Below are 62,991 nucleotides of genomic sequence, written 5' to 3' on the forward strand. Positions count from 1 at the left end.
TGTGAGCAAGATACTCTGGTGCCCTCCCACCCGGTATCACCAACCCATCATAGTTTTTGGCTTCAACATCATCAAACGTTAGATTGAGCTTAAAGTTGTGACCACGTCTCTCGCAATATGTCTGAGCAACACTAAGATAAGTTAATACAACTGTTTAGTAATGTAGTTGACCTTTATTTACCTGTTAATTCATACACCTAAAAAAGCTTTTATTTAATCTGAACACAACATTTCGTTATGCTTTAATTTATGATATTATAACACTGTTAATAAAATTATTATTTATTAATTTATATTTTTTAACAGTTTTACAAAGATAACAAAATATTCGTGCATAGATATTGAGATTAATTCATAAACGAGCATTATCTTTCGAAACAAACGTGTATTTTGAGTAAAAGAAATACTAAATAACACTGACCCAGAATCCAAAACATTAAAAAAATTGAGCTTTTGCTCTGTGACATGTACCTGGTGACCGGACAACTGATGAACGGCGGTGCGGCAGAGATCGCCGGAATTTTTGCCGGGGCAAACGGCATCGACGGCGACGCCGTAGGCTTGCAAAGCTTGGAATGGAACCATGGCCTACAACGTACACAGAAAAAAAAATGAAATGGAAAGAGTGTAAATGACAAAGAAAGGAGAATATTGAATAAGCATGCATTGATTATACTTCGGAGTCTTCCATGTAGTCACCGCAGAGTAGCAGAACCCTTTTCTGAGCCATTGGTTCTTCTGCTTATGGGAGAATGGTGGATCTTTGCGTTGAAATATGAACTCTAATCACGTTGTTCTGATTCAAGTTGTGAGTCAACTCCTAATCAGCTGGAGTTTTCTTCTTTGCAGGCTGGGGGAATATGTTGTGCATTATAAAATTAGTTCTTTTGGTTATTTATTCATTTTTATATGAATTTGTTTTATTTTAATTTATTTCTTTGCATATGATTTGTAATTTTTAATTTAGATTATACTTATAGATAGGTGTTTCAAAATAAATATATTCAATCGAAAGATGGGAGTGAAAGTTTTAAATAGGCATGACAGATCACGTATTATTTAAATTTATTGATATGATTAAAAAATAGTTTTATATAAAGATATAACACGAAAAGTAGTATAAATATATCATATATGTAACTCGATTTCAACAATAAGAATTAAAAATTAAGCAAAACTATAATAAAAAATGTAGGTTCTTTTATTTTATTTTTAATTTAGTAATTTAAGTAACTAAAAATTGTAATATTACTCACAAAACAAAACAAAATGCAAAGACGATGAAGAATGAGTATGTCTTTATCCCCTTTTTTTAACTCAATTTAACAATTGATTTTTTTCTATTTTTATCTCTCTTATTTTATCTCATCCATATTATACAAGAAACTAAAAGTATTTCAAAAGTATAAAATTAAAAACAGCGTTCTCAAAATCTTTAGATCTATATTACATAATAGAAATTAATAATTTTCGAAACCCCTAAGCATGTGGTGGACGTGCCGGAGTGGTTATCGGGCATGACTAGAAATCATGTGGGCTCTGCCCGCGCAGGTTCGAATCCTGCCGTTCACGGTTTTATTTTTTCGTCCATATATTTTGATCTCTGTTTGTTCATTAATACTTATCGTCCATATATTTTGATCTCTGTTTGTTCATTAATACTTGTCATAGTTTATATATATATATAACAAAAATACGTAGCACAGAAACTCTGGATAAATTATGTTCTTAATTAAAAATTGCAAACTTAAATGAGAACGCAAGTGTACGCTACTTTTGCAGAAATTCAAAAAGTAAATATCCATGCGCTTCAGTGTCTTCACTTTGATACCCCTTAATTAATTCAACTGCCTCCTCAATCACCACCTCGGTTCCGTGGCCTGTCATAGAAAAATTCAAGAGATTAAAATTAGTACTGATATTAAGTTCTGAAACTAACACTGATACCAATCTACATGAGTGAGAAAAATACTTGCATAAACATAGTGTACCATTTAATAAAGACATTATTTTTTGCATGCTGGTCTGAATTTACTTCAGATGGAATTGTTATTGGGTATTATACATTTTTTAATATGAATATGAAAATCATTTTGTGCCATAAATTGTAAAAGATTATTCCTACCCTTACCGGGAGGAAGTAGTAGCTTTCTTGTACTTGTCCCTTAGACTCAGTTTCTTAAACGGTGACTCAGGTTCTTCAAGTAGTTCAATCTCAAATAAGGCATCCTCAATAGCCTGACCCAATTTCTTGTCCTCAGCAGCATTATGAAAACAGTCTCTTTGCTTAGCATCAAGAACGAGCTTTCTCCATACAGAGTCACTGTTGATTAAAGTTGCTGCATTGCCTAATATCCAAAGGCAATATCTACATAAAATAAACCCAATTTCAACTCAACTGTTGCATATCATATATCACTATTACAGGAAGTAGCATACAGAATGACCATAATATGTAAGTAATATAATATTTAAGTAACATACTTAGCTCTTGTAAGAGCCACATTTGCTCTTTGTCTATTGGAAAGAAAACCCACTTTTCCACTCCCATTACATCTCACAGTGGAAAGTATTATAATATCTTCTTCACCACCTTGAAAACCATCCACAGAACGAACACTAACAGAGAAATATGAATCAGAAACTGAAATGTAATGCTTAATTCTCTCCTGGATTTCAAAGACTTGAGCCTTATATGGAGAGATGATTCCTATGCTAACTTTCTTTCTTGTCCTCACAAACTCTGGCAACAAAAAAAAAAAAAAAAACCAAAATGGGATCATGTAATGTATATGGTATATAAATATTATATCTACAGCTTAAGATTTCTTTATTTAAGAAACAGTCAATGCAGCACATGATTAACACACACTCCATGACACATGAGAAGGAGTAATAATAAGTAACCTTTCTTAAGGCTTCCAATAATCTCAGAGATAGCAGCAGCCTCAACTTTGTTCTTCAAACTGTATTCATGATTAAACTGCTCTTTACCCTTAGATATGTTTATAAAAGAGTAGGAAGTATACATTTTTCCTTCAAGGAACCGCTTATTATAGCTTTTTTCTTTGACATTATGGGCATCAGAAAGTTGCTCTTCGTAGAACTCTTTACTTGGAAACATGCTAATGGATGGATGCATTCTGTATTGAAAATTAAGCATATGCCTCTTGTACCCCAACAACGCTAGCCTCTCAAACAAACTTCTTCCAAATTCAGCCTTGTCAGCAATCTGAAGATTCATTAATTTAAACATTAGACAAAAATCTTTAACATCCACAATTGAAATAAAAAAATAATGATAATAATATAGTAATATAAGTTTGATCAAGTTATTTTTAATCATATTAAAACAAAACTTCAATAGCCACAATCAAAATCACAAAATATAATAATAATAATAATAATAATAATAATAATAATAATAATGATAATAACTACTCTTGAGTACCTTGCTTTTGACCATTGCTGGAAGTTGTCTCTCATCACCAATGAGTATACAACGATGGACGCCTGGAAGCTGTAATGGAATGGCTGATTCACATTCTTTTAATTGGGCAGCTTCATCGATTACTAAAAATTTGAATTTTCTCATCCCTTCAGTGTGCAACTTTGAAGAACTTGAAGCTGTACAAAAAACTAGGCACGCATTCATCAAGCAAAAAGTTGATATGCCTTTTTTGGTTCTAAGATTAGGAAATGAAATTGACTGAGAAATTGAACTTAGGATGCGAAGGCATTTTTCTCTTTTGAAGCCTAACCATCCAAAGCGCCTAAGAATGCTTTCTCCATCTTCACAGTCAGGGAGAGTTTGTTTGGACTTGTTTTGATGCATGGAAATTTCAAGTGATTTTAGCAATTTCAAAGCTCTCAACATGCTCTTCACCACCTTTAATGGAATAAAAGAAGTTGGTGAATGTGTATACAAAATTTTCATGAATAACTTGAGCTTCTCTCCAATGAAACTGAATTTATGCTTTACAAATTGCTCTATTGTCATACCAGCACTTAACATTCTTTCATCCTTGTACAAAAGGTATTGCTCTGAAATATGAGGGTATCTTTTCTCCACAAATTGCTCTAATATCATAGGAGCATGACTCTTCTCAACACGTCTCTTGTATGAACGATATGAAGGTCCCACATTACACCCATTTTGCTTAGCAAATTCTTCTAGTGACATTAAATCAACACTCACACCAACCTTGTATAAACCATATTCCACTTCGGGATCCTTCAGAAAGTTGATCATCAATTGCAAGTAATGTTTCAATCCAGTCACTGGAGAAAAACAATGCAACAAATCTTTCACACGATTATCCAAAAATACTTCACCGAGACCCTTGTAAGTGTCTATTTTCATTCTAGAACTATTGCCAAATAGCACTATATCACCAAGCCCATATGTATCATGCTTTAATGAATCCTTAACCAAACTATGCAACCGAGATGCCACTGCCAACACTGCAGTATTAGTTGGAGCACATGTTAATGTTCTGGTTTTTTGCTTGTGTAGTGAAAATAACATAGAAGCAACTGTCTTTGTTTTGCCTGTTCCTGGTGGGCCCCATATAAGTTTAATAGTGTCATTATGATGAGGACACTTCTTCATTGTGACACAACTTAGAATCGCATCTTTTTGAGATTCATTCAGATTCTGAGTGTTTATTATGTTTTGAGCAATAGAATAGGCTCGATTGTGATTTTCTCCAGTCAAGCAAATGTGGCAGTTTTCTCCACTCTGTGAAATACAAAGGAAACAGGAAACATGTTTCTTCTTCATAACGATAGAGAAAGGAAAAATATCAAAACATTAAGTAATTTTATTAGAAGCCCTGAAGGAACGTGTTGGTTTACAGTGATTAAAATAAGCATTTCTAAGAGTGCATGGACATTTCTAATTCAATTCCCATGCAGAACATGTTTCCCATGGTGTTAAAGTAATACTTAAGCACCAATATCTCAGTATGTTACTTCCTTTGATTCATATTATATTTGTCTTGTAACGTACAATACTTTTTAAAGAAAATTATTTATACATAATTAATTTGTAAAAAAGAATTTAACAAAAATATCCTTGTTAGAAGAGTTATAATGTACACAACTGAGAATTCATTTAAATATTTACGTAAAATTAATACTAATAAATAATTAAGGGTATTATAAAAAAAAAGAAAAACAAATACTATTCTAATTTTGTATAATGACAAAATTTTTGAGATAAACTAAAACATGGAACGCCAAATATAACATAAGATATATATAGAGGGAGTATTGAATAACATAGAAAGCTATCAAGAATAAAAGAGAATGGTTTGGCAATTCTCACCGTTGAATGCTCAACTTTTAGCACTTTCTTAACAATGTTCATGCTTGCACCCTCCAATTGAGAGTTCAAGGCTTTACAAATACGAAGATTGGTTATCATGTTCAAAAGGTAGACAGCATAAAGCTTTTGTGCTTTGTTACTCCTCAAGTCAGATTTCATATCATTCTCCATGCTCATGGATGACAGTATAGGTATCTCATCAGTATATAAATCTTTTGGCCCTCGAACAAAAGCAATATGGTAGCATCTTAAGGGCTTGTTCAAGTCCTCTATGCTTCTTGGTCTCACATTTGTGAATGCAAAAATATCGCCTACCTCAGGTTCATATTTTCCTACATTTTTCAAATCATCAATAGTGCTCTTCAATGTAATCTGATAGAACAAGTTATTGGGAGGTTTGAAGTCCTTGGACCAATCAATTGTTCTGATTTCACAACAAGGAGCTTGAGACACACTTATCAAGCTTGAAGCCAGATCACAATGAGTTTCCTCAATTAATGCAGGAATGAATGAATTCATGTAATCTTTTGTTGACAGGAATGTTTGTGGAATCTTACGTACCTGTAAGAAATCAATGTTTCAATTTGCATTTACAAGGACACAATGGAATATTTTCCTAGAAATATGAACGGTAGGCACTTTCTGATTTTATGTAAACAGATTTTAAATCTAAAAGCACATTTCACATGTCAAAACAGAAAAATGAAGAGGGCATTTATGCATAAGAAAAATGGGAAAATATATATCCAAGTACTTAGATTTTCCAACTAAAAAATATTGTTACAGACCTCACGTTGACAATTTCATAATATATTTTCCTCACTAAAGCAGAAACAAATGATGTGAAGATTATGAGCAACACAAAATATTTTGCTTTGTAGGTAAAATAATTTTCCAACTAAAGAAATTAAAAAGTTGAGGCATAGGAAAAAAAAAATGATGAATATATCGGTGATTAAACACGTGCAGACAATTGAAATCTTAAAAGTATCGAAATATGGAAAACAACCTGGTGTTTGATAAGATTTTTGTTGAGAACATCATTGAGAGTCCAAGAGAATACAATATTTAACAAGCTTGCATGCTCAAGATTTCCCCCCGTTGTATTACAAGTCGTGTTCATCCTTGCTCCTTGTTGATCAATTATCAGTGACACAACGTGTTTTCCCAGCTTCTCCTTGTTTTTACACACAAGACAAACAAAACACAAGGACATATAAAGAGAGTCGCTTACCAGTTAAGCAACTGAACAGTTCACATACAAAACTTTTTCAACAGCTAAGCCGCATTTACTTACATTATTTCCATGATAAAACTGAAAAGAAGAAAAAATATTATCATGAGTAATGAACCGTTAATTATTGAAATAAAAAGCCACTTTACCTTAATAAAACATCACAACTAAAGATACAAATGATACCAAGAGTGAAATGGTTATCTACAATATTCCTCACACCCTTTGAAACAAAGATAAAAGCAAGGTTGACTCCAATGTGAACATGTAAAGCTAATTTTGTTGACTTTGTATAGTGTTGGTTTTGTTGTCGGTGGAAGAAGTAAAAGAAAGGAAGCTATGAAGTGGAGGATTAGGTGCATGTAAATTCAGCTGAAGGATTGAAGCTTCATATACGCTACTAAGGAATTTGCTAATACTATTGATGATTTTGAAATTGTAATGAACTTAACGTCTAAACAACGATTGAAAATTATTGGTCAAGATAATCAACAATAAGTGAGATCATTCCAATTGTGAGATAACCAAAATGCATGCATGTATAACTTACTCTCTGAAGGACTCATCTTTACTCAAGTACTTTCTCTGCTGTTTTCAGAGCTTGATATAACCCTGGACAAATCTATGGAACTGAAACGTCAATGTTAAAGGTTGAGGTAAATTATTGAAGTGATATTTTTACAAGAAATTAAAAAAAAATCCAATATTAAAAATACTATATATAACTTATTATTAAAAGCTATAATTTTTAATAAAAAAATATTATACATAACTTATTATTCTGTGAATTAAAAGAATCGATTTTTAAAATTCTTGAGTTCTACACTTGTATTTATTACTACATAAGTAAAGGAATAGGAAGGGTGTAAATTTAAGAAATACAAATAGTCATGTGTAGATGCATGCATGAATTGTAGTAATAAATGCATGAATTATATCTGGAGAGTTGAGAGGATCCACAGCCTGCATCGGGTCGGTTTGTACACAGCCAGTAACGTGTAATGAATAGAAGACATCAACGTAAATAAGGTGAAAGGAACATCGGTAAGCGTGAACAAAAACATCAAGTAGTAATGAATCCATGGAATTGGAATCGAACAATGGTGACGAGTTAAAAGTGAAAATTATTATTATTTTATTAAAAAACGTTACTATATATATAGTTTTAATGTATTTTATTATAATTTTAATACTTTTTAAATTAATTTTAAATATAATTATAATTATAATTCTTTATAGATAAGCACATAAAAGTTATATCCCTATTTACTTTATTTTAAATTGAGAATTAAAGTATTCACATTATTGAAGAATATAAAAATTTTATTATTGCATACCACCGATTGTGTATTGCAAAAACAATTTTTATTTTAAAATAATTGTGTATAACACTGAACCTTATTTATAATCACTGGGAAGTTCTCCTTTACTTTTTTATTTTAATATATACAAGTCTTAAAATGTTTTTTTTTTTTTCCCAAAATGAAACCCGTTTGATACAGGTTATAGCATCTAACTATTATCAAGACACTGCATATTATACTTAAAATGACAATTTAAAAGTTAAATGTTTGATAGAGGTGTTAAATGTGCCAATTCTGACTAATTTAGTCTTAATCTACGTAGGTTAGAGCTAAAAGGCCTATAGGATAAAAAATTTCACCATATAAAAATTCATTGGGTCAAAAAGCCCGTGGGTTTGAACTAATTCATGGGCAGCTATCTTTAAAAAATTATTATAATATAAAAAATATTTATTTTATATAACATATTTTTTATATAAATTTATAAATAATAAAATTATTTAAAAATAGATAAAAAGTAATTAATTTATATAATATTAAATAAAATATAATAATTTATTATTAAATTAATCTACATTTTTATTTAATTTTTATTTATATTATTGATAATTATTAAATATATAGTAACATTTTTCATTCAGATAATTTTATAAATAATTTTTAATGTGTTATTTTATAATTTTATTTGAGTATTAATCATAAAAAAATTTATATTTTAATATTTCTATATTATTATATTTTATTTATTTTTATAAAATTATTTTAAAAATATAACATATTTAATAAATATTTATAAAGTTATAACAATAACACAAAATTAACAATAAAAAATAAAATTAGTTAAATTTATTAAATCTTGTTATCAAATAGTTAAAAAATTTTAAATAATTTATTTAAATAAAATTTAATATGTTAAAAATAAATATAATATCATCATCTTAAAAATTACAGATAAGTGATATTTAATATTACAAAATTAATAAATAAAAAATGTATAAACTTAGTAAAAATTAATAAATATTATTTGAAATTTAATTTATTTTAATTTGATAAAATTTATTTTTAAAGTAAAATAATTTGATTATACTGAATTGATAAAAAAATATTTTTAAAAATATTTTTATATTTAAAATATAATTTTAAATAAAATAATTTAATAAAAATAATAAATAAACACATATTTTTTATTAAAAAATAAATAATATTTATTAATTTTTTATATAAAAATATATTCATTTATTTTTTTTATAAAATTATTCTAAGATTACATGTTTGATAAATAATTTTAAAGTCATAATAGAGATATAAAACTGACCATAAAAAATAACGTTAGCTAAATTTGTTAAGTTATATATTATTAAAATACTAAAAATTAATATTTTAAAAAATAAATACAACATTGTCATCATAAAAATTATAAATATATAATATTTAATATTATAAAATTTATTGATGCAAAAAAATAACTTGTAAACTTAGAAAAATTAATAAATATTTATAAATTTAAATTTTAACTAATCTTAAATTGATGTAATTTTTTATTTTAAAATATATATTTTTATCAATTTTAAACATAAATGATTTTATTAAAAAAAATATAATATTCATTAATTATTTTATAAAAAGTATGGGTTAATTCACTTCCAACCCTAACTCACATTTTATTTATATATTAAGATTTAGGGTGAAAGTAAGCCCTTTACATAAGGCTTAGAAAAACTGGAACTATATGAGAGTTATAGTATTTAGTAACTTTTATCTTAGTAGTTTCAATGGAAAAACAAAATGACATTTTATACTTAACACATGCAATGTTTCATATCACTCGAAATTTCGTGATTTGCAGAATTGTTGGCAATTTATCTTTCCACTGAAATATGGAAAACAGTGCTTCAGATGCAATGTGCCTCTTCTGAAAGTCACTTTTGTTTTTCTTTCGGGATATGCCATTTCGAACAACTGAACACCTTAGCAAGGTTTACGTCATCATGTGTTAAAAAACTATTATTCTATGCATCACAATGCAAAAAAAATGACATTATATATATATGTTACCAGAAACAGAAAGAAGGAGTAATAAAAAATGTCTGACATTTTAATCTTATATTATTTTGGTTCTATATCATAGGAATATATCAGTATTTTTTATTTATGTTTTATCGTGTTTAAATTATCAGGCTTTTGTTTTTTTTTTTTCAAAATGAAATACCACAAATTGATTCTTTATACGCATCAGTAACATCGTCACAATGTTTATAACCTTGATGGACCATAACCGAAAGAGTCAGCACATGAAAATTAAGAAGTTCATTTGAGTTTAAAACATTAAAGATTTTTACTTGTTACTAATTAGGCATACTGAAAAAACATTGAAGCCTTTTTTTGGCAAGTTTAATTTGGCAAGATAACATTTTTCTGTGGAGATCCAAGTAACATACATTTTATGTTTGATTTCTTTTTTAAAAAGAATTTTCTGTTTTTTTAATATAGTATTAAATTTATATTATATTTTAAAAAAATAAAAAACTCTTTTTAAAAGAGAAATCAAACATACTCTTATACTTTTATTTTTTTTTCTTCTGAAAATATCTGAAATTGTGGGGTATCAAATTTCTCAGGCCATCAATATAAGTAAAACTCAAATATATAACAATTAGTATTTTCTTCATTTTACCAATTTGTTTGGGAATACTCTATTCAATAAAATAAAATTGTACAGTCACATAACCTGAATTTAAATTAATAAAACTCTTCTAGACAACAAAATTAGATTGGCGAGAAGTTTATTAAGATCTGCAAATGGATAAAGTTGATAAAATTAAGTAGATATATAAAATTCCCAAGTTCTGCCATGTGTTGTGATAAAATTAGGTAGATATATAAAACAAGTTGATAAAGTGTATCTGTTATAGTTTATAAGACATACGCGGAGAGATAAAAAAAACATTGTAAAGAGGAAATTTGTTCGTAACAGTGGTTTCTACTGCAAACATAAATGATAACACACCGATCAGAATGTCTGCTACTTGTGCACAAATTCAAAATGTAATGAAACCCCTTGAGGATTGTATTTCCATGATAATGTCACACACAACGGTGCTTCAAATTAAACATCATCACTCTTTAGAAGGATCGAATCACCAACTTCATTCATCACCATTACCTCCTTAGTTTCCTGGTCCTGCCACGGAATGAAATTCTGGAAATTATACGAAGAGGAGTCTCAGGAATACTCTTAACACTGCCATCAATCAACATATATGCAGTACATATACGGATAATAGAGCAATATTCAATGAAGATAAATGTTTTTGCATGCTGGTCTAAACACAAGTTACTATTATACGTCATGTGAAAATAATATAAAATATGATAAAACTCTTCTAATAAGTTAAAGTTAATGTATACTTCTCTCTTTAGAAGTTATTATGAAGTTAAGGGTCCACTTACTTGGAGAAAGAAGTAGTTTTTTCTGACTTTTCACCAAGACTTAGTTTCTTAAACGGTGACTCAGATTCTTCAAGTAGTTTAAGCTCAAACAAGGCATCCTCAATAACTTGACCCAATTTCTTGTCTTCATTAGCATCATGGAAACAGTCTCTTTTCTTAGCATCAAGAACAAGTTTTCTCCACACAGAGTCACTATTGACTAAAGTTGCTGCATTTCCTAATATCCAAAGGCAATATCTGCATTAAAAAATAATAATTTTCAACCAACCGGTGCATATTATTATGATATGTAGCTGCGTGACAAAATGACCATAATATATAAATAACATACCTAGCCCTAGTCAAAGCCACATTAGCTCTTTGTCTATTAGAAAGAAAACCCACTTTTCCACTCCCATTTGATCTCACAGTGGAGAATATTATAACATCTTCTTCACCCCCTTGAAACCCATCAACAGAACGAACACTAACCTAGAAATCAGGATCAGTAACCGAAGTATATTGCTTAACTTTCTCCTGGATTTCATAAACTTGAGCATTGTATGGAGATATGATTCCTATGCTAACTTTGTTCCTTGTCCTCATAAACTCTGGTAAAATGAAAATGTGTTACAAACAATAATGTAAACTAAAGATGAAGATTTATTACAGAATAACTGTCCATGCAATACAAAATTAGCACAACAAATAGAACAAGGCGATAAGAACCTTTTTTAAGACTTCCAATAATATCAGAAATAACAGCAGCTTCAACTATGTTCTTCAAACTATGCCCTCCACGACCAAAGTGCTCTTTGCCCTTAGCTAGATTGATAAAAGAATATGAACCGTACATTTCTCCTTCAAGGAAGCGCTTGTTATAACTTTTGTCCTGGACAATTGGGGCATCAGAAAGTTTCTCATCATAGAACTCTTTGCATGGAAACAAGCTGATGGATGGATGCATTCTATACTGAACATTAAGCATATGCTTCTTGTATCCTAAAAGTACAAGCCTCTCGAACATGCTTCTTCCAAATTCAGCCTTTTCAGCAATCTAAAAAATCATTATTTAACATATTAGAGAGCAATATTTAATAATTACTAAAATTCCCACACCTCAAATTAAAAAAAAAAAACAGTAAATTTCAAGTACCTTGCTTTTGACCAATGCAGGAAGCTGTTTCTCATCGCCTATTAGGATGCAATGAGAGAGTCCTGGCAGCTGCAAGGGAATTGCCGATTCACATTCTTTGAGCATAGCTGCTTCATCAATTACTGTAACTTTTATTGGTGTCATTCCTTCTGTGTACAATTTAATAGAACTTGATGCCGTACATAAAATTATACCCGCATTTAACAAGCAAAATTTTTCCATTTTGCCTTTCCCTAAAATTTCAGGAAGTGAAATTGACTCGGAAAGTGAACATAGTATTTTAAGGCACTCAAATCTGTCGAAGTTTGAACATCCAAAGAAACCAGTAATGCTTTCTTCTTCATCATCACAATCAGGTAAAGCTTTCTTCAATCCTGCTTCAAGGGATCTTAGCAAATCTAGAGCTCCAAACATGTTCCTCACATTTTCCTCGGTAATGAAAGATTTTGGTAAGTGAGTCCACAAAGATTGCATCAAGAAGTTAAGTTTTTCTGTTAAGTCCCCAAATCTGTTTTTTACAAATTGCTCAATTGTCATTATCCTTTCCTTTTCATCATGTTGATATGAAAGGAATTGTTCCATAATGTCTTCATGTTTCATCTTCACATACTCCATAAACGACATAGGATCATACGATCGCACGTATGCACGATATGCATGTCTCAAAATAATATTCTTTTCCATAACAAAATCTTCTAATGTCATAAGACCATTCTCTTTCTCATACAATAAATATTGTCCCTTGGGGTCCTTAAGTAACTGGATCATTGATTCCAAGCTATGCTTCCAACCGGTTAATGGAACAAAGCACTTCATAAGAGTCTCTACACGATAATCAAGAAAGACATCTCCAAGGCCCGGATAAGAATCCACTTTCATTCTCTTCCTATTGCCAAATAGAACTATGTCACCTAACCCATATGTATCATACCCAAAAGAACCATTAACTAAACTATGCAACCGAGATGCCACCTGCAACACTGCAGTGTTTGTTGGAGCACATGCCAATATTCTAGATTTTAACTTGAGTAGAGAAAATAATAAACAAGAAACAGTCTTTGTTTTTCCTGTCCCGGGTGGACCCCATATAAGCTTAGTCTCATTATGATCACATTTTATCATATTAACACAGCATGAAATAGCATCTTCCTGAGATTCATTCAGATTCTGAGAGTGAAGTATGTATGGTCTAATGCCAAAGCTAAGCCTGTCTCTTACTCCAGACTCTCAATTTTTACAATCTTCCCCATTCTGAAAAACATAAAAGCAAAACCTAAACTTGTTACTTTGATATTTATCTGTAGAAAGAGAATCAAATAAAGAAATATTCACCATATATATAACCAATGAAAGATGGTCACTTCTCTCAATATTAGAAAATAAACATATATACTGTAATTTAGGAAATTTATTGGTTGATGCCCCTTTTAAGGGCGTAAAGGAGATGAAGGGAAGGGAGAGAGTTGGATTCAGATATCCTCTCCTGCAGCAGGATGGTCCAGTCATGTATAAAGTATTTATAGTATATTTTTAATACTCATTCACTTTCTCTCTTAATAATCTTAAGGCTAAAATTCTGCTGCAGAGGGGGTTGTAGACAATTTGGTTGAAAAGGATCAGTGATAAGGAAAAAGATGAAGAGAGAAGTATGAGATGTAATTGATGATGTTACGAGAAAAAAAGGAGAATATAGAAAGAAAGGAAGAAAAAAAATAAAAAAATATATATATATAAGAGAAAATACGTGTTTAAATACAGGAGTTGCTTGTTTTACACTACACATATTCAAAATAACTTCCCATGCAGAAAAAATAAAGGTCAATAGTGTGAATAATGGGTATCCAGTGATTCTTACGTTTAAACATGGTCTGAGCACTTTTTTAATAATGCTCATGTTTTCAGTTCCACCCTGCAACTCTGAGTTCAAGGCTTTCCAAATACGAATATTTGTTGTCAAGTTCAAAAGATAGATTCCATATAGTTTTTGTCCTCTGCTGCTCATATATTTATATTCAATATCCACCTCCATGCACTTTGATGACAACAGTGGGATTTCATCAGTATCTTTATCTTTTGGCCCGCAAACATAAGCAATATGAAAGTATCTTTTATGCGTGTTCAAGTCATCAACACTTTTTGGTCTAATATCTGTGAAGGCTATGACATCACCTTTCTCAAGCTCATACTTTTCATTATCTTCGTTTTCAACAATTGTGTTCCTCAACTTAATCAGATAGAACAAGTCCTTAGGCAGACGAAAGTGTTTGGACGATTTAACAGTCGAGATTTCCCAAAAAGGAGCTCTCGACACGCCCATCAAGCTTGATGAGAGATCACAGTGTGTTTCTTCGAGTAACGGAGGAATGAAAGAGCTGAAGTAATCTGACGGTGACTTAAACGTATCTGGTATCTTTTGTATCTGAGAGATTTGAAAAAATAATTGTTTCATGTCACTACTTAAATTTCTAATCTTTTTAGATTCATGTAGTAATAGGTAACATAGAGAGAGAACAAAACCTTTTTATCAATAAAGGGAGACTAAGTGTTAATATAATTTTATAAAATTTCATGCAATGAGAAAATTATATATTTCACTAATTAGGAGACGTAGTATGAAAGAATATAATGTATAATATTAATAAGATTTTGGCACATATTTTCGGGATACATGCGCTTTTGATTTGAGTGTTAAAAAATAGTAAAAGAACCTTATGTTTGTAAAGATTTTCGTTCAGAATATCCTTGATAGTCCAAGAAAATACAATCTGTAAAAAGCTGAATTTCTCATAATCCTCTTTCCCTTTGCAAAGCTTCTCCATCTTATGCTCCATCCCCATTGTCTCTTTCTCAAATCTAAAGCAATCAATTGTAAAAACAAAAGTTATCAATTTCCGATAATTTTATATATAGCATAAAATATGAAATAAAAAGATAGATGTATATAGTGAATGAATCTACTTAATCAACTAAACAGTTTAACTCCATATATTGTTCAACACTTCAACTACCCGTGTTGAAAGTCCAATAATACAATATAAAGAAGGTTCTCATAGTTGAATATCATAATAATAATAATAATAACAATCAGAAGGTAAATAATAATAATAATGATAACAAAAATCTGAGATTGATGCCTAGTCTTCTTCTAGCCATTCCATATCGCAGAATATGAGAATGTTGGATAATATTGGTTGTAAGTGAAGTGGAGAGAAGCAACTTATAAAGGAAAGGAAAATGGTGTATAAGAGTTCTTTTTGCTTTTTTTTTTCTTGGAAAATGTTATTTACATATTAATTTGGGTGAAACATTTTTGGGCTTCCATACACGCTATGTTCATTACTAACGGCGCCTTGGAAATGAAAGGGTGGAGCAATTAACATATCATGCCCGCAGGTTTTTTTGTGACCCCAACTCTCCCTGTAAGTCATATTTCGGCTTGTGGGGTCTCTCAAAGCTTTTGAAATTCATTAAGGAAAATTTTAATAGCCCCCATTCATCAAATAAAATATATTTATTAAAACATATATTAAAAATTAGGCAAAGAGCTTTAATGTTCAACGTGATTTTAATAAAAATAAAATAAAATAACTTAAAATATTTAACCAATAATTTAAAGGTATTGAATAGTAACATCTTAAAAATTATGGTAGAATTATATTAATAAATAAAAAATATTAACATTGATCTGAATTTGAGTTTAACTAACTAATAATAGTAAATTTTTTTATTACATTTATTATCTTTAATATACTAAATGTCTTATTTTTTAATAAAAATTATTATTTTTAAATATTTAAAGTCAGTTATAAATACTAAAGTTAATAAAAGTCATTAATAACTAATATAACTTAAAAAAATATTCTTAATCAGTGTCTTAAGGACATGGGTTAAAAAATAATAAATAACATATTAATTCAATAAATTCTTTTTACATAAAATTTATATTATAATTAAATTTGATCATAAAACTTATTAAAATATTTTTAATTATTTTAATATATTATACTAAAAAATTATTTAAATATAAAAAAAAATATATTACGTCCTTTCTTTTTCAACAAGTTAAAGAATTAATAAGATCCCATGTGCAACAAATATATCTTCCAAACGGTGGGTGACTCTGCATTCTATGTCCTATCACGTTATGCCCCGTATATCTTAAAAACTTGCATTCGTTACTGTTCCAGTTTCTGCATCGTTCATCTGGTTCGTTCCAAAAAACAACCCCATCAGCGAAAAATGGCCACGGTGATTGAATTGTTACCAAAAGAATATGGCTTGGTAGCCATCGTTCTCGTTCTCTACTGTTTCCTCAACTTCTACATGGCCGCTCAAGTGGGTATGGCTCGCAAAAAGTAAGTGCTTTTTTCTTCACTCCATTTTTATTTATGCATATACACATGGAACTCATTGTTTTGTTTACAAAGTGTTTGTCGAAATTCTCCACAGGTATAAAGTGTATTATCCCACCCTTTATGCTTCTGAATCCGAAAACAAAGATGCCAAGCTCTTCAACTGCGTTCAGGTCTTTCTCTCTCTTTTCAATAAATTTGAACTGTGTATTAAAAGAGTCTCTTCAAAACGTGTTACTAATATTTCACATATATGCGTGTATATATACTTACAATATTATTCTTTTATAATGATTTGTTTTTTCTCTATTTTATCGCCTATTTAATTTTTTTTATTTGTCTTTTGAATGTAAGAATTGTTGTTAAAAAAAAAAAACGCAAGGGTGGATTTATCATGAACTTCTTTCTTTTCCTTCTGTTGGTTAAATGATGGAGTTTTTTGCTTATGGTTTATGGGGTGATTAATGACGTGTGTGTGTGTGTTTTGGTGAGTGCAGAGAGGGCATCAAAACTCGCTGGAAACGATGGCTATCTTCTTCATGTTGATGATTTTGGGAGGGCTGAAGCACCCTTCCATTTGTGCTGCTCTTGGAGTACTTTACACCGTTGCTCGATATTTCTACTTCACAGGCTATGCCACTGGCGAACCCCAGAACCGTCTCACGATCGGGTTGCTCTCTCTCTCCTTCTCTTTCTGAGAGAAGAACGAGTTTAAAAAAATATGGATTTTTTATTATCATTTGAATGATCAAGTGAATAAAATTTATGATTCTGTTTTTCGAACATATATCCAAACGCATTCAATAATATATACAATAAATTTTTATTGAAAATAAAAAATATCAGAATTTAATATTTCTTACAAAAACTGTTTATAATTAACCGTACTTGGTGATTTTTCTAAAACTACTAATGTGCAATAAACTAATCATTATGCTCACAGGAAATATTTTATGGTGGCGCTAGTGGGTCTAATGCTGTGCACACTTTCATTTGGATGGACTCTTCTCAGTCAGACTGCTAGCCATTGATTTGGTCATACTTTAACTTTTCTTTTTTGGCCCGCCCTTTTGTTAATATGGGGTTTGGTAAATTGTTAAATAATCCGAAGGACTAGGTATGAGTATGACTATGAACAATTTAGTTTCATTTCAACTTTGAAGCGTGTTTTGTGTTTGATTTACTCTATGGCCTTTGTTAATATAATAAGGTCAATTTTGGAGTTTCAGCAAGTGGGTTCGAAATTTCGAATATGGATCATTGTAATTTGTTGTTCTGACTATTCATCAATTAGATGGCTGGATCTATTATTGCTGTGTTTCTGGTTTTATGTGGTTGGTAGATTTTGGGTGTTAGAATCTTGTTGGGTTCTTTTTCCTGGCAAAGGTGAGTTGTGTTGAAATGTGGACCATTTGTCACTATATTTTTGTGTTCTTACGCTTGTTCAACAAGATATGCAATAAATAATCAATCATCGTCTTTAATCTGCCACTGCACTGTATATGAAACTTTCGTTCGGAATTCCTATCACATACCAAAATGGACAATGATAAAACATTTGGTTCCTGCTGGGGGGGAGAGGGTGATGGTTCAATTATGGCTAGTAGGAACACTACACTACTTATTCCGATTTTATTAAAGCAATACCTAAAGAATTAACTAGTGGGAAAATTGTATAATCTCTATAATCTCAGATGTGACACAATGAGAAGGCCAAAATTGTTGATATTGAGTAATTATCAATGATGATGCACATGATGGAGAATTTTGTTTTCTCGGGGAAAAAGAATATAGATAATTGCAATTGGGACACTTCAAGAGCAAGCAGGGGCGTGCCTTTTTATTTTGTAGCATCAATAATATAATAAAGTTTAAGTCAACCACGAGCATGTCCTATGAGTCCTGCCTAAATCAAAATGGTACACATAGCAGAATGTTATGATCCTCTCTAGAAACACAAATTACATATGACAATTCAAGGTTTTGGATCAGCCGTTGAAAGCAGCACCATCAGTACCCTTATTGCTCGCTGGCGCATCATACTTACTGAATAGCTTGTAGGAGGAAATGAGCGAAAGCAAGACATAGCAAAGAACTGCAACAAATGTTATTGATGTTGATGCAATGACCTTGTGACAAAATGGACCAAAAGAACCACAAGCTGAGCTCCATGTTATTGGGGCGTCTCCCTTCTCTGCCAGGTACAATAACTCCCCTGACGCAACTCCAGCACCCAGAATTATGTATGTTAGCACCTACAACCACAAATCAAAACCATATTCATTTTTTATATATTTTATATAAGTGGGAAAAATTTTATTAGCCATTCTTCTTTTTGACATCAAAATTTGAGGTACTCTCTTTCCTTTTGCCATCATCTTTTTTATAAGACTCTCTTCAAATTGTTTACAATATTATTTTTTAACAAAACATTCTTCATTATCAAAAACATTTTTGGTTAACTAACACTAAATATGGTACCATTTTTTTTATCTCTCTCTCTCTCATTTACCGTACAATTTACTATATTAATCCTAAGTCTCATTCCCACTACTAAATACAACTTGATCCGCTCCCACGGGATGGAGTCAGTAACACTGTTTGGATGAGCTGAAAATTGAAGAAAAGAAAATGAGTGCAATGATTTTGAGAGTAAAGGTTGGTTTTTTCATTGTTTGCTTGCGTCCTTGTTCAGTGGAAGGAAGTAAATTGTAACAGAGGAGTGGAGTCCATGGTAAAACTTTCAGTACAATAATGCTACCATTTTGAGAACAGTTGGATATGGTAGTTATGTGTTTTGACAAAAATGACCCTATTATGTTTGAAAAAAACAAAAAAACTTTGCATCTTCGAGTTGAGCCTTGGTGATGCACAGTATTAAAAGGGGTAAACATGTCCTTTTCAATTTTATCCAATTTCTTCTGGTTTCTTCTAAACCAAATTCAAAGATATATATAAAATATAATTCGTTGAGATATGCGTCAAACTTAAATATTTTTATTATTTAATATTTTTATAAAATAAGAAATTAATTAATTTAAATTTTTTATTAAATAAATCAATAAAATTAATAAATATTTCATCATTCAAGCAAAACATCAGTGTACTTGTTGTGACACTACTACTACCGAACGTGCTAATTTAGAGTAACCCAGCTAAAAGCATTTAATGTTGTGAAAAAACATAAAAATCTTAATTATTCAAAATGCCTCTGATATTGGTTATAAACGTAGTCATTTTCATTTAAATTTTATTATTTCATCATTGAAAATTAATATACATGTAATATTTTTTATATTTTTTTAACAAACACAGTTTCTTAAAAATATACCTCTAAACTATAAAAAAAAAACTTTATTATCTCATTTAATGGTGACAAAATATCTTAGTTTTATTTTCAATGCACAAATAACTTAAAGATAACGACAACTCATGGGAGGTTAACCCACTCCTCAATCACCTTCATATTTTATTTCTTTTTAAGTATTTCACATTAATGGTTAATAACCAGTATTGGATTGCTCATATTTTACGTAAACTATACAAGTCAGTGTGTCATCCATGCCCCAATAAGAAGGAAAAATTTTAAATAATATATTAAGTAATAAAATTATGTTAATCACAATTTTTAAGATGATATTTAAGCATTCAAAAATATTAAATTTTTATAAACCTTATTAATTAGTTTCTTAGAATATCAGTTTAAAAAATTAAAAGATAAAAAATCTTATTAAAGAATATAATAATAAATTACATTAAAAATTATGAAAGAAATATTTTTATCATATTTTTTTTAATTTCTTAAACAGTGTCTTAGGACATTAGTTAATATTTTTTAATTTTTATTAAATTATATTTATCATATTAAGGTTATAAAAATATAATATTTTTAAAGTAAAATCGAACTATTATTAATTATTTAAACTCAATTAATAAAAGTTAACATTTTCTAATATAACCTGGTTATGTTAAAGAATATATATAAAAATCTTACAGTTGTGTAGAATTTTATTAAATAAAAGGTGTGCATTGAATGTAATTAAAAGTTTTATTAAACTCAACTTGAAAATAAATAATCAATAATAATAAAATTTTATCAAAAACAGTAATAAATATATATATTTTTAACTTAAAAATCTTCTGTGTATTGATATTTAAACTCAAACCCTTGAGTTAGCAAAATTCTTTAATTAAATATCCTAAAATTAATTGTATAGTTTTTTTTTTAATTTAATTAAATATCCTACAATTAATTGTCTGGGTCTTAATAAATCAAACATGTTTTTGTTTAAATTTAAAAAAAAGTGAGATGACCTGATCAAGGAAAAACAAAGTCCAAGCACGAGGCATGGTGGAAGGACGGGGCAAAGCAACAATGACTGCTGAAAATAATGAGTATCCAGCACATATGCCATTTGCATGCACCAAATACCTGCAAGACACAAAATCCAGAGACCAAAATAAGAGTTTTGGTTCATCAAATATTTCCACATATTTATGTCATGAATAATTAATACAAAATCCTCTAACACACCAAAATTCTATGCCTCTCAAACCACACCTAAGCTCAAAACCTGAGTTATATATCTGTATATCTAATTTCCATTTTCATAAAATTCAAAAAAATTGTATCTACGTGATGCACTTGATGGGTATATACCTGAAAGCACCAACGTCAGTGTATGAAATAGATCCATACTCATTTTCCTGAGAGTTCTTAAGCATAATGACAAGAGCTATTACACAAAGACCAATTGGAAGCAAACGCAAGAGGGTCTCCACAATGCGTAAGACACTATCGTTGCCTTCTAATTCCTCATCAGCTCCTCCTATAAGCTGCTTGCAAGATCTTGTAGTTTCCAGTACTCCAATTCCCTTCTCCATAACTAAAAATGTTTTTCTATGTGGTTCACAAAACAATGTTGTACGTACTAATTGGCACTCTGTGAATTGCAATCATGATATGATATGATAATACCCAATTGAGCATTGTTAGGCAGCATTGAATGCCCATTATGTTATTAAAGGAAATCCACGCATTCCCAAGGTAACTAGTCCATCAGATACTCCCATCAATGCATGTCAACTATCACTTTTCATTTCCATGCGTCCATTTCAAGTTCATTAGCGTGGTTCACCAAAAGGAAGCAAGAAAAGGATAAAGAAAACGGTTGTAAGTAATTAATTTTTGAAAGGGAGATAACATCGCATTAATTAATCTTTAATCTTTTAAACTACGGGAAGGTGAGAGAGAGAGACGCTACTTAATTATCTCTTTATCAGTACTAATTAAATTACAGGATGATTATTAACGATTGTTCTAACACAATTTTTTAATATACTTTTTATTATTAATTACAAATATTAAAAACTACGTGTATAACTCACAAATTTTATATTGCTTTTTATAAGAAATAAAAGATTAAATCATCTTAATAAAAAAAATAATTAATTCTGTTATATTTTTTATAAATATAAATTTTATTACAAAAATACTTATGATATTAAATAGTGTAATTAATAATTTTTATATTTAATGATACTAATAAAAAAAGAATATAAAAAAAATTAATAATTAATACATCTTGAATCTATCATTTGTTTCTTATAATAAAAACTAAAAAAATATTTTATTTTATTTTTTATAAAAAAAATCAGAAAGAATAACATTTAACAAATTTCAGTTAATAATTGATAGCATATTATTAATATTTATCATTAAATTATATATGTAACATATTACCTCTACTTCTGCATCCTTCTCTATGTTTTGTTTATTGGCATGTTCAAACACAGTGTAAATGTGTAATTGATCAGGGAAAGAACAATCCCCTTCAAGCGATGCCTGGATTTTATTAATTTGGAGCAAACTTATGTAAATAAAATGTTTCAAAAGTACAACATGCATGTGATTACGTGAAGATTTTTTAGTTTTTTTATATTTAAAATCGGTATCAAGGACTGAGTAAAAGCTTTGAAATACGAAATTTGATTAGGTAAACGTATAAAAATGAGTTTCTTTATTTCTATTAATGATCTAATCAATATAAAGTAATGGCATATATCAGCCATAAGATGCACCAAGAGACAGGTGGGAGCTTAGTTGATGATGTAACTCCTAGCCCTACATCAATGACCATTTTGACTTCGCAGCTATTATGGTTGAGTTAGGCTTTTGATATCTGGATTAATGGGCCCAAATAGAGATTTCGTTTCACTGTATAAGGTTATATTTGAGGATAAATTGAAAAGGGAAATTATCAACATTTATCGCTAGAACTAGAATACTCTTTGTACCCTACCTTGCTATATTTTTTTTATACCTCAGTAACTCCTGTAATTATACTATTATAGTTTACCAACCTCAAAAAATAATTAAGAAAAGTGAAAATAAGAAAAAAAAATAAAAGGAAGAAATGAGAAGGATACAAATACAAAAAACAGAATTAAAAAATGGGTAAAAATTTCCTTTCTTTGTTTACTTGAATGAATAAAAAAGATAATAAAAAAAAAAATTTATACAGAAATGGTTTGTATATTAATTAAAAATTAAATTTATATGTAAAAAATTAGCTTTGCATATACGAGAAAGGTAATTCGAGCAAGAAAGCTCGATAGATGACCATGGTAAGTATATAGGACACATAACAATAAGCTGTTCACATTATCAAGATGGTCAAAGTTTTCAAACTAAGGTCGATACGCCCTTTACAGTAACACAATATAATTATTATAGAAAAAATATTTTTTATCAAATATAATTCATTAATTATAATTAATCTTTATAATTTCACTTTAACATATCTATACTTTGTTCTTCAAGAGAATCCAAATTCCTTAATAACGATATTCTTGAAATAAATAAACTCTAAGGATTATGCTAATAATCCTACTTTTATTGGTGTGAAACTCATAAAATTGTGAGCAGTCAATGCTATACGTAACTTTCGTACACAGTGTAATCTTATATAATTACGCTGATATTCAATATTTCGATACCTTTGAATTAGAGTAGATATTAATAATTATTTTAGGTGGTTTTATTTTAATTTGACATGTGATTGAACTTGTAAATGTCATTGAAAAATTATTTTAAAATTATAATTTTAGCGACTACTAAAACACTAATTATTATATTCATACTTGCACGAAATATTTATAAATGAAAAAATATATTTTTATTTTTATGTATTAATTACTATGTAAAATAAAGAAGGGAGAAAAAAAAAACTTCTGAATTTAAGAAAATAAAGTGTCTTTCAAAAGTTAAAGAAAAAAAAAAAACTATAGAATAAGATTAGTGAAATAATACTCAATACATTATATTATTTTCATTTCTTAACCATAGATAAACCTGCATGTGTTGACAGCTTCAATCAGAGTGCAAGTTGGTTCTTTAACAATCCTCCCACCAACTTCAACAAAATTCATTAAGGATTGAGAGTTAAAAGACCCCATTCCCCAATCCTTTTATCAATTCAACATCACAGTGGGGAATGGGGATTTAATTATAAAGATTTTCAAATATGCTCATCTCATTCTTCTACATGCTACATATAATCAGATTTGTTGTGATTATCTGTATGTCTTGTGGTTTTCTTCGGATAAAAACTAAAGATTAATAGGTGAGGATGCTTTTATTTATGTGAGATATTAGTATAAGATTAAAGTAAATGTTAATACATCTCCTAAAATATAAATTTATCTTAGGATAAAACTCTGGTGTTGAGATATATCAGCAATGTTTCTCTTCTTTAAAAATGTTTAATTTTTGTCTAGTTTATTTTTCCTCAAAGTCAGTCATTTATAAGGGGTGATTTAACTATAAAATTTTAAATTAATATTTAAATTTTTTTATATTAAAAACTTATATAATTTTTTTGTTTAACTTATTCTTAATAAGGATTACCCTACTTACTTCTAAAGGTGGTTGACATGGTCTGTGATTAAATTTATAGTATTATTGCACATATTAACCTTCCTTGTAACTATGGTAAACATGATTTTGTCTGGACTATGTCTAATAATAGTATGTTTTTCATTAGAACTTTCTACTACTTAACTGTTATTTATTCATATAATTAGAATATTTTTAATTTGTTCTAAAATGGGAATGACCTCCAAAAATTGTTTTATTTTTCAAAAAAAAATTCTCATAGTTGACCAATAATAAAATGTATAAGAGAAGTATGTGGAATGAAGCCTCTAAAACTATTATTCATGTTTTACATTATTATTTTTATGCTATACATGTTTAGTTGGTTTTTCTTCTTCTTTTTTACTTAATTAATGGGTTTTTTGTGTGTTAATTTCTTAGATTGATTGGTTCAAAAATTATCTAACTATAATTTTAGTAAATTTCTCTTTTTTTTTTAGTAATCATTTGTCCAAACTAAAATGCTTGTCTAGAAGTAATGTTGAGTATTTTAATTTTTGTTTTAGGGATAATTTCAATACTCTCTCAATAATTGTTAGGAACAAGATTCATTTTAAGTGGATTCGCTCTTATTTTTTTACCAATTTAAACTAAACGTGGATGGATAATTTTCTTATTTTAGTGTAGCTGTTATAATGATGGCTTTATCTGCGATGTTCAAGGATAATTTTTTAATGTGTTCCTATACTTTTTTCTTATTATGAAGCTTTAGAGTATTTATTTGGAGTGAAGTTGATTATATAAAAGAATGTCCAATTCATTTAAACTGTGAGTAACTCAAAATATATCATTTCTTTAGTTTTAAATATTTAAAATATACTGGAAATTGTTATTAAGTGTTGTGAATACAATTATAATTTTAAAAATTATATATTAAAAACATAGTAATGTTCTCGTTCATGTAATTTTTAATTTATCTTAATATTAATTGTAGTAAAAAAAATATTTTATTTTTTTATCAGGATTTTAAATTAGTCACTAAGACCTTAAGACTAATAATAAAATAATTTGTTATTATTTTTTAATCTAATTTTAAAATCAAATTAATAACCAGTTGATTTATATTTCATATCATATGAAGCCTTGGACTAAATTTTTGTTGAGTTGAGTGGCTAGAACAATTATTTTGAGCTTGACGTGTTTGACTTAATTGTATTGAATCAATTTTCGCATGAAAAAAAAGGTTGATGCGTCAATTGAAAATTTGGTTCTTTCTTTGCATAAGAATTTTAAGTATTTTTGGTACTCGTTTTAATAATATTTATCTGCTTATAAAAAAATTAAAAAATTTGGTGTAAACAAAGCCAGCAATACTTCACAATCACTCTTTGCTAGGCTTTTGCTAATTAAGTTCGATCAACAACATAACATTTGTGCTGGTTATCCCTAGCAGCGTTGGCTCAAAAAAAACAAACAAATTTTTTAGTATGCCTTTAAACACAATCAGAAATTTAAGATGCACTTAATTATTTTTTAATTAATTATGTCTACATGGAAAAGAGAAAGAAACAAAATGGAAAAAATAGATGGAAAATTTGTCAGAAAGAGGGGTTCAAATGTTAGAGAACTTATTTGAAAAAAAAAATTAAAAGAAGCATAGGTGATGAGAGTTGAGAAGAAAACCTTATTTTGGTATGATGTGGCAGGGCTAACACAGCAAAAGATTTAATAAAGGCACGTTTGAATAAATACTTTAATTAAATATTTATTTAATAAATTTATTGTATAACAGTTTAAGTTTAAAATTTGATAAAAAGATTTATTTAAATAAGTTTAAATTTATGAATCATTTACTTAAACACTTTTATATATAAAAAAAAGCAGAATAATATATACAGTGAGAGATGAGGATGTGTGAAAAAAGAAAACTGAACAATGAATTTATAAATTTAATCAGTTCAATTTTTGTAAATATAATCACACATATACATTTCTGGAAATATGATCCGAGAGTGGTCTATATTGAGAGATGGACAAGACTTTTCTCAAGAAATTTTTAACAGCTTTTATATCAGTGTCACATCTGAGATTATAGAGATTATATCACCGTGGACTGGTTCTTCTGCTTCATATGATTTGCTACTATTTTGGTCATTTGAACCCATAGAAACAATATTATTTTCAAGAATGAAAAGTTGGATTATGAAAGGCTAATTGAAACCATTAAGAGTTGAACTTGGGTTAAAGCAAAAAATATAAGTCTTACAGTTTTAATTTACAGATTGAAGGTATAATTTCTTAAAATTTATTTATTACTATGATAGGGCCAGATCTTAATGCATGGTCTTATGCGGAATTTGGATGATTCATCATTTTCTATATTTTTATTTTTTGGGTATGAGAATTAATCTATTTTTAATGGATGACTCGCATGAATGAATGAAGTATGCATTTGCCCTTTTTCATATTTAGTTTGACTTACATAAATAACTATTGTTTTTAAAATTGAAATTGTTATGAATTTCACAATTCTTTATTTCAATCTAATTACATCAAAAATTAATAAAATATATATTTTTAATAGCATATGATATGTTAAACAATTAACTAATATAACATAAAAAGTAAGTTATATAACATTTTAAATTAACAGAAAAAATTCCATATTATAAGATAAAAAGTTATTATAAATGATTCGATAATAATATTTCATGTATAAATATTATATATAGTTATTTCTTCTAAATTATTCCAATTTTTGAAAAATTAATAAAATGAAAAGGCAATTTTCTCTTTAACAAATTAAATCAATTGGGCTTGTTACACTAGTTTTAGTCGATTATTAATAATTTTTTTTTTTACTTTACCATTATTGTCCATATCAATTATATAATCAATTTAAATTTGATTTTAATAGTTATGCATATGATATATATGATGTTGGATTTAACATATTAAACCTTCAAAACAGAAAATTTACTAAATAAAAGAAATTCATTATTTAGAGAATAATACAATTCTCAAATCCAAGTGTCAAATATAAGTGAAAAATCTACCCAAGTCTCTAACAACACAGACATTTATAACAAAACTTTCAAAGCTAGATTCATGGATTAGCCTGCTGGAAAGGAAAAGAGGTCATTTTGCTTTATGTGAAAAGTTGGTAGGAATTTTAAAGATGATAAAATAAATTTAAAATCCAACTTCTATAATTTATTTTTTACCCATATTATTAATACATATAGCAATTTATTTCTATTGAAATTGATATCTCAGAAAATAGATTTTCCATGGCAAAAACTAACAAACCATCCTATTTTATTTTATTTTATGTTTTTTGAGTCTGTATTTTTTGTGTTTTGATCGTGTTTTAGAAGAAGCTTTAGTTTGCTTGGGCTGGAGTGGATCAAGACAGTCTTTCTCTTTTCTCTTCTTCGGGCCCAATCCATCCAGAATTTCCACCCCAAATATTCAATTCATCTGCTCAAAATATTATACTTCAAAAAATAATTTTAAAAAAAGAACAAAAAGATTAATTTGAGATAGTTCTTCAAATGCATCTTACCCATTGTATCTTTTAATATTAATTTATATTATTTTTGTTAAATAAATGTTTTTAATATCCTTAATATCATCCAATAAAAATGTCCCTAGAGAAGATCTACACCCTTCTTCACAAAACTAAATCTCCTGCAGTATTATTCAATATTTTAGATGTAATTTATATTCATTTTTTGAAATAAAATAAATGCTTGTAATAACTTTGATCTCATCTAATGAAAATGTCAGTGCAGAGGATGTGCACCAATCCACGTGATGATGACTGGTAGCTTAAATCATTGGGTATGCTGAAGAAGGATAAAAGTTTTCGGCCGAACCAATTCAGTGGACAATTCATTACCCTTAAATAGTATTTACTTTAGTTACCATATGAGTCCTTCTGCACCTTATGTCAGGCTAGCCTGCACCTATTTTTACAATATAGTACTATATTTAAGTTTAGATTTTAAAAGGGGTATTTAATGGTATAGTTAAAGTAGTCCACATTGATGTATTGATACAGAGTATAAAAAGAGCAAGGTGGTGTGAACAAGGCATTTGCTCTGGGCCTGTTTTGCTTTAGCAGTAGGTTTTTGTAGAATTAAAGTGTCTTCTCAGACCAAAAAAATTGTCTTCCAGCTATGAATTTGCTGTTGGAAATGGAAACAGCAACATTGTAAGAACAAGGGCTTAGTCCAATCTACAAGAACAATACTAAACTCTCTACCTGTTTTCACTTTGTAATCATCATAGGAAAAATAAAATGTTTCATAAAGGGGAAGAAGAATAAATGTTTTACATTATAAGTAAATTTATGGTAATACTATAAATTATAATTTTAAAACATGCACTTAATTGTTACTTTGAGGTGATGTGATTGTAGGAAAAGTGATGTGTTGAGCAATCTCACGTAAGATGTAGAATGTACCAACACAACACCATGGCATTGTTTCTGCAATGAAGTGTGGCCATGAAGCTCGCACAGGCCCCACCTCACCCCTTAACATTGAATGTGCTTGTTTTGCTGAGGCAGACCCAACCCCAATCTATTGCGTGGATGAGTAAGTATTGGCCAACGTTTGTGGACCAAATTCCGACACATAATGGAATGCTCAATTAGTGAATCACTCTTGTTCAACGCTCACAACTTCCACAGCATTGATCCGATTCACCCTTTCAGGATTAGATTAATCGCTTTTTTCTGAAGTGTATATAAGAATATATATAAGACTTTAAATATAACAATTTTTATTAAAAGTTATATGACATAACTAAATTTAATATATTAACAATATTAAATATTATAATTCTCAATAAAAAAATTAGTTTATTAATTTTTAATCATATATTCTTAAATATACGTTAATAACATATCAATTAACTCAGTCATGGTCCAATTTTTATTATTGATGACTCAGTTTCTTTCCATTTTAGTTGTTTTATTGTTTTCTCGAAAACATCTCAAAACAACTTCAAAATATATTACATTACATCCATCATAATACAGTTCTATACCTAGAATAAATAGATTGTATAGTCCTTTTTTAAAATCTAATTTGACAGATTAGTAACATCTAATTAAGTAATAAAAATATTAAGTAATAGAAATTATTTCACCAGTGATCTTAAATTATAATATTGTATGTTTTATTAATATAATTATGTTAAATATTTGAAAGAAAAATTTTAATGTATTTTTTAATTTTTTTATGTTATTTACGTGGAAACTGCATAAATATAGTCAAAATAAACTAAAAATAAAATAAAATAAATGGAAAGAGTCTAATGCAGTGGATCCCAGAAATCCCATTAATATCAAGTTTGTTTAATAAATGTATTTCTTAAATTTACTTTCAATCTTTTTTATTTAAAATGCATTATTTACATGGAAACTACATAAATATAGTCAAAATAAACTGAAAATAAAAATAAAAAAAACGTAAACAGAGATCCAATCAACGCCACTAATACCAAAATATATGTAACAAAATAGGGCAAGAAATTAGAATTAAGCTATTTCTTTTAATTTAATTGATAATTGTAATATAAAACTTGATAATTTATCTTTTAATTATTAACTTTTTTATTGACGCGATATATTTAAATTTAATGGATAAAGCAGAGAGACATATAAAAAGAGGAACAGGTAACCTCGCTCAAAATTCTATCCAGAGTGACAACTAGATAAAGTTTGATTAGGATATCTCCTTTCTGTTTAACCGCTAATTATATTCCATCTCATAATTGTTAGTTTTCTGCTAAAAGCCATTATTTTTTAATTTGTAGATTAAATGAATAAAGTACTTACAATCCCCTTCTCCCACAATCATGATTAGATAAAATCTATTTTTAAGGACAACTTACATTTACATGATTTCAACATTTAACATCATAACCAAAGTTTGACCAGAATACAATTTTCTTGTAAGTACAATCAATTATTTTCCCGGTGACCACAGACTTAAATGTGAGATATAAAATGTATTTTATATGAAAAGATGGCATCAACTCAAATTGGAAATTATAGATTAAGATAAAATATTTTTTATTAATTTTAGAAAAGATGTTAAGAAATTATTAAAAATAAACTTGTTCGGATTGAAAAAATAGCGAAGTGGATGAGCGCAAAATTCGGAATTAATTCATGCATTCACGCACGATTCATTCACTCACTTACATTGGGCAACGGGCTTTCCGCAGAAAGCGATTTTCCAGTGTTTGGAGATATCCACTTGGGATGCAAAGACTTCACCCTTATCCAAATTCCTACTCAATTTCACATTCTTCCCCTCGTTTTCACTCTCCAAAATAATAATAGTAAATTGTTTATTACGTGCCTGTAACTATAATAAAAAGTTACAAATAAGTATTATTTTAATAATATAAATTATTCAAATTTAATACTTTTTTATTTAGTATTAAGCAAAAGGAAATATAGAAACAAGTTATAGGAAAATTAGAAATTTTTTTATAATAAAAAATAACATTTTTAGTTTAATCCCAAGCTCACTTTGATAATACTTTTAAAAAGAAATATAATTTACATTAAAGGATGTTTAATATTATTCACCGCCTATCAAAGATGGGTCTAGCTAGGGGGAACACGAAGGGTGGTATAGTGGGAGTTGCGGTTGAGGGAACAAGAAATATCGAATTCGGATAACTCCGAATCTTACTATTTATGTCAAAAAAGATTGCGATAAAACACAGAATGAGAATAAATAAATAAATTAAAAAATAATAATAACACTAATCTTATCCAACATCTTAAAAGCCTTGCTTATAAACCGTCCAAGTCTTTCTCTTCAGCAACACAAGAACTTGTGATGCTATTTAAAGCACAGCGAAAAGCAAGTATATGTTCACACCCTTTGAGTGCTAGCCCCATATAAATCGTTGCGTGTGGTTTATTTGTTGGCAACAGATAAAAGAGAAGAAAACATAGAAAGGGTATTTGGGAAACAAGATTTATTGGAGATGGAACAGGTCAAGTACACGATTGTCCAAGTTGATAATAAAGGACTAGTTGATGAGTTTGATCTTGTTGGTTCTTCTTCTTCTGACTCTGGAATTTCAAGTGGTTCATCATTGGATTCTGATTCATTTGAAGAAGTAACATCCCCTGCTTCTTCTTCATCATCATCATCATCAGCAGCTGATCAGCTTGCAACTGAATCGTTGAATGACATGTCTTGTTTGTTTCAACAACTTCCCATTAAGTATGCTTCTTTTCTTCCCCTCTTCAGTTTTTTTTTTTTTTTTTTTTTTATGTTTTGGTCTTTGTTTACTATGCAATTACAAAACATAATTCTCTTAAACTAGAGTCAACTTTTATTCTACTTGAGATAAATTTTACTAGACATAAGATTTGCATTTGTGGGTTTTTGTTTTTGCTTCTAAAGTTTTTGTCTTTGATGGTGTTTAGGAGGGGGCTTTCCAAGTATTACCAGGGGAAGGCACAATCTTTCACATCCTTAGCAAAAGTGAGAAGCTTGGAGGATCTTGTAAAGCCAGAGAATCCGTACAACAAGAAGTTGAAGTTTTGTAGAAGCTATGGAGGGGGAATGGGTGTTATCTCTAGGCATGGTTCTCAATCTCATAAGGGATTGCATTCATCTGGTTCAAGGGATTCATGTTCTTCCCTTAATGCTAAAGGGGACAATGATAATAACTTCATGAGTAGTAGGCCCCCAATTCCACCTCATAGATCTACCAGTTCCACCACCATTCCTAATCAAACTGCTTTGTTTGTTTGAAAGGGATAAAAAAGTAGAGATCAAGGTTTTGTTTTCTAGGTAAATTAAAGTTGAGAGTTGTTATTTGATTTGGCATTAGAAAATTTCAGTCTGAGTCTTGTATAACCTATGTATAGACGTATATAATGTTGATTTCATTAGTTTCATTTTCGTGGGAAAATTTAGATGGAAAAAAGAAAAGAAAAACGAGATTAGAGAACGAGGAATACATCCAATCTCTCAGCTTTTTTTTATCTTTCTAAATATATATATGCAATTTGATCCAAGTGCTTTCTACTTCTGTCCCAACTCTATGAGGGGGTATGCCCGATAATTCATCAACTTTTAGAATTCATAAATCAGAGATAAAGTTTAAATTAAACTTTTTATATTTTTATTATCGACTGTATTAGTATATTTTTAATAATAAATAATGTTAAGTCTTTTCCAGCATCTTACAAATATTTTGGTGAGTGTAATTATATACATAAAAAAAAACTCTAATCTTTAAGTTAGAAAGGTTATCATAGATTTTTACACACAAGATATTTGTTTTTAAAAAAATTCCTTTTTCAGCTATAAAATATAATGATATGTTATTTAAGGGTTAATGTGATTACATGATGATGCGCAGCGTATAATATTTTGTTATGTATTCGTGTTTATGATGTATTTATAAGATTACACTGTTTAATGGTTCATTTTTCTTGATTCTTATACCGAGAAAGTAATTCAGGTAGGTGGAATAGTAACATTCATGGCAAATTATGGGTAACTACAGAGAATACTGAATAGTGAGTCCTTTCTTAGAATTGACTTTTAGATCAAACAATGTTAAATATGTTATAAAATTTTATTAAAATTATTTACATAAATCATGCAATTAAAAAATTAAAATTGAATACAATTGTCGATTAGTTTGACACATGATTGTATTAGCTTTTGAAATATTGAATTTGTTCAAATGATATATAGATCATGCGTTTTAGTTTACATCTTATACCAAATAAATCCATTGTGTTTGAAATTTCATCATATTTTATCAATTTAAACGTACGTTTTAAATTTTATATTAACTCAACAGGTTCACAGAAGAAATAGTTTCAAATTTAAAATTAACAAAATTATTAGATTAAATTAAACAAAACATTATATATTATTTATCACTATTAAGTATTCGATGTTGTGATAAGTAAGCTGTACTTTTGAGGGTGTTTGCGAGACGAGTTAACATAAATTATATTTGTCCGTTGTTCAATCTTAAATTTTAGTTAAGTTATATTTTTAGGTCTAAATTTATTTTTAAATTAGAAAAAAGTGAGTGTGTAAATTAAAATTTATTAATTTTTATAATATTCAATATAAAAATTTTATTTAGAATGTATTTTAATTAGTTGATGATATAAAATTCTTTATGTTGTCAAAATTAAACTCTACAAAATAACTTTCCAAACTTTTCCAATGTTTGACCAAAAAGGGCAATAAAACTACAAGATTAGTAATGTCCATGAAGAAAATGCTAAAGGGAGAGGTAAATGTGAAAGAAAATGATAAATAAAGTTTGAAGTGAGATTTGTTTAAGTCAACGGGTACATAAACTATGAATTGATAAGTATTAATGTAGAAGATTAAAGTAATTTGAAAAAACTATATTATTTTCAATTATACCTAAATAACCGAAGTATTATTAACTGCCCCAAACTCGATACCTTAATTAAGATGTGAGATATTAGTGGAGTTTCTAATTTTTTTTTCAGGGCATAAAACAAATTTAATACAAAATGTTTAGATATCATTTAGGATGAAAAAAAAGGGTTAAATCCAAAAAACTCCTAAATAGGAATTTTAATCTTAAAATAAGAATATATTAGAAAATTCTCCTGATTAATGACAAATTACTAGATATACTGGTGGATTAGTCTTACAAAAACTTTTGTACACATAGTAAAAAGGGGTAGCCACACACACACACACACACAAAATCGACTTTCAATTGCAATATTCTATAAATCTCCTTTATAGATAAAGGATCAACTCATTTGACCACTAAAATAAGCAATGAACTACTTTGAATGGACATTCACAGTAATGGGATTGATTCCACCTTAATGTGTTCTTTGTCAGTGGTTGTTGGAATTAATATAATTTTTTATATTTTTCATGACATTTCTAATTACTGAAAAAATAAACAAATACTACTTATGTTTCCAGAAAATTTCTTTATTTTAAAATGTATATTGCTTTTAAAACATTATTTTGTTTCAAATTGCATCATTTTAAAAAATATATAAATATTAATTTTTAACTTAAATGATTTGTATAATTAAAATAAACATTTAAAACAAAAGGGTATATAATATTACTCTTTTCTCATTGAATAATTTATCACTTTATCATAAACATTTGCTAAAAGGGTGAAACATTATGCAATATGAATATAATCCTTAGAGACTAGCATGCAATATTTTGTTTTTTTTCAAATATGCAATGCTACCTTTTGTTTTTTGGGTCGTACATGCAATACTTTGTTACATATGCAAGTATATCCTGTTTGAAAACAGCCCAATTAATACTTTTATTCAAAATATAACCGGGCCAAGGCCCAAGTGATCAACCGTATCTAAGGCTTGAAAATTGAATAATTAAATAAGAATTTAATAAACCACGTCTATCATTCTCTTATATTCACTGAAACCCAAATTTAAAATCACAATTTAAGTTAAACTAACTTTCCGTTCAACACATATTTAAGAACATATGCAAATATAATTTAATACTTAAATTATAACTACATAATATTAAAATAATTATAAGCATATAATAATATAAGCGTGAACATGAAGAATAAATTAATTTAAATATAAAATTTAAAAATATTATACATTAAGATATAAATTTTTAAAAATTACAAAAACATGAGACTTAAAAATGATAATTTTTAAATTTTAATAAATTAAATAACTTTATTTAAAATAATTTTTGAATTTTTAATGTTTTTAAAGTTGATAATGAAAATGATTAAATTCTCATATTTCTATGTATATTTTGAAAATTTATATTTCAGTTTATATTATTTTTAAATCCTATGTGAAAAAAAAAGCACCACATGAAGACGATAACAGTTTTCTAACTATTTATTGTTAAACTTGTAAAAGTGTATAAACAAAGGAATATTGTCCATGTCTTTCTTGAAATCATGTTGTTAGGTTCCTGTTCCTGTCTTCGTCAACCTTGTGAGTTGTTACAGATCATCAATTTTTGTTTTTTCATGTCTCTATAAAAAAATTTATGTACTGTATATATCCAATGGTTTAGATTTACAACAGAGACCATTGCATGTAAACTAATATCGAACCTTTCTTTTTAATATTTTTCTATTTTTAGAAACTAAGATTAATTATAAGAAAATCAGAAAGATTGGTGAGATCTGAACTAATCAGTCATGTATTATAAAAGATACTAACATAAAATGTACTGCTATTGAAGATAAAACCAGTTACGAAGAAACTAACAAAAAAACACCTTAAAAAGAGACAAATCAAAATTTAGCTAATAGGAGCAATACAAATTTTGAACAAATAAACATACAAGAGAAGAGGTGACCGAATTGATAACAATGAAATGAATAATGAAAAACAAATGAATGGATGTAAAAATTGATAATATGTAAATTAGATGAATAATTATTATTTTTTTTTAACTTTAGGATACCTTTCAAAATAATATTTTTTAAATAAAAGTTCAAACATATAAAATAAGGTTAAGACATTTTATAAGAGTTAAAATACATTGATACTAAGGTTCTAAATTTAAATATTCACGTTTTTTAATAACTTCATATTATTTTTATAGTCATGTATATTAAATTTCATACAATTTAAATATTTATTTATATATTTTAAAATAAAATAATACAATAAATTTTTTTTTGAAATTTTATAAAGTTAATATACTTTTAAAAACTTTTAAACCAACAGTTCTTTTATAAAAAGAAAATTATTAAGTAGAATAAGAACTATGCTTTCACTTTCTATACATATTTACAATTTATATTTACATTGGACATGCAGAGGAGTCAGCTGAACATATATTAATTTAACATGATGTTCATCCCAAAAAGTGAATAATTGGGTGAACTAGGATGATGAATATATTTATTTTATATTAAGTGTGTTTGGCGGGTATTGGGATTGGTCGTTTGTTATTGTTACATTATAATTTTACGATACACGGAGAAGAGCCGTTGGTCGTTGGATCTCTCTGGTTTTACAGAGAGAGGTTCAGAGGAAGAGAAAGCGTGTGGTGATGTGATTGTGGAAGAGAGAACACCATTGATCTATCTATGCAAAGCGACGCTGAAAATCTGAGGCCATCTTTGGCAAAACATTGTTTCATTTTACAATAATAAATTCACATTAGCCATATGAGTCATGAGCTGGTTTCATAAGCATCGTTTCTCTTCCAATCTAAACCGCTCCATTGCCAGCATTCTCATCCTTATTTTTAATCATTCTTTCCAATTAGTCTCCAATTTCTTGATTCCTGTACACCCTTTTAAGCTTCAATCTTAAAAATCTGTCCTTTTCTTCCTTCCTTGATTCCATTGTTTCATCTCAACACACCCTTTTGATTACCTTCATACCGGTTGCAAGTCCCGTGATTTCTTTTCGTTCATTATGGGCCCAAAAGAATTATTCTCCACCAATTTGATGGATGGTTGGTATTTTTTCACTCGTAATCATATATATGCATAGACATTGTTTTTATGGTTCCTTGAGCTCACTATTTCCATGTTTACTTTTGTTCACATTTTATGTGTTTTCATTAGACAGGAAAGGTTTAATAGTTTGAGAATTTGTAGGAGGTTGGTAGGCTAAAGTTTAGTTAGCCAAAACCACTTGGGTGGGATTTGATCTTGGGATCAAACAGTCCCAATGGGGTGACATTTGAGCTACAGCTCTTGGCTGTTCACCTTTATGTTAAAAACTTCCAGATTTTACCCTTTTTTTTCTTGTTGAGGATGCTAATATAACAGTAATATATTGTGTATAAATAGTATTATTTTTGAATCGTGATTGTCCTATTAGTGATTGCATTGGCCATAAGACCCGTCTCATAAATTGTAGATCTTGGTGCATGTTTGATTAAGCTGAGGGAAAAATCTCATTTTTTTATAGCTTTGTGAAAGAACTTCTGAAAAATAAGCAATTATTTCTCGTGAAGAAAGCTCTTCCAAACATGCACTTAATTAGATATTAATCATGCTACGTGGTTGATGGTTGCTACATAATAAGTTGTTAGCAACTAAGTATCCCAGGTTGTGTAATTGTGGATGTATCTAAAAGAAATAGCCAATTGAGTAGAGAGAAAAATACCAGAGCAACTGAGACATATTTGTGGCATGGATACTTTTGATTAAAGTATATGCATATATAAACCATACTTGGTCACGTTTCTATGCAGGGTTAGTGTAGTTTTTGTTCAAGAGTATGATGTATTTACTGAAGTTCTATACTATACATATACGCGACATATTGGTGTGGTGAGGCATTATTAATTGATTTATATCACAACTATAAATCTTGTGCATATTATGTTCTTGTGTGGTCCACTGTTATGTCCAGATGCTGTTTCTTCTTACCTTCTTTCTTTTAATTTTAGTGAAAACATAAATTAGATGAGAGAACAACGTCCTAAGTACATAAATAAATTTCAGTTAATATAGTTTTAGACGATAAACTACCAGCTCATGGGTCCCATTATTTGTTTCATATGATTGCATTAGTTTCAGTTGTTCTGTCACTGTCAATTTCAATCTTTAAAGAAAAATAAGATCCATAATATTTGAAGAATTCTTTCGTGTCCATTGGGCCTTCATTACAACAGAAAATTTGTGAACATTGAGTTGAGCCAAATTAATTTTGAAGTTTCTTTGTTGGTTTACATATTTCGGGAAAAAAGTTGTTTTAGTTTTAGTTGGAAATTAGAACCTAAGAACTGTATCTGTATTTCAACATTTTTTTCTGGTAAAAAAATATACCCATTGTCCAGCAGGAAACTTGTTGTATTGACAACTACTTGAATCTTTATATATACCAAATTGATAATTTTATCAATTCAATAGACTATCCAATTATCCACGTTTGAATGTTATTCAGATTTGTGCTTTTGAATGTAGATTTGTCTCCACTCCATATGGATATAAAATTATTCTGATTTTCCACCTGTTTATTTTGTTGTTCTGATTTTGTTTTGAGATAAAAAACTGGGAAGACTAAATTAAGTGGCAACAGGATGTTCTGTTATTCTTAATTCTTGTCAATGCAACGACAATAAACTTTCAACCTGATCAAGCCACATAAAACACTATATTGAAAGTTATTAGTGTCAGAGGATATTTTCCTATAACTTAATAGTTTGACAAAAGAGTTCAAAAATAATTACACAGCTTCTTCTCTAAAATTTAAGACAACAAATTATTTGCTGGACATTTCTTAATTCATTTATGCATGTTTGACAGCAAATTACTCTTGTCCTCTTTTAACCCAAAGTAGCTTAATCTTTGGATGAGGTAACATTGTGGGAAATGTATTGTTTTTCTCGGTGATTTTGTTCTTGTTTTAGAGCATCATAATGCAAGGATCTTCATTCTTTAAAAACCATTTCCTGTCCTAATTTACAATGAAATGCAATTGTCCCATGAAATTTTATTGTGTGTCTTTTTCAAGATCTTTAAAGTAGATATATATAATGGGATAGAATGCCATTTATGTACTGGTGGTTTCCTATTTATGTGGTTGATTTAGTTCATTCTCTTAAGCGTAAGGACTTTTTCCCTTCTGATTTTCACACCAGGCACAGTTTCCTCGCATGTCAAGAAGCAATGCAATTCTCTTCCTACAGTTATTGTTATCGGTGCTGGAATATCAGGGATTGCTGCTGCACGTTGTCTGCAGGATGCATCGTTTAAGGTGAAATATCATTTTCATTACATTTCATCTTTGTTTACTCTTTAATTTGGTCAAAGGAAAGATTTTCTCGTGCTTTATGCTTTTGCTTATTCTCACCATTGAGTTAGGTGACTGTGTTAGAGTCAAGGGATAGGCTTGGTGGTCGAATTTACACTGATTACTCCTTTGGTTGTCCAGTAGATATGGGAGCCTCATGGTAAGTTCAACTTGTGAAAAATAACCCTAGTAACAGGTGAAATATGCTTTATTCTTTGAATATGAAGAATTGACAATGAAATGAGTCTGAACTTGATAACTTAGCTGTTATTTTATTATATATTTATTGATATTTTCTAGGCTACATGGTGTTTGCAATGAGAATCCCTTGGCTCCCCTGATATGTGGTTTAGGACTTTCATTATATCGTACCAGTGGTGATAATTCTGTCTTATATGACCATGATTTGGAAAGGTAAGGATTCAGACTTATTCTTCATGCTTCTACAATTCATTTAAGACTGATGTATTTGAAAGTACATGATGTAGTGATTAGAACCAGGAACAATTGTATTTTAACTGAAATTTAAATGATTATACAAATTTATAACTCTTTATGAGTCTCAACCTCATGAAAATGAAGCATGCATGATTTTCTAATAGGTGTCAAACATATGAAACTTTTGTATTTCTACCATTATTACTGCTTTCTAGTAAGAGCATTTCATCTTTCTAGCTGTATACTTTTTAACATTGATGGTCATCAAGTGCCTCAACACATGGTGATGGAAGTTGGAGACACTTTTAAGAGGATTCTGGCAGAGGTAAGGAAGATATTTGTTGCTTATGGCTTGTGATTCTTTTCAATCTTGAATGCAATTGTGAATAACTTAACTGGAATCTGATGGCTTTCTGTTGACATTTCTAGACAGGGAAAGTGAGGGATGAGCATCCTGATGACATGCCAATTCTCCAAGCAATTTCAATTGTGTTAAATCGGCATCCTGAACTACGGTAAGAGAATGATCAGAGAATATATTACCTGCAATCCTATTTATGAGAAACAAATACCTAAATTATCGAAATCAATAAAAGTAGTCACACTCATAGGCTGTCATAGGTAAATTCTAGAAATATCCAAAGTATTAATTGATGTCTTATATATTAATTATATAGATAAAAAGTGAGTATCTTGTTAACACAAATCTTACGATAAATAAAGGTATAAAAAGAATATAACAATTAATGAATTTAGAAATTATCTTTATTTCTTATATTTTGGACCAGAAAAATTTTAGTAGTTATTTTTTATAAATAGGAACGGAGGTAATAATAATGTATAAGCATTGAGGCTTGAAGTTTAAATCTGTCTTTATAACTGAAAATTCTTTTAGCAGGCAACAAGGACTAGCACATGAAGTGTTGCAATGGTATATATGCAGAATGGAAGCCTGGTTTGCTGCTGATGCAGATATGATATCACTAAAAACCTGGGATCAAGCAAGTTCCATTACATTAGTTGAAGGATAGAAGATCCTTTTTCCCTTAGATTTCTACCCTAGTCTATCTTCTGATTTTTTCATAGTTGCTAACTTTTTATTAAACGGATACACTATTGCTTCCTACTGAGCATTATATAATTTGTGCAATTCTAAACTTCGTTAAAATTAAGGAAAGAAATAAAGTAACACAAATAATTAAGAGTCAATTAAAAAGATTTGTAATTTGGTTGAGTAAGTTACTTGACATTTTTCATTTGACATATGAACTTCGCATAATAAATTGTCACTCATGTCAAAGGTCGTCTATGTAAAATATAGGTGCCATATAATTTGAGGAAACTAAGAAATTATTTTCAAGGGATAAATTCAACATTTGAACAATGTTGAGGTGTAGGGGTACTCTGCTGCAATTATATGAAGTAATTCACTCTCTTTTGTGTTTTGAATCTTAGATCTTCAGTGTTTTTTAAAATGAAAGGGACATGTTCATGAAAGTACAAGATAAACCTATTATTTGAATTTGAGTTTGCAAGATCAACCTGCTCATCAAGTAATCAAAGCAAATTTGAACGTTTGAAATAATTAAATTGATTTTGAACTGGGATGATGATGAGTCAACTTGCCTAAGATATTTGATCTAAAATCAAATCCAAATGATTGTTTAATAGAATTTCCATTTGATAGCTGGGTCAGGGTCAAATTTTCAATCTTTTGGACAAATTTGGATAGTTTTATAAGCCTAATAAATTACATGGAACAGTTTGCATAATCATATTATAAGTATTTCCTGCATCGGTAACCTTTTTACTCATTTGGGTACTAATATGAAAAATATCTATTTATTTTCTTGTGAAGAATCTTTTGCTGAACAATATTAACTATAATATGCGATATGACTTGTGTATTATTAGTCCGTGAGACCTTTGATTCATTAGGTAATACCGTTGGTTGATGTTGATAAAATTTATATTACATACGATCTGTTACGAAAATTTGGTTATTGTTGTATTCTATCTATATATAGAAGATCAACTGAGTGTTATTTAGTATTCAAATTAATGCTTATATTGTTCTTGTTACTAATTTTTCTTACAGGAGCATGTTCTCACTGGTGGTCATGGACTAATGGTGCAAGGATATGATCCTATTGTAAAAGCTCTCGCAAAAGATCTTGATATACGCTTGAACCACAGGTATGCCATCGTAATTTATTGAATAACTTAGTAATTTATTGCACAACCGAGCCACATGATCATTTTTCATGTTTTGTGTCAGAACATGCAGAAAAGAAAGGAGAAAAAAAGAATGTTGCAGATTCGGAGATGCCATGTTTGGATCCTGGAAAATATTATGCCCAGGATAAATGAATATTTTGATATGAAAATTAAAGTAAACATTCTGTTAATTAGAAATATTTCATGTGGCACCCACTTTATTATAATTTAAACTAGCAGATATGTGGAGTTCATTGTCATTATTTTTTAGAGACTATTATTAATGAGAATACATCCCTATTTTTTTTTCTGTTGTCCTTTCCCCTCTTATTGTGGTTACGGTGTCAGGTTTTGATCCTTTTGTGAAACCTCACAATGTAGGGTGACCAAGATATCCTATGGTTACAATAAGGTAATGGTCACAGTTGAGGATGGAAGAAACTTTGTTGCTGATGCTGCAATTATAACTGTTCCTATTGGAGTTCTTAAGGCCAATTTAATTGAATTTATACCAAAGCTGCCTGATTGGAAGGTTGATGCAATTAGAGATGTTGGTATGGGCAATGAAAACAAGATTGCCCTAAGATTTGATAGAGTGTTTTGGCCTAATGTAGAAGTTCTGGGTATTGTTGCACCCACCTCTTATGCCTGTGGTTATTTTCTCAATCTCCATAAAGCAACTGGGCATCCAATTCTTGTATATATGGCATCTGGCAGGTCAGCCTATGACCTTGAGATGCTATCTGATGAGTCAGCAGCAAATTTTGCCATGCAACATCTCATGAACATGTTTCCTCGGGCTTCTAAGCCTGTAAGTTCACTTCTCATGTCATGTGTTTCTCTATTCTCTGCATCTAATTTCAGGAGTAATTCAACCCTAAGTTGAAGTAAGTAATAATAATAAAATTTTATTAAAAATATTTATTATATAATATATTAAAGATAAAAATGCATGACAAATATTTTTTTCAATAAAATTTTATTATTATTACTCACTTAAACTCAATTTTAAAAGCTAAAGTTAATAAAAATATTTTATTATTTTGACATTTTATGTGATAATATATAATTTTTTTTGTTCTTAAATTAATAAAAAATGTGTTCTTAAACAAAATGGAACAACTTTTAATTGTTGATAAGAATTTGAAGTTTTGTTGGACCATTGTAGGTTCAATATCTTGTGTCACGTTGGGGAACAGATCCAAACTCTCTAGGCTGTTATGCATATGATTTAGTGGGGAAGCCAAATGATGTGTATGACAGGCTCCGTGCACCATTGGGTAATCTATTCTTTGGTGGGGAAGCTGTTAGCATGGATGATCACCAGGGATCTGTGCATGGAGCATTCTCTGCTGGGATGATGGCTGCTGAAAATTGTCATAGATATCTACAAGGCCACATGCAAATTCTTCCTCTAGTTCCAGTTGTTAGGCATCAAATACTTGGAACCACTATACCTATTCGAATCTCTAGGATCTGAATTGTGTACTTCCCTAATTTTTTTTAGTATGTGAACATTTATGTATGTTAGAAATTAAACTTGGGCCAACTAGAATCCACTAAAATATTTTCAAGAAAAGCTTAATTAGTAAGTCTTTGATTGGTCAAAATTTGCTACTAGATTACTTGCCAATTTTAGATATTATGATGTCAGTTTAATTGTCATTAAAATAGCCAACATATAAAGATTAAAAAAGTCAAGTTGTTTAATTGTCATTAAAATAGCCAACATATAAAGATTAAAAAAGTCAAGTTATCAAGTTGTAATCTCATCATAGATGCTTTGAATAGTCAAATGCTTATTATATTATTAGTTGTCATACACAGTATTATAAATCTAGCAACCGGCTCTTATCTAGTATAAATAGGAAACTTATGTCATTGTAAGGTATCAAGTGAGTTTAAGTTAGAAAATTAGAGAGAAAAGAGCAAAAGAAGCTCCAACAAGCTTGAGTGTTTGTAAGAAGCCTTTTGAGTTATTGTAGTGTTATACTTTGAGTGTGTAAATTGACTATTAACAAAGCCAAAAGTATTGAGTGTTGTATTATTTCTTTAATACAAAAATATTTTGTATGTCCAAAATTGTTCTTTGAATACTCATAATTTTATTTGGATCTCTATTCCAAACAAAGCAATTTATTTTAATTGCCAACATTTGGTATCAGAGCTTGTTGTATCAAAATGGCAGCAAGTTCAATCACGGGAACAAACCAAGTTCAACAAGTGCAAACAACTGTCTTCAAGTTTGATGGCAAATCAAATTTTGCCATGTGGAAACGATTGATGGAGCTATGTTTAAAAAGTAGTGGTTATGGTGAAATCATCAAGGATGGTTTTATTGAACCAACCAAAGGAGTTAAAGGAAAAGTTGATATTCAACAAGTAGATAAAAATCGTCTACTTAATGAAAAGGCTTTATTTTTTATTTGTCAACCTGTGGAGCTACTTGTTCTTGAGAAATTTTTCATGCTAAAATAGCAAAAGAGGCTTGGGAAATTTTACTCAAAACATATGAAGGTGTTGATCCAGTCAAACGAACGAGGTTGCAAGGCTTAAAACGCCAGTTCGAGCTGATGGAGCAAGGAAGAGAAAAAACATTCGTGACTATTTTTCACGAATGGACAAACTTGTCAATGAAATGAAAAACAATGGAGATGATATAAAAGAAAAAGAAATTGTGGAGAAAATCATGTGCACCCATTCAACTAGTTTTGATTACGTGATAGCAGCTATTGAAGAAACAAAAGATCTCAACACAATGACTCTAAATGATTTGCAAGCATCTTTAGAGTCACGTGAGATGTGGATGAACGAAAAGTCAAGTGGAACAGTTGAGAAGCATTAAAAGCTCAAACAAACGTAAGAAATGAGGGACCTGTGCAAAGAAGGGTGAACCATCATCAAAGAGGTCAGAATTTCAAAGGAAAAGGGAGGAATCATCAATCTGACTCAAGCCAAGCTACATGAGTTAATGGCTCATTTCAAAATAAATCTAATATTCAATGTCATAAATGTCAAAAGTACAGACAATTTCAACTAAATGAAAATCTCATATTCAGTGCCATAACTGTAACAAGTATGGTCACTATAGTCGAGAATGTCATACTAAAACATTGAATATTAGAGAGAGTCATGCCCGAGTTGCAGAAAGTGAAAATGATATAAACATGGTGCTTACAACAAGTCATGTAGTAGCTAATAAAAATGACAACTAATGATTGTTAGATACAGGATACAGTAATCATCTAAGCGGAAAAAAAGAACTATTTTTTGATTTAGATAAAAGTTACCACACTTCAGTCAAGGTTGGTGACAATTCAAAGCTTGAAGTCCTAGGGAAAGGAAAAATTGCCATTAAATTGAAAGATGGATCTCTGAATTATATTTTTGATGTATTCTATGCACCAAAGATATGTCAGAATCTTCTAAGTGTGGGACAACTTGCTGAGAAAGGTTATGACTTGAAATTTAACAAGAATGGTTGCACCATAAATGATGTAGAGATGGGCCTATTAGCAAAAACAAATATGTCAAGGAATTATCTATTTTCAATGAACATTAGGTATGATACTGGTTTATGTTGTAAAGCTACAACCGTTGATGATAATTGGCTTTGGCACATGTAGTTTGGACACTTCAACTTTGAAAGCATCAAATTTCTTGCAAATAAAAAATGGGTTACCAGCTTGCCTGTTATCCAAGCTCCTGATCAAATGTGTGAAGCTTGTGTAATAGGTAAAAAGCATCGAGACCCTTTTCCAAAAGGACGTGCATGGAGAGCTACAAAATCACTTGAGTTGGTATACTCTGATTTGTCCTATGTGGATATTCCATCCAATGGAGGTAATAAATATTTTATTACTTTAATTGACGGCTTCAGCAAAAAGACATGAGTTTATTTTCTGAAAAAATATATCTGAAGCTTGTGATACGCTCAAAACCTTTATGGCATATGTTGAAAGACAAAGTGATCATACTCTGAAAATCTTAAGAACTAATAGAGGTACAGAGTATATTATTTGTGATGATTTCTTGAAGAAGCATGGTAGTAAGCACCAGATGATTGTCAGATACACTCTTCAACAAAATGGGGTGACAGGAAGAAAGAACAGAACAATTGTTGCATGGTAAGAAATTACTTAAGACTTTTTGGGCAGAAGCAGTGACTTGTATTGTTTAAATCTTGAATATATGTCCTATCAAAAGTGTTCGTGATAAAACTCCACGAGAAGCCTGGAGCGGGAAAAAACCAAATCTCAGTCACTTAAAATTTTTTGGCTGTATTACTTATGCACATGTTCTTGATCAACTAAGGAAGAAGCTCGATGACAAGACAAAAAAATGCATCTTTGTAGGATACAGTGAAGAAACAAAAGCCTACAAGCTATACAATCCAGAGACTCAAAAGTTAATTATCAACCGAGATGTTACCTTTGATGAAGATGGAGCATGGGACTGCTCAGAAAAAGAAAAGGAATTATTACTTGTACCAGTTACTATCAATGAAGAACTCAATGATAAAGCTAACGAATCATCAGATGAATCAACATAAGATTCACCACCTTATAGATATCCACAAAGAGAGCATCTACCTCCTCCCTTGCAAGATTATGAAGTTAGTAGATATGATGATCCAGAAGATAGGGAGGAAGAAGTTACCTACTATGTCTTATTTGTAGATTGTGATCCAATGACATATGAAGAAGCAGTCAATGATGATTGTTGGATTAAAGCAATAGATGAAAAAATTCATGAAATTAAGAAGAATGATACATGAGAGTTAACAATACTTCCAAAAAGAAAGAAGTCAATAGGTGTGAAGTGGGTGTATAAAACAAAGTACAATTCAAATGGAGAGATAAATCGTTTGAAAGCACGATTTATGGCAAAATGGTACAAACAAAAACCTGGCATTGATTATTTTGAAGTATTTGCTCCAATTGGTAGATTGGACACAGTACGTATGATTCTTTCTCTTGCTGCCCAAAACAAATGGAAGATTTTCCAAATGAATGTCAAGTCAGCTTTCTTGAATGGTATACTTGAAGAAAAACTTTATGTAGAGAAACCACCTGGGTATCTACAACAAGGAAAAAAAGACAAGGTCTACATGTTGAAAAAAGCATTGTATGGATTGAAACAAGCACATCGAGTTTGGTACACACGTATTGACACATATTTCTTAAACAATGGATTTCACAGAAGTTCATATGAATATGCTTTATATGTCAAAACAAACAAGGTTGGAGATATTATTTTTGTTTGTCTGTACGTGGATGATTTAATCTTTACTGACAGTAATCCAAAATTGCTGGCTGAATTCAAAGAAAATATGTCCACCCAATTTGAGATGACAAATATGGGCTTAATGTCTTATTTTCAAACAAATGAAGGGATCTTTATCTCTCAAAAGAAATATGCAACAGATATTTTGAAGAAATTCAAGATGGAGACTTGCAAACCAATGCTGACACCTATCAAAGAAAGATTGAAGCTTGGAAAAGAAAGTGGTGGTGATCTTGTCAATTCAACAAATTTTATAATGTTAGTGGGAAGTCTCAGGTACTTGACAGCAACAAGACCTGATATAGTTTATGGAGTTAAGCTCATAAGCAGGTTCATAGAAACACCAAGACAATCCCATTTGCAAACTGCAAAATGAATTTTAAGGTATGTCAAAGGTACAACTGATGAAGGTATCTTTTATTCAAATTCTAACAAACCAGAGTTGATTGGATACACAGACAATGATTAGGCTAGTGAAATTGAAACTCGAAAAAGCACTTCAGGTCATGTTTTTCATCCAAGTACTTGTGTATTTTCTTGGTTCTCCAAGAAACAACAAGTAGTTGCTTTGTCAACAGCAGAAGCAGAGTTTATTGTAGCAACAAATTGTGCTACTCAAGCAGTTTGGTTGCAGAGATTATTGAGTGAGTTGCAACACCAACAAGATGGTCTAACAAAGATATTTTGTGACAACAAATCAACAATTGCTTTAACAAAGCATCCAGCCTTTCATGGACAAAGCAAACATATTGACATCAAGCATCACTACATTTGTGACTTGATCAAAGACAAAGAAATTGTGGTGGAGTATTGTGCTTCAAAAAATCAAGTAGCAGATTTTTTACAAAGCTACTCAAAACCAATTTATATTTGAAGCTGAAAATTATGCTTGGGATAATGAAGCCAAGTTTAAGGGAGGATGTTAGAAATTAAACTTGGGCCAACTAGAAGCCGCTGGAATATTTTCAAGAAAAGCTTAATTAGTAACTCTTTGATTGGTCAAAATTTGCTACTAAATTACTTGCCGATTTTGAAGACCATGATGTGGGTTTAATTGCCATTAAAATAGCCAGCATATAAAGATTAAAAAAGTTAAGTTATCAAGCTTAAATCTCATCATAGTTGCTTTGAATAGTCAAATGCTTATTATATTATTAGTTGTAATACACGGTATTAGAAATCTAGCAACCGGCTCTTATCTAGTATAAATAAGAAACTTATGTCATTGTAAGGTATCAAGTAAGTTTAAGTTAGAAAATTAGAGAGAAAAGAGCAAAAGAAACTCTAGTAAGCTTGAATATTTATAAGAAGCCTTTTGAGTTGTTGTAGTGTTATACTTTAAGTGTATAAATTGGCTATTAACAAAGCCAAAAGTATTGAGTGTTATATTTTTTTTAATAAAAATATATTTTATGTGTCTAAAATTATTCTTTGAATACTTATCATTTTATTTGGATCTCTATTCCAAACAAAACAATTTATTTTAATTGCCAATAATGTAAATGCATGCATCTTGAAAAATATGTGCTATAGAAAAAAAAAAAATAGATGCAACTTGTAGTTTGTGCAACTTAGACCATGCTTATTTCAACAATCATACATCACTCCCACTAAATTCACTGTCCTACATATCACATCCCATTTTAGAGAAAGATTTGTAAAAATTATGAAAATGGGCGAGTCTGATGTATATAAAGAGTACCATTTTCTTGGTACGTATGATCTAAGCGTTAAGGCAAAATACCTATTTTACTCAATCTAGATGTTCGCAAGCAATTGTGCCTAATTGTGAGTTATCCTTTACTGCTTCTTGTTTCAAAAGGAAATTAACAAAGAAAAATGAGGTGGATGAAAAAGAGAAATAAAAAAAAGTGAGAGATGGGATGAGAAAGAGAGAAATAAAAAGAAGTTTTAAATATTTTTTTCATTTCTTATGTTTAGTAAAATTTTAATTTTTATCCCTTCAAGCTTTTTTTTAAATTTTAATCTTATAATTTTATAAAAAAAATTTCTAATTTATCTCACTAACATGATTCAACAAAAAAAAAATTATATAAGCTAACATTTTAATAGATCATATGAGTAATAAAAAATTATAAAAATATAGAAACTAAAATTTTAAATTTTCATTCGAAGAGACTAAAACTTATTTTCAATTAGAATAAAAGGATTTTAATATTATACATAACATACTAGTATTCTCCCTTTTTAAGATTCTATTAAGAGAACAAAAGAAAACCTGTCATGTTACCACTCTCACTTTGCCAATTTTTATCTTCTTATACAAGGAAAGTATGCAAAAATAAAGCAACTATAGTTGGTAAAAGAATACGACTCCTATAAAAGAAAAAAAATTGACATTTTATTTTAATAGTCTTCTCTTATAATTTATTTATATTTTCTCATAATTTTTTTCTCTTTCTTGTCACATCACTTATTATATCTTTCTTTATTTCTCTGTGTCTCTCTTCAATTTTTTACAAGAAAGACCTTCAAAGACGAGAGCCTATCAAACGAATATTTTCATTGTCCTTAGACTTCAATTTCTCTGATACAACGAAACCCTTTGCCCTTTCCCTCAACTCAAACTTGAGAACCTTACCAGTTGAAGTCTTTGGCAATTCTTCCACAAACTTCACCACCTTAGGAACCATGTAATGCGCCATGTTCTCTCTATAATACCCAATAATCTCACTCTCACTCACACCACCTTTTCCACCTTTACCGTTCTTCTTCAACACCACAAACGCACAAGGACTCTCTCCCCACTTAGGATGTGGCATTGCGACAACCGCAACTTCCAACACCCTCGGATGCTTATACAACACAGACTCCAACTCCACACTACTATTGTTTTCCCCTCCCGAAATGATCACATCCTTCAACCTATCCTTTATCTCCACGTAACCATCTTTGTGTACAATACCAACATCCCCAGTATGAAACCACCTTTTACTAAAAGCCTTTGACGTTGCTTCAAGGTCTTTGAAATACCCTTTCATTATACCACTCCCTCTTAACACTATCTCACCCATTATCTTCCCATCTCTTGCCACACTCTTCATCGTGTCCATTCTCTTCACATCCACATCATTAAGGGTCAATATACTAACCCCTTGATGCGCTTTTAATTCAGCTTGTTCACCTTTTGTTAGGTGATTCCACCCTTGTTGCCACTCACACACCAACGCTGGGCCAGTTGCTTCTGTTAATCTATACCCATGGATGACGTAAAACCCGAGGGACTCGATTTTCATGAGCAACGAAGGGGGTGGCGGTGCACCTCCTGTGAATATTTCAACTGGGGTTTTGATTTCGAATCGTTCATTTGGCTTGGCTTTTAGAATGATATTGAAAACAATGGGGGCACAACACATGTGTGTCACGCGATGAAAATATATGTTTTTGTATATGTCATAGGCTGTGATGTTTCTAAGACAAACGTTGGTTCCGCCACGCGCTGCCACGCCCCACGTGAAGGTCCATCCGTTGCAATGGGACATGGGTAGTGTCTATAGATGAATTGGTTGATTTTTATTATGTACGTGAATATAGTATATATACAAGATGAGCACTACATAATAGGAAGAGATATATGCTAACAATGGTTCTTGGAATATCTCTTTAACAACCTAATATGATAAGATTATGACTAATTCAAAAACACGTTAATAACAAATTATTGTTGCTGATCATTTATCAATAACATTCCCCCGCAAGTTGGACGATCGGTAGAGTAGATGCAACTTGGACATTAGATAGTCGAACTTTGTGTGTTGTAACGGTTTGGTTAGAACATCAGCCAGTTGATCTTCTGTGGAGACATAGGAGACACGAAAGGTACCCTTCTGGACTTGTTCTCTAACAAAGTGATAAGCAAGGGCAATATGTTTCATACGAGAGTGAAAAACTGGATTTGCACTGAGACTTATGGCACCTACATTGTCACAATAGATGACCGGTTAAGTGTTGATAGTGTGTCCAAGTTTCCCAAAGAGGGAGATCACCCATAACATTTCAGCGGCAGTGTCTGTAAGTGCCTTGTACTCAGATTCGGTGGATGATCGTGCTACCGACCGTTGCTTGCGTGAACTCTAGGAGATTGGAGTGCCACCAAGATAAAGAATATAGCCTGTGGTCGACACATAATCGTCCGTATCACCTGCCCAGTCAGCGTCAAAGTATGCATGAAAAATCAAGGGAGAGGAGGCAGATATATGAATGCCATGAGTGGACGTCTCAGCCAGATAATGAAGGAGTCGCTTGAGAGCAGACCAATGGGCCGTCGTCAGAGCTTGCATAAATTGAGATAATTTATTTGTAGCAAAGGCAACATCCGGTCTGGTGATACTGAGATACTAAAGACTCCCCACAAGTTGATGGTATTCAGTAGGTGAAGATAATAGGGTGCCACTGGCACGGACAAGAGGAACTGATGCACAAAGTTGAGGTAGGTTTGGTGTCAGCCATACCAGCCTGAATAAGCAAGTCCTGGACATATTTTCGTTGTGTGAGGAACAAGCCATCAGGAGACGCCAAGACCTCAACACCAAGGAAATAATTCAGGGTGCCCAGATCCTTCAAGGAGAATTTAGCGGCAAGCCGAGAAATGAGTGTAGATACTGCATCAGGGGAGCTGCCTGTGACAATAATATCATCAACATAGACTAACAAGTATAATGTGGTTATTCTATATCAAAAAATGAATAATGAGGCATCAGCAAATGAGTTCATAAATCCTAAGGATAATAAAAATGTGCGAAGCTCATTATACCAGGCATGTGGTGCCTGTTTAAGACCATACAAAGCTTTGCGGAGACAGCAAACATGAGTAGGATGAGCTGTATCAACAAACCCTGGTGGCTGACTTAGGAAGACTTCCTCAGAAAGAGAACCCTGTAAGAAAGCATTGTTAATGTCGAGTTGTCGAAGAGACCAACCACGATTTACAGCAAGTGTGAGAATAACCCGGACCGTCACAGGCTTGATAACAGGACTAAATGTGTCACTGAAATCCCGGCCAGGGCATTGGTGAAATCCTTTTGCTACTAGGCGAGCTTTATACCGATCAATTGAACCATCAAGAAGACGTTTGATGCGAAAAATTCATTTGCAACCAACAATGTTCTGACCAATAGATGAAGGAACAAGGTCCCAAGTATTATTTTTGCAAAGGGCATCATACTCCGTTTGCATGGCAGCCCGCCAGTCAGGATCCCGAAGAGCTTGGGTGATGGTGGAAGGTTCGGTTGGTTGTTTGGTGGTGAGGTGTAGGTTAAGTTTGGATATGAGTTTGGTTATATTGTTTCTGGATCTGATTACTATACCCGTAGGTATAGGTGGCTGTGGGTGAGAAACCTGAGGGGGTGCTAGGGAAGATGGAGATGGGACTGTAGTATGGGATAGGTTAGGAGATTGGGGTGGATTTGAGTTGGAGCTGGACGATATGGTTGTGGATTGAGCCGGTATTATAGGGAGGGAATTGTGGGTTATGAGGATAGTGAGGTCAGTCCGTGTGGAGACAGGTGTGGGCAGTGAGGGTTGGATGGACATGGTGGAGAAAGGGAAGGTAGTTTCAACAAACCTAACATGGCGTGACACGTAGATGCGTCCCGTTGAGGGATCAAGACAATGGTAGGCATTTTGATCAACTACATAACCTACAAAAACACACATGGTAGATCTTGCAGCAAGCTTATGATTAGCATATGGTTTAAGCCAAGGAAAGCACAAACATCCAAAACTCTTAAGCTTATGATAATTTGGGGTGGTGTTTAAGAGTTTGGAAAACGGTGATTTATATGCAAGTATGGGTGTAGGGAGGCGATTTATGAGATATGTAGCAGTTGTCATTGCATAGGGCCAATATTTAAGTAGTACACCAAAGTGTGTTAAGAGAGAAAGACCAGTTTCAGCAATATGACAGTTTTGTCTCTCAGCAATGCCATTATGTTCAGGGGTATGGGGTGGTGTTGTTTTGTGGCTTATACCATGATCACACAAGAATGAACGTAAGCCAATGTACTCTCTGCCATTATCGGTGTAAAGAATTTTTATATTGTGTTTGAAGTAATTTTCAACAAGAGATTTAAATTTAGGAAAAATTGATTGAACATCAGATTTCTTGCGCATTGGATAGAGCCAAATATAGCGAGTAAAGTGATCAACAAACATACAATAATATTTGAGGCCATCATTAGATAAAATGGGAGAAGTCCATACATCTGAAAATATTATTTCTAATGGAAATGACGACAAAAGTGAAGATTCATGAAAAGAAAGTTTGTGACTTTTACTTATTTGACAAGATGAGCAATTTGATTGGTTAAACTGCATAGAACCTAAGGAAAATTCACGTTGAAGAAAACTGAAAATTGAAGAGGAGGGATGGCCCAACTTGTGGTGCCAACCTACTGATTTATTTAGTTGAAGATGATTGACAGACGGAGAGGACGATGGCCAAACGTAGACGTCATTAACACATGGTCCTTTAAGCTTCGTGTGGCCGGTTTGGAGATCCTTCATAACAAAAGAGTCAAGTAAGAAAACAAGGGCAGAATTGGTTTCTTTGGTTAGTTTGGAAACAGAAAGTACATTTTGTTTCATAGAAGGGACACATAGGGCATTAGGCAATGAGATATCATGAAGCTTAAGAGTGCTGGAATGAGAAATGTGCAAACCTGAACCGTCACCCATAAATAGCGAGTCGGAACCAGTGTAGGGGTGGTAGACAGCAAGATTGTTTAGGTCAGTAGTGACATGATGTGTGGCTCCACCATCAACCAGGTAATGATGATTGGAAGGGCCGGTGGTCATGGTGTTTGCCCGTGGGACAATGTAGTGATTGGGCTGACGAGGTGGGTTCTGCGGGACCTGAATGGTGGGATGGAGTTGACAGAAAACTGGGCACTACGGCAACGAATGTCCAACATTTTTGCACCATTGACATTTTCCTTAGTAGGGTCGTGGTCCTGCTGAACGAGAGGTGGACTGTTGCTGCGGCGGCACAGACCAAGAAGCATTTGGTGGAGGAGACGACCATGGCTGTGACTGTGTAAATGGCCTCAGTTTGGCTTTGTTGGGTTTAGCCTGAGCAGTGAGTGTTGTTGTGGGACCTATGGTCAGTTGGTGAGTGGTTTTTAGGTGAAGTTCATGTTGGATGAGCTTCTCATGGAGTTCATCAAAAGCAATGGGGTTATCTCGGGCATTGACGCCATCAATGACAGGCTTCAAGCTTTCATCAAGACCACGAAGAACGTGATCAGTAACGTCCTCGATGGAAACGGAGTGACTGATGGAAGCAAGTAAATCAACAACTATTTTGATGTTGTTCATGAATTCTGTAACAGAAAGTGTGCCTTTTACCGTGGAGCGTAAACGATCCTTGAGTTGCTTGACGTGTCCACGAGAGGCATGTGCAAAAGTGCCCTTGAGAGTCAACCAGAGAGCAGCGGAGGTTTTGGTCTGGGTAACCAGCAAGGCAACGGAATCCGAGAGGGTGCTAAGAAGAGCGCCATAGATGAGACGATCTTGGCGTTTCCAGGTAAGATACGCGGGGTTGGCTTGACTGACAGGTGGGGTATCAGTGTTGTCGATGAAGGCTGTCGGTGCTGGATGAGAATCGTCGAGGAATTTGTAAAGGTTAAGGCCATCTAGAATTGCTTCTATTTGTAATTGTCAATTGAGATAGTTAAATTGTGTTAGCTTGACGACACCTGATAAAGTAACAAAGGAGAAGGACTTTGTGGGTTCATGGGGGTTAGGGAAGGTTAGATTTGATTCCGCAGCCATGCGTGAAGAGAGGGAACGACGCCCTGGAACGTAAAAGAAATTTGAAAGAGGTGGGAGAGGTAGGATCAAGAAGAGATATCTAATACCATATAGATGAATTGGTTGATTTTTATTATGTATGTGAATGTAGTATATATACAAGATGAGCACTACATAATAGGAAGAGATATATGCTAACAATAGTTCCTGAAATATCTCTTTAACAACCTAATATGATAAGATTATGACTAATTCAAAAATACGTTAATAACAAATTATTATTGCTGATCATTTATCAATAAACAAATTATTATTGCTGATCATTTATCAATAACAGTGTCCAAAGGTAAATTGGTTGGATATTCATACCCCAACCTAATATTAGGCTAAGGGCACTAAGTTACGCGCCTCTGAATACCCAACCTAATATTAGGCCAAGGGCACTAAGGTACGCACCTATGTGGCTGTAAACAACTCCTTTGGGTGCTGAGGTTGTTCCTGAAGTGTAATTCAAAGTGATTGAGGACCACTCATCGTGGATTTCTTCTGGAATGAATTTTGGGTCACCTTTATGGACCATTTCCTCGTATTCTAACTCGCTGAGTTTGATGCCTGTTGGTGAGTTTATGTCATCAATGAGAATCAGCAGTGGAAGAGGAGAAATGGGCTTTTGGGTTGGGCCTTGTTGGAGTTGCTGGCCCATTAGTAACTTCAAGGCTTCTTTTGCCTTGGGGACATACTCGTAGTCCACAAACAAGGACTTGGCTTCAGAGCGGCTTAGAATGGTGGCTATGTTTCTGGCGTCTAAGCGAGTGTTTATGGTGTTCAGCACTGCTCCAGCCATAGGCACTGCAAAATGCATCTCATACATTGCCGGAATGTTTGGGGCCAGCACTGATACCTTAGCAACCAAAAACCAGCTGTCAGCATTATTGAAGAATAATTCTGAATACTCTTACACTTAGTCTTATTAAAATCTTTTAGTTAATTATTAGATAAAAATATTAAATATTTTTAAAAAATATTTAATATTTTTAAAAAATATTTAATATTTTTTAATATTTAAGATAATAAATATATACTTTCTATTCAAAATTTATTTTACAAAATAAGAAAATCATTAAAGGATATATAAGAAGATATAACAAAGGACAAAATTTAAGTGTGATTTTTTTGTGCTGTTTCACTTGAATAAAAGATTCTTACTTAATATTATTACAATTTACCTTTTAATGTAATTTTTTAAGTTTTGTCTTATAGTAAAACTTACGTACAGATTTAAATTTTTTAATCAAATAAAAAAATAATAGAAATGGACTAAAAAACCTTTAAAAAAGTTATTTCAAGAATTTTTTTAATTAAGAATATTTCTAAATTTTTACTCTTTTATCACCTAATGAAATAAAATATGATTGTTGTTAAAGTGCTTAATCATTCTCTATGCATGCAGGATGATAAAGAAGGTTTCCGATCACACAGTAAGAAATCAGCACTGATATCTTTCGAGTTTCTCATGATTTTTTTGGTAGAACATGTATAAAGCTTATTGTTCCACAGAGAGATGATTTTCATAACTTTGGCTTTGTTTAAACTGAAGAGAGATATTTAAGCACCATTATCGAATAAAGGTATAGAAATTGTTACACTTACAACATCATTCCTAGCAATATTGAGGGCGCGTAAGGAGAAGGCAAGGCTGCAGCAACGCTCATAAGTTTGGTGCCAAGTGAAACGGGTTGCTTCATGGATGATAGAGGTTCCATTGGCATAGCATTTGGCTGCTCTGGTCAAGAAAGATAGAGGAGTGAGAGGGGTAGTATTGGCTTTGCACTTTCGAAGCTTATCCATTATTTCACTCTTTTTACCTATGTCGGAGGCAAATCGTTCTGATTTGCACTAAAACAGAGAGGGATGAGTGAGAACAATGTTTTCATAACTCCTCGAGTCTTGGGGTGTCTCTGTTTGTTTATATAGGAAAAGGAAAATAGCTTTTATGTATTTGTACAACTCATATATTTTTTCATCCAAATATTTTCTATTTTTCATTGAGATAGTATTAAATATTATAATTTTAAAAAATTTATTATTTATTATTATGTATCATTTAACATGCATTAAAAATATAATAAATAATTACCTACAAGAGTAATATAATCAATAAGAAGATAGAAATGATATATAAACAGTATAGATCATCCTCCACTAAAGGCCACGTTATTTGGGTGGAAGTGGCTAAAGAGTAAGTAAGATGCCGTGAAACTGTCACCAATAAAAGAAGAAGACGCCATGAAACTTGTGTGTTAGTTAATAGTTATATATAGGCAAAAAATAAAATAAAATTCAAATTTTTCGTCAATATATATTTTTTTTGTTTTCATTTTTAATTTGATCATCTAAGTTTTATTTTAATTTAGTCCTTTTATTATAACACTTTAAATCTTATTAATAATACATTTTAAATTTAGATCATCATTGATTCATCTAATTTTTTCATGTATAGGCCATTAAATCTAACAAAATGTTAGAAGCAAAGTCATATGTTATTAGTGAATAAAAGTCCCAAATAAATTTGATCAATTTATTATCAAAATATAGAAACTTTGTAATTGAAGCAAAAGTGAATCTTGAAAAACAACCTAATTCAATATCCTATTTCAGTCAACGATTATTAAAAGAAAAGGAAAGAAAAAAAAAAGTTCTTTTAAATTTTGAAATTTGATGAGAATGATAATTAATTTCATACTTCGGGACCTCTCATTTTAACTAATAAAATATTTTAAAATTTTTAATACGTTAATTGAAATATAGTGTTTAGAAATATAAATTAAGTTAAAATGAAAACTTTTGTATTTCTTTGGTGTGCAAGTTATATATATATATATATATATATGAGTGATTTTGATCTTTTTAATTTTAATTACTTACATTTAGTTTTTTAAATTTTTTAAATACTTAAATTAAGTCTTTTCACTCCAAAATCAAAACTTTTACTATATTTTATTTTATATTTTTATTTGAATAGTTTATATTTTTATATAAAAATTAATAAAATATTATAACTTCATTATATTTTGATTAATTATTAAATTAAATATAATATTAATTGATCCAATCATTGAATCATTTTATTTTTTAATTATATATATTAAATTTTAAATAATTTAAATATTTATAAGTATATTATCTATATTTTAATGTTTAATTATATTTTAAAAACATATTACATATTAAAATAAAGTAATATAATAAAGTACTGATTAATTTTATTTTCATATAAAATTTTATATATTTAAAATATTTATTGAAAACTTTCAAATCAATAATTGAGTTAATTAATTTTGTATTTTATGAAAAATTATTCATTAATATGATAAATTATTATTTTATATATAAAATTTTAACTTATTTTTATTTAAATTGTTATTTTATTCTTTAAACTAACTTAATTTCTCTTGATTTAATTGTAAAAAATGATGACAATGTAATTTAGTTAAAATAAATCAAATCATAAACATAAATTGTTAAAATGAATAAAGAATAAATGAATTTTAAAATTTAGTTTAAAACTTTGATATTTTAAATTTTGAGTTTAGATATTAATTTTAATTTTTAAATTTAAATTTAGATTTTTTTTTATCATAAAATGAGTGCTTTCATTAAAGTGGACTAATTATGAGAATTTTTATTATTAGTTATAATTATAGCATGAGTTGAGATTTATATCCCTTGAGCAATCAATTTCAATATAATGTGTTATGTGAAATATATATATATATATATATATATATATATATATATATATATATATATATATATATCCTGATCCTTGTATTTTCTTTCAATATTCCAGGAAATAGTAACGACCCACGAAAAAGAACACAGAAAAACAGGCAAACTTTATTGTTGTTATTTATCATTTCACACGCACCCCATTCTCTAAACTAAGTATATTAACAAATTTAATTATTTTAAGAAATTAATAAATAATAATTTTTAAATCGTGTTAAATTAAATTAAAAATTATTATTTTTTACATTTTTCAATAAAAGAATTTATAGTTAAATTTTTTAACAAATATTCTAATAGTACTAATTACGCTATTTCAAAAAAAATTTAAAAATATTTTTTAATAAAAATTTACCATGTTTTCGTTAAAAGGATGGTTTGTGATTTGCAACACCATGGGAGAGGGACAATTGTTTTCCCTGTGGAATATGAGGTTGAAAGTGATGTTTTATTAAAGAAAACAAAGACATTGTATAGCCTTACAAGAGAAACAAAGAAATAGCAGAAGTAAGCTAAAAACTAGGAAACAGACTCCACTATAGCTAAGAACTAGGAAACAGACTCCACTACGTAATCGTAGATGACTTATTCAACTAAGACAAGTTCAAACTCCAACATACCTTCCCTCAAGCTTAACTTTCCTTAATTAAGCTTACTTCAGACAAGTTAACAATTCCAAGTAATGCTCTCAGCTTCTCGAACTGCTCCAGCTTCAACGGCTTCGTAAAGATATCCGCAACTTGGTTTTTTGTTGCACAATACTCCAGCTTAACAGTTTCGCCATTCACCAGCTCTCTAAGATAATGAAACCTTACTTCGATATGCTTACTTTTCCCGTGAAGGACTGGATGTTTGGACAAAGCAATTGTCGAACTATTGTCACAATGAATGACAGTTGCAAACTCTTCTTTTGCTCCAATCTTCTCTAAGATCCTTCTAATCCACACACATTGACAAACACAAAAGGCAGCGGCAATATATTCGGCCTCAGTGGTGGAAAGGGCAACAACAGGTTGCTTTTTCGATGCCCAAGAAATTGCACCGGACCCTATCAAAAACACACATCCTGTTGTGCTTCTCCGGTCATCCAGATCGCCGGCGTAGTCGCTATCCGTGAATGCCATAAGTCTCATACTGCTGCTTTCACTTCTCCTGTAAAAGATTCCAAGTTCAATTATACCTTTTAAGTATCTTAAGATCCTCTTCGCAGCAAGCCAATGTGACATCCTTGGATTTGCCATGAATCGACTTATGAGACATACTCCATACATTAAATCCGGCCTGGTCACTGTTAGATACATAAGACTCCCAACCAATTGCTTGAACATAGTTGCTTCCACCTTCTCGCCATTCTCATCTTTTGTGAGCTTCGTTCCCGGCACAATTGGATTTTTAACAGCATTGCTTTCTTCCATTCCAAACCTTGCTAAAACTTCACGAGCATACCGTTTTTGACAAATAAAAAAACCATTAACACTCTACTTCACCTCTACCCCAAGAAAATGTTTCATTTTTCCCAGATCTGACATCTCAAATTCCATCATCATCGACTTCTTAAACTCATCACACATAGCTCTATCATTTCCAGTGAATATTAAGTCATCAACATACAAGCTGACAATGAGAATCTTACCTCCTTTCGTCTTGGTAAATAGAGTATGCTCGCTCGGACACCTCTCAAACTCCTCATCCAAGAAATGTCCTTCAATACGGCTGTACCAAGCTCTTGGAGCTTGTTTGAGTCCATACAATGCCTTCCTCAGCTTGTACACTTTCTCCTCTTCTCCTTTCTTTATGAATCCCTCTGATTGTCGCACATACACATTATCTTTTAGGTCCCCATGTAAAAAGGCACTCTTGACATCTAATTGAAAGATTTCCCAATTTGATTGTGCTGCAACCGCAAGTATAGTTCGAATCGTATCGAGCCTCGCCACCGGAGCAAAGACTTCGGTATAGTCTATGCCATAACACTGAGCATATCCCTTTGCCACCAACCTCGCCTTGTATTTGTCGACTTTACCATCTTCATTAAGTTTTGTTTTATATACCCATTTCACTCCAATTGGTGTAAAACCTGCAGGTAAGGTAATTAGCTCCCATGTGTTATTTTTCTCGATCGATTCGATCTCGTTTCTCATTGCTTCTCTCCACACCTTGTTTTTCACTGCTTCTTCGAATTTGACTGGATCGTTTTCTGTCATCATCATCAATAGCATGGCTGATAAGCTTTCTTCCTCATCTTCTCCTTCACCCGTGACATAATCAGCCAAATAACCTGGTGTTCTCCTTACCCGCGGGCCTACAACCACTTCTCTTTCAATCGATCTTGATGAAGATGATGAAGAGACTGGGCTTGGCGGTGTCGAATTGCCACCAGATGCGGAAGACGAAGATGAACCAGAAGGCGACGAATTTGTAGTTGATGGAGAACAAGCCATGTCACCTTTTCTCTCTTCTGTATTCTGTTCTTCTCCACAGTCGAGTATTTTCTCTTTTAAACCGGTTTGATTCCAATCCCAGCTTTTCTCTTCATCAAACACTACATCTTTGCTTATCACGATCGTTTTCATAACCGGATCATACAGCCTCCATGCTTTCGATTCCTCACTGACTTTGAGAAAAACACATTTCTTGCTTTTGTCATCTAGTTTTCTCCTCTTCTGATCAGGTATATGCGCATATGCTATGCACCCAAAGACACGAAAATACTCCACCTCAGGTTTTGAACCGCTCCAAGCTTCTTCCGGTGTCATGTCTTCTACGGCTGCTGTTGGAGATCGATTCTGGATGTGCACACTCCATCTTGTAGCTTCAGACCAAAACTCCTTTGGGACTTGCCTCTCACTCAGCATGGATCGTACCGCATTCATTATCGTTCTATTCTTCCTCTCTGTCACTCCGTTCTGTTGTGGCATAAATGCAGCCGTCAATTGTCGGGTGATACCATGAGTTTTACAAAAACTCTCCGAATTCATTGGACGTGAATTCCCCTCCGCGGTCTATCCTCAGGCAAGTGATGAAGGTTCCAATCTCCTTTTCAACACTTGCTTTGAAAGCCTTGAAGGTGATGAGTGCCTCCGATTTGTCATGAAGAAAATAAACTCAAGTTTTTCTAGTGAAATCATCAATAAAAGTCAAAATGTACCGTTTTCCGCTGTGTGAAATTGGTGTAATCGGACCACATATATTCGAGTGCACCAGCTGCAGCTGTCTTGATGCACGCCAGAGGCTTTTTTTTGACATTGATACTCTGTGTTGTTTTCCAGTCAGACACATCGCACATATCTCCTTCGTGGACTTCAGCATCGGCAACCCAATAACCATCTTCTTTTGTGCAAGTTGTTTTAGAGCTTCTTGGTTTAAATGCCCAAAACGGCGATGCCACAAATTCGTCTCCTTCTCGATCACTTCTTCTGTCTTTAAGCACATCGTGTTTTTCTACAATTTGGATGTTAGAAGAAAGAACATCCTGTTTCCACTCATATTAGTCTCCATGATTGCACCTTTCTTGGGATGATATACTTTGCAGGTTCCATCACGAATCAAAATTGCCAAGCCTCTCTCCTGCAATTGTCCAAGGCTTAGTAAATTGTTCTTGAGCTCCGGGACATAATAAACTTCAGGTATGACTTGGGTGGCTCCGTTAACTTGTATTTTCACGCTTCCTTTTCCCACCACCGACATGCTTGTGTCGTTTCCAAGTTTCACAGAGCGATTGAAACCTTCTTCCAATTCGAAAAACCAATCTTTGCATCCGGTCATATGATTGCTGCACCCGAAATCAAGGAACCAAACTTCTTCTCTGTTTGTCCGATGTTTCTCAAGATAAGACATTAAAAGCAGCTCTTCTTCTTTATCTAGTTCAGCATAATTCGCCTTCTTTTCCCATTCAGGACACTCGTTCTGATAGTGCCCTAACTGGTGACATTTGTAGCACTCGATAATAGCACGATCGACAGCATTTCTTCCTCTTCTTCTTCCTCTACTGCGTCCTTCTCGGAACCTTCCGAGACCTCTTCCTCTACCAGG

The 62,991-nt window shown here is 30.9% G+C and overlaps 7 protein-coding genes, 1 non-coding gene and 1 pseudogene across 8 annotated transcripts in view; 4 read left to right on the forward strand and 5 right to left on the reverse strand.

Annotated features, from left to right (window-relative positions):
- LOC113848036 (protein DJ-1 homolog D-like) overlaps nt 1–797 on the reverse strand; it is a 3,011-nt gene extending 2,214 nt beyond the window's left edge. Inside the window, exons 1-3 of the mRNA XM_027477394.1 lie at nt 677–797; nt 472–588; nt 1–121 (exon numbers count right to left, since the gene is read on the reverse strand). The exon at nt 1–121 is cut by the window's left edge and continues 320 nt beyond it. Of these exons, the coding sequence (XP_027333195.1) occupies nt 1–121; nt 472–588; nt 677–730 (292 nt within the window). The 5' untranslated portion in view covers nt 731–797. The remainder of the gene's footprint in view (nt 122–471; nt 589–676) is intronic.
- Nucleotides 798–1,490: 693 nt separating this feature from the next.
- Nucleotides 1,491–1,572, forward strand: TRNAS-AGA. Its single transcript has one exon. It is a non-coding gene; the product is annotated as a tRNA-Ser (tRNA).
- A 283-nt stretch (nt 1,573–1,855) lies between these two features.
- LOC113874453 lies at nt 1,856–6,730 on the reverse strand. Its single transcript, XM_027512675.1, has 8 exons — nt 6,713–6,730; nt 6,339–6,644; nt 5,330–5,890; nt 3,452–4,741; nt 2,908–3,232; nt 2,485–2,743; nt 2,132–2,368; nt 1,856–1,880 (listed from the first exon to the last, which is right to left on the reverse strand). The coding sequence occupies exons 2-8, from the start codon at nt 6,543–6,545 to the stop codon at nt 1,856–1,858; spliced, it is 2,904 nt and encodes a 967-aa protein (XP_027368476.1). The 5' UTR covers nt 6,546–6,644; nt 6,713–6,730.
- A 4,296-nt stretch (nt 6,731–11,026) lies between these two features.
- LOC113874454 lies at nt 11,027–15,289 on the reverse strand (annotated as a pseudogene).
- Nucleotides 15,290–16,587: 1,298 nt separating this feature from the next.
- Nucleotides 16,588–18,120, forward strand: LOC113847983 (microsomal glutathione S-transferase 3). Its single transcript, XM_027477325.1, has 4 exons — nt 16,588–16,807; nt 16,902–16,977; nt 17,302–17,474; nt 17,748–18,120. Exons 1-4 carry the CDS (start codon nt 16,692–16,694, stop codon nt 17,833–17,835), a joined length of 453 nt encoding a protein of 150 aa, XP_027333126.1. The 5' UTR covers nt 16,588–16,691; the 3' UTR covers nt 17,836–18,120.
- Nucleotides 18,121–18,504: 384 nt separating this feature from the next.
- Nucleotides 18,505–21,746, reverse strand: LOC113847582 (CASP-like protein 2A1). The gene is made up of 3 exons (XM_027476775.1): nt 21,465–21,746; nt 21,119–21,236; nt 18,505–19,059 (listed from the first exon to the last, which is right to left on the reverse strand). Exons 1-3 carry the CDS (start codon nt 21,686–21,688, stop codon nt 18,793–18,795), a joined length of 609 nt encoding a protein of 202 aa, XP_027332576.1. The 5' UTR covers nt 21,689–21,746; the 3' UTR covers nt 18,505–18,792.
- Nucleotides 21,747–31,530: 9,784 nt separating this feature from the next.
- On the forward strand, nt 31,531–32,754 carry LOC113847623. Its single transcript, XM_027476843.1, has 2 exons — nt 31,531–31,939; nt 32,146–32,754. Exons 1-2 carry the CDS (start codon nt 31,698–31,700, stop codon nt 32,474–32,476), a joined length of 573 nt encoding a protein of 190 aa, XP_027332644.1. The 5' UTR covers nt 31,531–31,697; the 3' UTR covers nt 32,477–32,754.
- A 4,635-nt stretch (nt 32,755–37,389) lies between these two features.
- On the forward strand, nt 37,390–43,597 carry LOC113874455 (polyamine oxidase 5-like). Its single transcript, XM_027512676.1, has 11 exons — nt 37,390–37,394; nt 37,919–37,997; nt 39,262–39,426; nt 39,534–39,622; nt 39,763–39,876; nt 40,138–40,225; nt 40,330–40,415; nt 40,799–40,901; nt 41,999–42,096; nt 42,499–42,928; nt 43,286–43,597. Exons 1-11 carry the CDS (start codon nt 37,390–37,392, stop codon nt 43,595–43,597), a joined length of 1,569 nt encoding a protein of 522 aa, XP_027368477.1.
- Nucleotides 43,598–49,895: 6,298 nt separating this feature from the next.
- LOC113874456 (butyrate--CoA ligase AAE11, peroxisomal-like) lies at nt 49,896–57,021 on the reverse strand. Its single transcript, XM_027512677.1, has 4 exons — nt 56,824–57,021; nt 55,592–56,074; nt 51,952–51,981; nt 49,896–50,915 (listed from the first exon to the last, which is right to left on the reverse strand). The coding sequence occupies exons 1-4, from the start codon at nt 57,019–57,021 to the stop codon at nt 49,896–49,898; spliced, it is 1,731 nt and encodes a 576-aa protein (XP_027368478.1).
- Between the last annotated feature and the right edge of the window lie 5,970 nt (nt 57,022–62,991).

Source organism: Abrus precatorius, unplaced genomic scaffold (genome assembly GCF_003935025.1).
Source record: "Abrus precatorius isolate BTA unplaced genomic scaffold, Abrus_2018 Scaffold8, whole genome shotgun sequence".
NCBI classification, from domain to species: Eukaryota; Viridiplantae; Streptophyta; class Magnoliopsida; order Fabales; family Fabaceae; genus Abrus; species Abrus precatorius.

What these genes read in the sequence shown, in the direction of transcription:
- LOC113874453 (XM_027512675.1), bottom strand. Translation starts at nt 6,545, where the DNA reads ATGTCCTTGTGTTTTGTTTGTCTTGTGTGTAAAAACAAGGAGAAGCTG. An exon ending in TATTGGAAGCCTTAAGAAAG is followed by an intron (nt 2,744 to 2,907) that starts GTTACTTATTAT and finishes TTTTGTTGCCAG; the next exon opens with AGTTTGTGAGGACAAGAAAG. An exon ending in GTGGCTCTTACAAGAGCTAA is followed by an intron (nt 2,369 to 2,484) that starts GTATGTTACTTA and finishes TATTTTATGTAG; the next exon opens with ATATTGCCTTTGGATATTAG.
- LOC113847983 (XM_027477325.1), top strand. Translation starts at nt 16,692, where the DNA reads ATGGCCACGGTGATTGAATTGTTACCAAAAGAATATGGCTTGGTAGCC. An exon ending in GTGGGTATGGCTCGCAAAAA is followed by an intron (nt 16,808 to 16,901) that starts GTAAGTGCTTTT and finishes AATTCTCCACAG; the next exon opens with GTATAAAGTGTATTATCCCA. An exon ending in AGCTCTTCAACTGCGTTCAG is followed by an intron (nt 16,978 to 17,301) that starts GTCTTTCTCTCT and finishes TGGTGAGTGCAG; the next exon opens with AGAGGGCATCAAAACTCGCT.
- LOC113874455 (XM_027512676.1), top strand. An exon ending in ATACGCGACATATTGGTGTG is followed by an intron (nt 37,998 to 39,261) that starts GTGAGGCATTAT and finishes TGGTTGATTTAG; the next exon opens with TTCATTCTCTTAAGCGTAAG. An exon ending in TGCAGGATGCATCGTTTAAG is followed by an intron (nt 39,427 to 39,533) that starts GTGAAATATCAT and finishes CCATTGAGTTAG; the next exon opens with GTGACTGTGTTAGAGTCAAG.
- LOC113874456 (XM_027512677.1), bottom strand. Translation starts at nt 57,021, where the DNA reads ATGGATAAGCTTCGAAAGTGCAAAGCCAATACTACCCCTCTCACTCCT. An exon ending in ATATTGCTAGGAATGATGTT is followed by an intron (nt 56,075 to 56,823) that starts GTAAGTGTAACA and finishes TTGGTTGCTAAG; the next exon opens with GTATCAGTGCTGGCCCCAAA. An exon ending in TTGGCCTAATATTAGGTTGG is followed by an intron (nt 51,982 to 55,591) that starts GTATTCAGAGGC and finishes TTCTCCTTGAAG; the next exon opens with GATCTGGGCACCCTGAATTA.
- LOC113847582 (XM_027476775.1), bottom strand. Translation starts at nt 21,688, where the DNA reads ATGGAGAAGGGAATTGGAGTACTGGAAACTACAAGATCTTGCAAGCAG. An exon ending in ACTGACGTTGGTGCTTTCAG is followed by an intron (nt 21,237 to 21,464) that starts GTATATACCCAT and finishes TGTGTCTTGCAG; the next exon opens with GTATTTGGTGCATGCAAATG. An exon ending in CTTTGTTTTTCCTTGATCAG is followed by an intron (nt 19,060 to 21,118) that starts GTCATCTCACTT and finishes TTGTGGTTGTAG; the next exon opens with GTGCTAACATACATAATTCT.
- LOC113847623 (XM_027476843.1), top strand. Translation starts at nt 31,698, where the DNA reads ATGGAACAGGTCAAGTACACGATTGTCCAAGTTGATAATAAAGGACTA. An exon ending in TTTCAACAACTTCCCATTAA is followed by an intron (nt 31,940 to 32,145) that starts GTATGCTTCTTT and finishes GATGGTGTTTAG; the next exon opens with GAGGGGGCTTTCCAAGTATT.